The sequence below is a fragment of the Dermacentor variabilis genome, chromosome 1, assembly GCF_050947875.1.
Source record: "Dermacentor variabilis isolate Ectoservices chromosome 1, ASM5094787v1, whole genome shotgun sequence".
Lineage (NCBI taxonomy): Eukaryota > Metazoa > Arthropoda > Arachnida > Ixodida > Ixodidae > Dermacentor > Dermacentor variabilis.
The window spans coordinates 152,010,444-152,082,532 of NC_134568.1; the positions used below are offsets into that span (position 1 = coordinate 152,010,444).

The following is a 72,089-nucleotide window of genomic DNA, read 5'->3' on the forward strand; positions in this document are numbered from 1 at the left end:
GATCAGCTGTCAGTTGTTTTACTATACTATTTAAATAGGAAAGTGTACGAACGCTTTCTTGGATTTGTTACAATTGAATCGCATACCGGCTTGTATCTTTTCGATACCGTGATGTCCCTTTTGACGACCAATGGCATCTCAATTGATGATTGTAGGGGTTTATGATAATGCGAGTAATATGTCAGGAAAATACAAAGGAGTGCAAGCTCAAATCAAACACCCGAACAAATTGGCAGTCTACGTCCCGTGTGCTGGTCATTCACTGAACTTAGTTGGCGCGTGTAGCGTTGACAGTTGCCTTGAGGCAGTCAAATTTCTCACTGTAATTCAGAGGCTGTGTGTGTTCTTTGCTTCCTAACCTAAGCGATGGAGGTATCTTTTGGACAGCATGGGCGGAACTGGCCAGCAGTTTGTTTTGAAAAGTCTCTCTAAGACCAGGTGGTCAAGACACGCTGAATCATGTAAGGCCATTCTGAAAATTTTCAATGCAGTCTTGTGTTGCCTTGAAGTATATCAAAGAACGAGGAAGAAACGGTGACACTAGGAACCAAGCGCACACTCTCAAAGAAAATGACAAAACTAGAGACTGCATTCATGGCGATTTTCTGGAGTGAAATCTTGGAGCGCTTTGACAAAATGAGCGTAGCACTTCAGAAATTAGGCTTAGGCATTTCAACTGCTGTAGACCTGCTGAGCTGTCTAGAAGGCTTTGTTAATTCTTTGCGACCTCTCTTTGATACCTTAGAAGAGAGAACACGCACGCTAAGTGCCAACCAATGTTATCAGGATGAGGGCAAACGCATCGTTTTGGGTAAGCACCCGGACGGGAAAACCGATAGTGCGCTACAAGGTAGAAAAAGTCTATCGTAGAAACCTACAATGTTGTACTTGACAGTCTAGGCTCCGGTTTGCGAGTGCGAAAGGCTGCCTACACTGAACTCTGCGAAAGGTTCGGATTCTTAAAATTGCTGACAGAAGTTGGGAGCGAGGCCTCTCTGGCACAGCAGGCTGAGAAGTTGGTGAAAACCTACAAAAATGATTTGGAGCCAGAATTTTCCGCCGAAATCGTGCAGTTTGCGAACTTTCTGCACAACTCTGTGTGCCAGGACACGAGTCCCCTGAGAATAATGAAGTTGCTGCACGAAAGAAAGCTATATTGATGCGTTTCCGAACCTTTGTATTGCTTTGCGAATGTACTTAAGCATACCCGTAGCAAACTGTGAGACCGAACGATCGTTTTCCAAGTCGTCGCTGATAAAAACTCGCCTTCGTTCGAGCCCCCTTGACGACAAGGTGAACTCGCTTGCTATCATATCCATTGAAAGTGACCTCCTCCGTCATCTATCCTTCGAACAGACTATATTTGATTTCACCAAAGGGAAGGCGTGAAAGATGCCATTTTAAAAGAGGACTGTTTGCGCTATACATCAATAGTTCCAATAAGTTCGTTGTGTCGCCTCCCAGCCTCCACGTTGCCGATGAAACGCTGAGCAGCGTAATCCAAGATATGCAAATCTTCGTTGTTCGTCTCTTGTTTGTTGTTCTTGTGATATTTAGCATGCTTATAAAGAACTGTATTTTTGTTGTTTTTGATAGTGCCACGTTTATTTGGTGTCGTCCTTGCTTGTCTTACCTTTAACGAAAATATTTTCAAATAATGTTTTGCAATTACAGTTGGTAATTTTCATCTGTATTCTAGTGCATTTTATAGTGTTTGTATTGTCTTAAGTATTGTATATATCTATTGCATATTTATAGAGTAACGTGTATAACGATTACTGCAGTCTGATGCTTGAATTTTAATAAAGAATGTATTGGATACAACCATGCGTCTCCTCACGGGATTAAACTTAGTGATGCAAACAGAGCCTAGTTTCAGAAGGATCGACATCTGAGCTGTGTTGTCTTTTCTACGTTCTTGTTCGTCTTGGGTGCACTAAACTTTTCCTTAAAGCCTAGCTTTTGCTGAAAACAGAATGCAGATTAATCACAGAGTGACAATATGTGCTGGTGTTTACAACAGCCGGCGTTTCAAGCAAGTTTTGTTCTTTTCCTTATAATAATAACAATAATAATAAACCCGTTGATTGCATTTCGTTATTTTAAATTTCGTGGAATTAAAATTAAACATGCATATTTCCAATAGCGTAGCAGGCGACAGGGGGTAGGGGGGGGCTCAGTATAGGGAAAGGGGGCCTGCATGCGCATTAGCCCAGGGCTCCCATTTTTCTTAATCCGGCCCTGGCTGGCTGTGGTCAGACGCCATTCAGACAGTCGAGTTTCTGAAGCAGGTGGAGGCAGCCACAAGCAAGAACCCTGAAAAGCAAATTATGGCCATTATGGAACAGCTTAACGTGCCACATTGCGCAACCAAGATTTCAGCGCACGTCATCTGACGGCCCTCCAAGGTAATGGATTTACTTGCTCTCATAGAACCAGAGTAAACCCAATGGCGATGCTGTGAACTTCTGCTGCCACGTAATCCTCAAATTGGCACCCTATACATCGTTTTGTCATGGGCGCCACCGTGGATGGATGGATGGATGGATGGATGGATGGATGGATGGATGGAAGGTAGGAGCGTCCCCTTTGAAACGGGGTGATGGCAGTTGCCACCATGCTCAGCTTTTTTTTCCTTTTTATCTTTATTTACCTGTGCTGTGTGTTATTAAAATTCTCGATTTTCTTTAAATACGTCTTCCTACCCTGTTAACCTTATGTCACCTCTCTGCTTTTGAGCCACCAATCCTCCTATCGCCTTTTGCTAATTTCCACCGCATATTTATTTACATGACTATTATTATCTCTAAACCCTATGGTTTCAGGAAGCGTGACTGTGGCCGCATCGACATCGGGATTGATACCATCACATTTTAGTATGAGGTGTTCTATTGTTTCTACAGATTTACCACACACAGTACATGTGTCTTCTTCTTCGTTAAATTTCTTTTTATAGCTCCGCGTTCTAAGACATCCTGACCTAGCTTCAAAGAGAAGGGCACTGCCTCTTGAGTTATCATAAAATGCTTCCTTCCTGATCTGCTGTTTCCCGTCTCGATATAAATCAACACTATGCTTCTTTTCCATTGAATTTATCCAATTTTTACCTTCCGCGTTTTTAACTTTTTGTTTAATGCTCTGTCTTTCTTCGTCCTCGTGTCTGGCATACTTACTGGCTAGCTTCCTAGTTCTTTTCCGCCATCGTGAGTTGACGGTCTTTCTGTATAGGAATTTAAATACCTTAGCTGCCCACCTGTTATCGTCCAATTTCCTGAGGCGTTTTTCGTATAGGATTTTACTCTGAGCTTCCAGTGCTTCGAACGATGCCCAGCCCATATCCCCCTGTACTGCTTCGTTTGCGGTTTTCCCGTGGGCACCTAGTGCTAATCATCCCACAGCTCTCTGATTTAGTTCTAGTCTCGACTGAACCTCTGCCCTTAAACAAAGGACCACATTCCCGAAAGTAAGCCCCGACACCATTACTCCCTTCCAAATACCTCTCAGTACCTCATACCTGTTGTACCCCCACAATGCCCTATGCTTCATTATCCCGGCACCTCTTCGCCCTTTTGCTATGAGAGACTGTTCGTGCTTTTCCGTGTACATCTGCTCTTTGTTTATCCATACCCCGAGATATTTGTATTCGGCCACTCGGGGTATTTCATGGCCTTCTATTGTAAGCTCCTGATCAGTTGTATCGTTGAAAAACATCCCACCGGACTTAGCTGCACTAAAACTGAAACCTAAACTGTCACCTTCGTCTCCACAGTAATCAACCAGAGTTTGCAAATCTTCCTGGCTCTCTGCTAACAGTACAATATCGTCCGCATACATTAAACCCGGTAGTCGTTGCTCAACAACCTTTCCGCCTAATCTGTACGACAGGTTATACCCTAGATTGGTTCGTTGTAACCATCTTTCCATACTTGTCATATAAAGCATGAACAGCAGCGGTGATAGAGGACAACCTTGCCTTAATCCTTTGTGTACCTCGACAGTTGTCGTACTCCTTCCTGTTATTCCTTCCCATGTTATTTCAACATTATTTTCTCGATATATTTCTTGTAGAAAATCAATTACCTCATGACCGATACCTTCATATTTTAATATGTTCCACAGGAGTTCCCTGTTCACGTTGTCGTATGCACCGCTTATGTCCAGGAAGGCTAAATACAGAGACCATATACCATATTGCTACGCAGTGTCGCCATCTATGGGCAGTCGGCATGCTGGCTTGGGCGACCGTTCCGTTTTGCATGGCAGGTGGATACGCTCGGCGGTAGTTTCTGGCGTTTGTTTTCGCGCTCGTGCGGTCTATTAAGTATGGCGTGGCGTCTTCCCCGTGGAATCGGTTCAATGAGACGTACTGAAGTGCTTTAAGTCGGTATGGCCGGACTTTGTGCTGGCGTTGTGGCGGACGGAGCACGCAGCGCGATGTGTGCGCGCATGTTTGAGCCTACAATCAGCCTCGGAGATCCATTCACTAATGTGACCTAATTGCAGTGTTATCCTCTAGCTCTAAGCTGCGGTTTAGGAGCAATAAAACATACGCGACGATCGTAACAGCGTGGGAACCGTTCGGCTACGATAGTCCTGAGCTGTGCTGTTATACTTTGACAAGCGTTCAAACTGTTAGCTGCAGATTACATTGCGTGACTACATGGTTCGATGGATGAGGTTTCCACCCATGTATAAACTAGTTTTGGTTAGTAATAACAGCGTACCTTACAGTGTGAACTATACTTGTCCAGCAAAGCGACCGTTTACGAACTGTGCGAGCATGCTAAGCAGTAGTAGGCGCAGGGTTACAGATATCTTTGTTCTACAAAGCGTATGTTCCAAGCATGCGGCATCAATGTTTTTATATCTATAAGGCGTAAACCTCATGAGCGCGATTTTGTGCGCGACAGCGACGAGCGACAGCTTCGAGCGACGGATCGGGCCGTCGCGTGAACAGATCGCTTGGTTGGCTTGGTCTTGTCGCGCGATCGCTCGGTTTTACAAATCTATAATTCGTCGCTCGTCGCCCGGAAGTGGTATGAGCGACTAGCCTATAGCGCAAAGCCGCAACTGGATGTACATAACTCAAGTGCTTCCGATTATCGCACGGAACGAGCAAACGATTGAATTTTTATACGTGCAAGGATAAAAACCTACTGCAAGATTTTCAGAAATATTTTATGCTGCTTTTTACAGTAAAACACGTCAACTTAAGTTAATAAAGCACGCGTCACGCTAGTTTCGGCGCCTATATTGCTGCCCTCATATCGGCAACACTGGGAAGACGTCGCTCGACGCTAAATCTAATAACAGGACGGAAAGAAAAGGGTGGGAAGAAAGAATGCACGGAAAGCCAGCGCTAGCTATATATAGGACCCAAAAACATGAGATAAAGAGAGAACTCTTATTTGATAACTCGCGGGGCAGCTCACTATTATTCGAAGCTAGAACGAGGGTTTTAAGAAAGAAAACATACAGCGCTAGATTTGAAGACGTGGACCTTTTATGCACAGCTTGCGGAGCCGAAACTGAGACCACAGAGCATATAGTGCTGAGATGCACAGACCTTCGCCCGAATGCTTAGGGAACAGTGACAGATGTGGAAGGGGCATTAGGTTTTCCCTGGGAACGAGGGCAAATAGACGAAAAAAGAGTGGAAGTAACGAAGGGGAGGCTAGAGGATTGGTGGAGGAAGTCAAGGAAGAGATAATGCCATAAATCGGGGAGCTAATGTTTTCTATACTATGTTAGATATTTATTTTGATGGGAGGAGGGGAGTGAAAATTAGTTTAAAGGGACACTAAAGCGAAACAATAAATCAGTTTAGACTAATGAAGCATTGTTTGAGAACCCTGCAGGCAGTCATTTAAAAAAGATAGTTTGATTATTAGATGAGAAAATGAAGGTCCAAGTATCAGTATTTGAATTTCGCGCCGAAACCCCAGCGCTGGTACGTCAGCGTGACATCAGGGATTCTAAAGTATGTTTTCGCATTCGGGCCGCGTTGGCTGAATAAAAGTTCCCGAAACTTGCCATGTTTAATATTTGATTCCATTAGAGCACAATGTAGTCCATCTGTACCGCTATATATAATTAGTAGGCCCTAGAAGATGCCATCAAAATCCAAGACGTCACAGCCCCCAGGTGCGGGAACTTCAAGGGAAGCTGAAAGCTTTTCCAGAAAAAATGAGTGACGAGCAGTACGCCGTGGTTTTCAACCCTCTGAATTCGAATATTGCATCGAAATTGAGCGAAAGAAAGCGCAAACATATTTTATTTCGACGAAAAGTGCAGCAGCAGACACGCCCAGCTCGCGCGCCTCGTTTCCGGCTGTCATTGGTCGGGCGCCTCGTGACGTCAACAATGGTGTTCGTCCGGACCGACTGCTGCCGCTACACACGAATCACGGTGCAAAGTAGTTTGGTGGGGTTTTGCTGAGACGGCCATAGAAATTTTCGAGAGCTTGCGTTTCTCTGAGGAGTTCGGCGTTAAGTCCAAACTCTACGAGAGCGATTTTGCGCGCGACGGTGACGGGCGACGGCTTCGAGCGACAAAACGGGCCGTCGCTTGAACAAATCGCTCGGTGTTGTCGCTCGATCGCTCGTTTCTAGAAATCTAGAACTCGTCGCTTGTCGCCCGGAAATGCTATGAGCGACTAGCCAATTGTGCGAAGCCGAAACTGGATGTACATAACTCAAATACTACTATTTGTCACACGGAACGAGCAAACTTTTGAATTTTACACGTGCAAGAATAAGAACTTAGTGCAAGACCTTCAGAAATATTTTGTGCTCCTTCTTCAGTAAAATACATCAACTTAAATTGATAAAGCATGCGTCACGCTAGTTTCGGCGCGTATATTGCTGCCCTCATACCGGGAAGTCGTCGCTCAAGGCAGTCGCTCGCGTGGAGTTCGGCTTGCAGACGACGAGTGAACGCGACAGCCATCGCCTCACTTGTAGCGCTGTCGCTGTCGCGTGCAAGATCACTTGTAAGGGGTTTATACTTGTACATACTACACGTACGTACATACTTGTACATACTACAAGTACGAGCCGATTGGGAAGAGCCGGCCTCTCCAAGAAGCAAAAAAATGCTGGTGCAAGCACTGCTTTCCACGCGAACGAAGGCGAAGTGTTAGCGTGTCCTTGTGTAGGAAATGTTCTTTGGCGAGTATGTTTTTTGCTAAGCTGCATTCAGCGTTCCAGTGAGTACGTTTCCGGGCAAGCAACTGTAGTGTTATGTTCCTGCATGCCTCCTCGTAGAACGTAAGCGGTGATGCGATCTTCAGCATTTGTGCGCTGCCCCAAAGCTGTCGGCAATCTACACAGACGGTTTAAACGCGGGAAAAGTTTACCGGCTGTTGTAGCACGTGTAGTATAGAACCTTCGTCAGCGCGCCATCCGCACGCTACTCGTAACGGGCGAATTCCGTCGGCTACGTGAGATGGTCGGTTTCTTATGTGTGCGAGAGAAAGGGGAGCGCAGCGTCTTGGCGTGAGCAGGCTTTCTAACACATGCAAACTTTTCGCTCGCACTGCGTTATGGTAGCTGCATGCAGGCTGTTTCCCAACACACGTGCGAATAGAAAATTTGAGGCGCTTGGCGATGAAACCTGCGTCAAGGGTGGGCGATAAACATGCACCTTCCGTTCAGCGTGCTAACTATTTTTTTTTTTAGGAGAACCCAAATCACGCATTATTGATAAACTCCGGCAGTAACCGTCACGGAAGTGTTTAGAGCACAGCACTGTTGTTCTTGAGCGCTTGAAGTTGTTTCGCTTCACAGCAGCCTCCTACTTAGCTGAAAGCTTCTTGTCTTGCAGGAACTAATGGAACATCGGAACATCGTCGCGGCCGCTGGTGTTCGTGCAAGCGTAGGCTGCACAGAACGCCGGCATGATCGGCCTACAAGTTCATTTGATGCCGCGCACGTCAACTACCACTCCTATATACACACAAAGGAATGTAGGGTCGAGCAAAGCAGATTAGGACGGCACGCACGCAGAAATAAGCCCGGTCAGGCAAGGTCGCGGAGACTGCGAAGGAGCGCAACACCAGTGTTGACGTCAATAAGCCGCGGTTTCCGGTCTCCGCTCGCATCGTCAGCGTCAGCAGCAGCGCGCGGCGCTCGACGGGGGGCGGAGCTACAGCGCAATTTTAACCGAAGATTGCGTCGCTCCTAAGTGGAAAATCCCCCCCAAAATTTTACCTTCATGGTTTATAAGGTTCCCGCATCCGTATATGAGCGTCTTATTGAATGCGACAGACTCTTCAGCTTCCCTTTAAGTAGGCGTCCACCCGTATTTCGTTCTTGCGCTTTTTCTGGCTTACCAAACGTTTTATCGTTGTAAGAGTGGTGTTTTGGTGCTGTAGAACGGTAATTTACTGATGCAGAAGAAATAGTTTTTCACTTTAGTGTCCCTGTAAAGGGACCCTGAAACGATCTTGACGATTTTCTACAAACTGAGTCGTTAGGTGCTTCTGATCATTAATTGACACATCTAAGTGCTCCGCGTAAAGCGTGTAATTTATTATAAGGTTTTTAAATTGCACATCGCTGCCGATCGCAGCACACTGCTCGGCGGAATTTTAAGCCGCCCCTACCCATATGACAAAAATCACCCATATGACGTCAGTGGGGCGAGCTACCAGGGCGCGTGATCGATAATTTTTCCAACTTTATGGTAAACAAATGATCTTCGTAATAGTCGGAAGGTTAGTTCATTTGTTTCTGTATAAAGAAAGTAACATAAAGAGAATGCACAAGAACAATTTTTCAGTACACTTAAGCACTTCCGGCACACAGCAAGTGTCGTCTGCTTGTGTTACAACATACTCCATTTTGACGAGAGCTCCGCGGTCAAAGTCGGCCTCATTATTTTCGCGAGCACTATGATTCGACTTTGTTGCCTTGCAGACTGCAAACGGTAGCAACTGGCAATATGTCAAGCTGCGACATCGTGTCCCTCTGCAAGGCAGCATACGAGCGAACTGGCTGCTGCGCATCGGACTGACGCTATCCGATGGGCGCCAGGATTTGCGCGTTTGTACTGGTCACTTTACACCGGAAGATTACTAACGCAATGGCGTTTCACGAGTCCGGTATTAGGGCAAACGCAAGCGCAAGGGGACAGGGTCTGGCCGCTTGACTGTGCCGTAACGGGATGAGCCATGAGATGAGCAGAAGCGCTAATCTGAATGGTCTGCACGGTGCAGCTACCTGGTGGCACAGAGCTCCACCATACACAGTAGCAGTAACGAAGTGTATTCTTCTTTGCTGCTGGTGTGTATTTTTCGCACGAGTGTCATCATCAACACGCTGTTTTTGTAATTCTTTAAAATGTTTCACTTTTGGTTAGAGCAATATTAGCGCTTTGTTTGGCTGGTTAAGCGCGGCGCCAACAAGTGGCTGGACCGTGCAGACCGATCTCGCTCACATACGTCCGCGCTAAAGTTCCTTCATCAGCTTTAGTTTCTGCATCCAGTCATTTGCCGAAATGGCCAGCTTGCCTGTGGCTACCGGAATACCAGACACGTTCGGCGCTAGGACAGAATGCTCGCAACGCACGCTGCTTCGATAGCTCTCGCTTGGGGTCGACGGCCAAGCGGCTGGCGGAGAGGTCTCGCGCGGGCGGGGGCGGGCTCCAAAAGAAGCGGAAGTGGACGATGTGACGTCGCATCGTGACGCATAACCAGTGAAGGCGGAGCTTACCCCCGATCGCTCGGCGAACGAGTTGAGGAGGAAAAGCATGGCTAGGGAGGAGGGTAACTTCTAATCGCTTGTAGCTCCATTAATACGTAACGCTTCACTTAAATTGTGGTGCGAATGTTCTACTTAAGTTGTACCCTACGCCTCTACAAAATTTGTCCGAACCGTTTCAGGGGCCCTTTAAGTAAAAACCCCATGCAAGCGATCTTGCGCGCCACAGCGACAAGCGACGCGATGGAGATGGCTGTCGCGTTCGCTCGTCGACTACAAGTCGCGCCATAGAGAGAGAAAAGAAAGTTGTCGCACCTCTTGCGAGCGATGACTTCGATGGATGGATGGCGGCTACACCCTTTGTAACGGACGGCGGCTGGCGCCACCTAGCCTTTTGCTCCCCCTCCTATTTTTTTTTCTTTAAATCCCCTTCTCCTTAAAGGGCCCCTGAAACAGTTCGGACAAATTTTGTAGACGCGTAGGGTACAACTTAAGTAGAACATTCGCACCACAATTTAAGTGAAGCGTTACGTATTAATGGAGCTACAAGCGATTAGAAGTTACCCTCCTCCCTAGCCATGCTTTTCCTCCTCAACTCGTTCGCCGAGCGATCGGGGGTAAGCTCCGCCTTCACTGGTTATGCGTCACGATGCGACGTCACATCGTCCACTTCCGCTTGTTTTGGAGCCCGCCCCCGCCCGCGCGAGACCTCTCCGCTAGCCGCTTGGCCGTCGACCCCAAGCGAGAGCTATCGAAGCAGCGTGCGTTGCGAGCATTCTGTCCTAGCGCCGAACATATCTGGTATTCCGGTAGCCACAGGCAAGCTGGCCATTTCGGCAAATGACTGGATGCAGAAACTAAAGCTGATGAAGGAACTTCAGCGCGGACGTACGTGAGCGAGATCGGTCTGCACGGTCCAGCCACTTGTTGGCGCAGCGCTTAACCAGCCAAACAAAGCGCTAATATTGCTCTAACCAAGAGTGAAACATGTTAAACAATTATAAAAACAACGTGTTGATGATTACACTCGTGCGAAAAATACACACCAGCAGCAAAGAAAAATACACTTCGTTACTGCTACTGTGTATGGTTGAGCTCTGTGCCACCAGGTGGCTGCACCGTGCAGACCATTCAGATTTGCGCCTCTGCTATCTCATGGCTCATCCCGTTACGGCACAGTCAAGCATGGTCAAGCGGCCAGACCCTGTCCCCTTGCACTTGCGTTTGCCCTAATACCGGACTCGCGAAACGCCATTGCGTTAGTAATCTTCCGGTGTAAAGTGACCAGTACAAACGCGCAAATCCTGGCGCCCATCGGATAGCGTCAGTCCGATGCGCAGCAGCCAGTTCGCTCGTATGCTGCCTTGCAGAGGGACACGATGTCGCAGCTTGACATTGCCAGTTGCTACGTTTGCAGTCTGCAAGGCAACAAAGTCGAATCATAGTGCTCGCGAAAATAATGAGACCGACTCCGACCGCGGAGCTCTCGTCAAAATGGAGTACGTTTTAACACAAGCAGACGACACTTGCTGTGTGCCGGAAGTGCTTAAGTGTACTGAAAAATTGTTCTTGTACATTCTCTTTAAGTTACTTTCTTTATACAGAAACAAATGAACTAACATTCCAACTATTACGAAGATCATTTGTTTACCATAAAGTTGCAAAAATTATAGACCACGCGCCCTGGTAGCTCACCCCACTTACGTCACATGGGTGATATTTGTATAGTGCCTAGAATATACTGGCTAGTGTGCCGTGCACCAGCTCTTTTGAATGGACGAGCGTGGCGCCGCCTGCAATGAATGCCCACTATAGCCGGCAGAGGTCGCTGCCACACGGGTGGGTGCAGACTGCGCGTGTCGTCTGCTTCGCATATCAGTTTCGCAGCTATTGTGTCGGTTTCTGTGTTTGCGTTTTCAGTGTTATAGCAGCGTTGCGTGCTTGTTCTTGGTGTTGTCAAAGAGTGAGTGCGTGGCTGTTATGTTCGTGTGCCTGTCATTGCGAGAACTATGCGGCAGCGGTGAAAAAATGCCGAAGCTATAGAAACAGTGCAAGGAGAGGACCTGCTTTGTGCCGTTGTGTAGAAGCGGTTACCGCTCGAACAAAGGGCGTGTATCCTTGTTCACTCTACCATCTGATACGAAACGGCAGCAGAATGGGCAAGAATGATTAGGAGAACGGACAGAAGGCCGGCACCAACTGCTGCGGTTTGTGAAAAACATTTCGAAAACAGCTTAGTCGAGCGCGCGTTCTCTATCACCGTGAATGACGTTGTCCACCAGATTCCCCGCGATAAAACACGCCCACGGTGGAAGTATTCTTCCATCGTGACCACGCCTGAAACCCTAAGCTATACCCACGATATTCCCTGAGAATGCTAAGCATTCAGCTTACTTTTCCTGAGTACCAGGGGAAAAAAAAAACAAGAAAAAACGAGCAGTAGTGCTTTGATCTACTATACTGCAGGTCATGTTGCACGAAAGATCACTGCCCAAAATTCTTGACCAAATTGTGCAGGCTTCCTTTGCGTAAGTAAAGCTGAAGCTAGTAACGACGCTGCTTCATTATTGCACTTCCCATTTTGACAATGGAGGCCTTGCTTGTCTATATTAGCCAGACGTTGTCAACCGCTGTGAAGGCCGTGGAAGATGCTTTTACTGTGTTCTTCAGCAGAAACAAGTTACATGTAGCGAGTGTAGCTGATTTTTCAGGTCAGCTGCAGACAGCTGGCCTTTCCCCAAGTAGGGTGCCCAGAGCATGAAAAGCCAGCTTTGACAGCGCTTGCAAACTTCTTTATTTTCTTGAGGTATCGGTTTTTTTGTAAAAGGCATCAACAAAGAGAGGGAAGCGCAAAGGCAACGGCAGAAGCTCCTTAAACTGCGTCACTGCGCGATCTATTTTCTTCATGTATGTGTGCATTATCTCATTAGGGCTGTCTTATATGCCTGCGTTTGACTGTTGTTACGCATAAATAAAATCTTTGTTACACTTTAATGAAAGATATGTTTCCTATTTTTGTTCACGTATATCAGACATAAAAAGAAATCTGCACGTATTTACCAAGTATAAAAATATGTATAGTACACGGAACACCACGTGCAGTCCATTTTACAGGCAATTTTTTTTTTTTGCTTATTATCCTATCCTCGGGGCCCAATGGGAATTATAAGGAGATGGGTACATGGTTTACAAACAATAAAAAACATTCAAACCTATGAGGACAACAATAAGATAACAGGCAGAAATAGCAGCAAATAAAATAAAAAGAAAGAACAGAGAAATTAAAGTCATTTCAAAAGATGATCGGTTACAGCGGTTTTGAATGGTTATGCATTAATATTCCTTTACATTATTAGAATGAAAAATGTAACCTAAAACTCACCCTTAAAAAATTACGTTGCAATCATCATCATCATCAGCCTGGTTACGCCCACTGCAGGGCAAAGGCCTCTCCCATACTTCTCCAACAACCCCGGTCATGTACTAATTGTGGCCATGCCGTCCCTGCAAACTTCTTAATCTCATCCGCCCACCTAACTTTCTGCCGCCCCCTGCTACGCTTCCCTTCCCTTGGGATCCAGTCCGTAACCCTTAATCACCATCGGTTATCTTCCCTCCTCATTACATGTCCTGCCCATGCCCATTTCTTTTTCTTGATTTCAACTAAGATGTCATTAACTCGCGTTTGTTCCCTCACCCAATCTGCTCTTTTCTTATCCCTTAACGTTACACCTATCATTCTTCTTTCCATAGCTCGTTGTGTCGTCCTCAATTTGAGTAGAACCCTTTTTGTAAGCCTCCAGGTTTCTGCCCCGTAGGTGAGTACTGGTAAGACACAGCTATTATATACTTTTCTCTTGAGGGATAACGGCAACCTGCTGTTCATGATTTGGGACTGCCTGCCAAACGCACTCCAGCCCATTCTTATTCTTCTGATTATTTCCGTCTCATGATCCGGATCCGCCGTCACTACCTGCCCTAAGTAGATGTATTCCCTTACGACTTCCAGTGCCTCGCTGCCTATTGTAAATTGCTGTTCTCTCCCGAGACTGTTAAGCATTACTTTAGTTTTCTGCATATTAATTTTTAGACCCACTCTTCTGCTTTGCCTCTCCAGGTCAGTGAGCATGCATTGCAATTGGTTCCCTGAGTTACTAAGCAAGGCAATATCATCAGCGAATCGCAAGTTACTAAGGTATTCCCCATTAACTTTTATCCCCAATTCTTCCCAATCCAGGTCTCTGAATACCTCCTGTAAACACGCTGTGAATAGCATTGGAGATATCGTATCTCCCTGCCTGACGCCTTTCTTTATTGGGATTTTGTTGCTTGCTTTATGGAGGACTACGGTGGCTGTGGAGCCGCTATAGATATCTTCCAGTATTTTTACATATGGCTCATCTGCACCCTGATTCCGTAATGCCTCCATGACTGCTGAGGTTTCGACTGAATCAAACGCTTTCTCGTAATCAATGAAAGCTATATATAAGGGTTGGTTATATTCTGCACATTTCTCTATCACTTGATTGATAGTGTGAATATGGTCTATTGTTGAGTAGCCTTTACGGAATCCTGCCTGGTCCTTTGGTTGACAGAAGTCTAAGGTGTTCCTGATTCTATTTGCAATTACCTTAGTAAATACTTTGTAGGCAACGGACAGTAAGCTGATCGGTCTATAATTTTTCAAGTCTTTGGCGTCCCCTTTCTTATGGATTATGATTATGTTAGCGTTCTTCCAAGATTCCGGTACGCTCGAGGTCATGAGGCATTGCGTATACAGGGTGGCCAGTTTCTCTAGAACAATCTGTCCACCATCCTTCAACAAATCTGCTGTTACCTGATCCTCCCCAGCTGCCTTCCCCCTTTGCATATCTCCTAAGGCTTTCTTTACTTCTTCCGGCGTTACCTTCGGGATTTCGAATTCCTCTAGACTATTTTCTCTTCCATTATCGTCGTGGGTGCCACTGGTACTGTATAAATCTCTATACAGTTGCAATCATCGCTAGAATAAAAAAACAAGTGTCCTTAGCTATCGCCGAAGAGACACGTACGAAGGCGAACGCCTTGTAAAGCCTACTCTAATTCACTCTAGTCCTCCTTAATCCACCCTAATCCTCCTTAATTAATACACCTTAATCCCTCTAATTCAGCCTAATCCTCCTTAATCCAATCACTATAATCAATAATGAAATTTGCTAATGATTAGCATCTCTTATACACGGCTGGACATGCTTTGGTTTGTTTCTGGCCTTCCTTGGATCGTGTGATATGTTCTGTACCTCGCAACACGGCCTTGGAACATGGAGATCAAGGCATTTGCCTTAAAAATTACGTTTTCTCTTCGCCAGCATAGAAACACATCGAGTTCCCCGCTCGAAGCCCAGCTGAGCTAGCACACGCTTTTCGTGCAAGCGACAAGCGCTAGAGAAGCCTGTTGTAATCAAAACAAACCCTGATTTATAAATCAGCTGCCCACATTTGAACTGTGCTGCTGCTACAGCTTAATAAAAACAAAAAGCGCAGCAGCCCGCTTGCCGATGCTGTGGAAACACGGCGGGCTACGAAGACCGGGTGGTGCCGCGGCACCCACCTGCACTGCAGCGCCCCTAGCGGCGGCCGCCGACATTCATTGCATTTGGTGCCACCCAGGAGGCCGCGGACGGCACACTAGCCAGTATATTCTAGGCACTGTAATATTTGTCATATGGGTAGTGGCGGCTTAAAATTCCGCCGAGCATTGTGCTGCGATCGGCAGCGATGTGCAATTTAAAAACCTTATAATAAGTTACACACTTTACGCAGAGCACTTAGATGTGTCAATTAATGATCAGACGCATCTACTCTAACGACTCAGTACGTTTGTAGAAAATCGTCAAAATCGTTTCAGGGTCCCTTTAATCGTTGTGCGGCGTAACTATACGGGCTGTACCAACGTTGGGCTGTACTGTGGCGTTAGCACGTTTTTCTTTCTTTTTCGAGGAGGATCGATGATAACCGATTTTTTTTTTTTTTTCGGTTGTGTTCGTTCCGTTCTCTACGGCGCACTCACACGTATCAGGAAATATTTGTCCTCAAAAATAGCCATCGGTTTCTTATTATGCGATCCCTCTTATATATTATGGCTTTAGAGGGCAAAAAGGCAATGCCGACGCACATAGCTTCTATTGCTGGTTCACCAACCGCAGTGATCGCTGTGCTGAGCAGCGCCATGGGCCTCATGCAGGAAGGCTAGCGAAGACGTATAGTGATTTCAAGCCTACTAGACTTGAAATGCGTGAAAATGATGCCGGTGTATCAATTATTTAATAGCGCCTGCCGCTTAGATGTTTCGTGGTTGCCTTAGGTTGGCCGTACACCAGCATGCGCTATGTTTTAGTCCCTACGCCTAGCAATCAGATAGTGACCAGATTTAACATTTCATCCTGGTAATACAGACACCGGTTCTCTTCGTTGAAATAAAACCGATATACGCAAAATAGTTCACAACACATACACACCTTACGGCTGATAATGCGAGTCACACGTTTGCGCCCCCAAGATATATTTCCGCGTACTGTAGTTACCGATGCACCGAAAGGCTTCCCTGACGACCTTATATGAATGGACATGCGTAAAGATCTAAAACATCTCGAAATCGTCCCGCAGCACGCGACAGCAATACCTTCAAGCAGCGCCGCCCCGCATCGTACAAGCCAGAGAGGAGGAAAGGCTCGCCGCCCGCCTTTGCCTCTTCGCCCGATGAAAAGGTCAACCTAAGAAGGCAGAAGTCCTGCCCAGATGACCAAACTATGCCAGCTAGTTGCTTCCGCAACGTAAGAAATAGTCCCGCTCAAGAGTCTCACTCAGTTCGAAGCGCGGGGAACCATATTCTCCGTCGGTGGGGTCACCAGCCGTACGGCTCATGACATGTCTAGTGCGCGCCCATGTGCACCTGCCTCGAGTTGTATCAGACATTTTCCACTACAAGCTTGCAATGCAGCATCACCGATAGCGAGACTAACAAACAGCCACACAATGCTAACAAAGTGTAAAAGCTGCCACCGTGGAACCACTGCCCAAAATGAACATGCACTGTCCGACTAGAGCATGCAGCCGTTATCAAAGACGAATTTAGTTGCGATTTATCAACTCTTAAATATACCCTCAAATACCTCGCACACACGGTATTTGAAGAAGCACATTTTAATGGCATACACAAGAAGCTCACAATTTAAAGGGTTTACCGAATGGAAAAAAAAAAAAAAGTCTTAACAGTGGTTGTGTAGGAGTGGCACCGTTACCACACAAATGAATGCACAGTGCACTTTGGTTAGGCACAGGAAAACCAATCGAATCATGGGCTTTAACATCGCAAAGCTACACACATGCTACGAGAAAGGTTATAATGTGGGCCACTAGATTCATTTCAACCGTTTGGTCATTAATGTGCGCCTAAATCTAATAACAGGAGCATTTGCCCATTCCAACCCCATCATAATGCAGTTACCATGCCAGGAAAGCAACACAGTGGGTTGAGGAAAATTGCTCGGCACACGGGGAGTGCCAGCTCATACCTAGTGAGAACAGCAAGTGAAAAGGATCTCTCAGATTCAATGGTTCACTTTCTCATTACACAACGGTTCTCCAGATTATGGAGTCTCGTTTACATGTGGCAAGCATTAGTGCATACATAGGCACAAGTGCTGTGTTCTAGTCTATGCATGCACTTTCATTGACAACCAAGTGCTAATTAAGCAGGCTCTGCGCTGAAGGTGCACACCCATTTTGCTTGTGCCATGCTGCATAGCATGCTCGATGCTGAAGGTCACATCCAAAAGTTTGACTCTTCTATTGGTTTGCCCTGCGTGCTGCGTGGTGGCTAGCAGTAGTGCAACACCACAGGATAGGTTGCCCTCATTGGAATTGCATGCAGAACTTTGCCAAGACATACCAGCATAACCATCACCATCTTTCACCCAGGAACATTGCTTCAGCTGTATGGATAATACAGCTCCATTTCATGACACCTAGCTTTTTCTAGCAAAGAAGTTTATTATGCATCACTTAGGACAGCAGAGTAGAATGTGCACAATGGTAAAGAACAATTTTGAGAGAGTACCTCTGTTCCAGACTGCCTCAGTTAGGCAGCAACAAGATTAAATCAAATGAACGGTTTTGGGCAGTTGTCGCACACTGGTTTGCAACAGCAATCATGCATTGGACGCCTGGGCGCATTTAGATCAGCTGAAGTTTGGCACACTGTTGGGTCCCTATTAGAATAATGTGCAGATATGGTCTGTTAAGATGGCAAGATTTATCGGTGGCAGGTGCTTTTCCAACCCTCTTCATATTCGACATGTGTGCACATTACTAAGCAATAGGCATTTAATGTGTTGATTAAATGCCCAACAGACAATACAGCACATACTCTATGGCTAGCAACTTGCTCACGACTGTACTTACCTGGATTCGTTACCAGCAAGCATTTACAAAGACTGACACTGCAGAGATGAGGCCAAAATGACCTTTATTTAGCAGCAGAATTCATCATGCGACAGTACGAAAATCTCTGCCAAATGAACAATGAAATGACGAATAAAAGGACTCTGCCACGTTATATCAGAAATAAATGCAGGTGTATACTTTCTTTTTTTCAGTGCTGTAATAAAATGCCCGTGTCACCGATCTCTCATAAAGCATTAATAGTGCCTGGCAGACAACAGCACTACAATGTACACCATATATCGCTGTGGAAAATGCAGCTACAAAAATTGTACAAAAGACAAAAGCTAGTGTGTAACAATATAAAGCAGACAATACAAAATTATCTAAAAACAAAAGACCTCTTCAAAACAGAGTCTACTCCAAAACAGAGTCTACAAGTTGACAGCTATATTACAGATCTTTATAGGATATTGCAGAAACATTATAAAGAAATTGAAAAGCATAAAACAGATTAACAACATGCTTCATCCAATTTGTTTCTGTTTCACAACAGGCTCTAGGAAATGGTAGAAATCGCAACCCTAAGCCTTCTGGAACACAGATACGTCGATGGTTCTTGTATAGTCGCACACACACTTGCACACTTATCTGCCAGCTATTAACACATGTGGGCGAAGAAAGAAATGGCAGGGGAATTATCCAGGGCAATTACCTCCTTTCATTTAGCAAGGTGAAATGAATGCAAAACCTAGACACATGGCACACAACAGTGCCCACCTGACAGTATACACAGAACTTTGCTGGGCATGGCGTGTGTTAAAGAACCAGTTTCTTGGGAATCTCCCATGGGAATTCTTTGCGACCAAAATGTCCATATGCACTGGTGCTCTGGTAGATGGGGTTCTTCAACTGCAGGTCCCTGCAAGATAAAGCCACAATTAAATTCACCTGCAATACAACTTTATTGAGGAAATACAAAGGGACAAACATTATGGCAACTATACCAGGCCTAGTAGCTAGACAATGCTATCAGGAATACTGGAGCAGAATATTTACATGCGGTGCTAGCAGTTTAAATGCACACCAAGCTGTTGTACTTCATTGGAGTAGTCTATGAAACAAATGCTATCAGCTGAATCTCTAGATATGATTAATCAGCAACTATGACAAAAGCAAAACATCCTCAGAAACACCTATGTTCAATGATACTTTGCCAAATAAGATTCCAGTGCACATTATGTTAACAAACACAGCATAGGCTGCCAGCTTTGCAGTTATCTTCCACATTGGTAATCTGCCTGTTAGGTCCTACAGAGAGGAAAATATCTCGAAGGTTGCCCTGGTGGCATGTGGTGACCAAGTTCCTCAGTAAACTATTGCAACCAACACTGTTCAAATTCAGTTGTGTGGTGTATCAGCTCCGTATCTAGGAGTTTGCACGAGCTGCCACAAGGCAGACAGCACACCAAAAATGTAGTACTTTGCAATCCTCGATGGTATCTAATGTCAGTAATCAATGGCCCGAAGCTGAAAAACAAACACTTTGGAAGGCAACACCGGTAGCTTGAGCACTGGAATGATGGGTTCCAATACTTGAGTGTTAGGCGATGCATTGGTGGAGTCAGTTCCATGCTGAGGTTCAGTTCATTGGATCAACAAAATTTGGTAGGCATGTGTTGTGCAAAAGATTTGATAGGGAGGCCGCTGTATACGGTAGACTTCCATTGATTAGACTCCGGTTGTAATTTGATTCCGACCGAAGGTGCCGGGGCCAAAGACCATACGTTTCTGTTGGCACAGGCATTCATTATTTTTATCCTAAAATTGGCCTCCAGCAAATAATTCGAACTTGACCGGTCAGCATGCACATGCTAATAGCAACTCCCTTTACAGGGAGCGTCCAACTTGGCAGATCTTAAGGGACAGTGAACACGAACCTGTTATCCCTAGCCGAAATATTTTTTTTGGCCAGCCATAACAAAATCAAATGAAAACGACAGCTCACAATGAATGATTACAGTACTATTATGCATGCTTTCCCCTTGCTAAAAAATCGAGTGGGCGCTAGAGTTCTACATTTTTGGGGAGCTCTGGTGTCGTTTCTATAGAGTTTAGTTCTCTACTTTGAAAACATACAGTGGGTGTGTGCGTGTGGTTGGTTTGGAAAAGTGTTAGAATCTGGCAAATGCTACTGAATGAATTGCCAGTGTTCTGGCGTCTTCTTTTCTACCTTTTGTTTAAGACCTGCTGAACAATTAAACCAATCTTGTCATACTCGTCAGGATTGAATTAATGGCAGTCAACTGTACGTGCATTCAAGCATTGTAGTTGGATATCAGACAAGACTGGCCAATCCCCATGAACAGCCTGGGCTGCCAAGTCTTAGATGTCCAGCCACAGCATGCCGAGTCAAGCAGTAGGAGACTACCAAAAGGTGCTTGGCCATCAAGACCACAATATGCAATACTTGTAGAGTTGGTTGGACTGAGGGCATTGCTCCCCATCAGTGCAGCCAAGCCCAACAAAAAGCAGAGGATGGATGAGAAGGCATAGTAAGGGCAACATTTCATTGAAGATAAATCTGTGGACACCTAGGCACATGCTGAAACATTGGAAAATTATTTGAGAAGTGATGCCCTACAGGACATACTTTATACCTTTTATAAAATGTGTTTGGGGAGGTGGCACTAAGTCAAATCTCCTCGTGCAGTAATTTTTCAAGAATGCCTGGCATCCACTAGCAGGCACAATAAGCCAGAAGTAGATTCTTTATCATTGCGGCATCACTGTTAACCTCCATGTATTGTATGCAAATTCTTTTTTTGTAAAAACTATCGCTAAGTGGAATCGACTGATGTCTGAGCAAGTGTGCAGTGTGAATGAAGATGTATTTTTTTCAAGCTTGTAACCCCCCCTGCTGTAGCGCCTTCCGGCAAAGCGGGGAAATGTCTGAGTAAAGAATAAAGAAATATAAGTCGCATACAATGATGACCTAAATTTCAGTGACGCTACAGCACGCTGCTCAATATTTCGGACTTTGCCTGAACAGCGGCATGAAAACTCTGGCACCACTGTGAGCAGGAGTGGTTTTTGGTTTTTGCATTTCCAGAACCTACCCAAAAATGAAACTAGTGAAAGGACACTACTCTTCTTGCCTAGTCCATAAGCTAGTCAATCCAGTAGTTGCCAGCTAAGCCAATCAAACGGGCCAAATCAAGCGAAGCCTGCACATTTATGTGTGCACCTCTCATGCCTCCAACATTTCTTAATTAGTGTAATAAATAGAGACACAGTCTTGGGCGACCTTGGTGTCTGCTGTTGGGAATTGCTGCTCAGAATCATCAGCCAGCTCCACTTTCTCTGTCTGTGCAGATGCGGGCCGCGATGGAGCAAGAGACCTGTCCTATTTAGGCATCTGAGTAGCTTATAAATGATAAACAACTGTTTTGAATTACCTGGTGCAACATGACAATGATAGTACTGAAACAAGGGAACAACATGTTACTGGATGTGCTATCACCTTCAATACGAGCTGCAACACGAATCACTTTTTTTTTTTGTAGGTGCTGCCATGCTGCCATACAGTGCAGCGTCTATACAAGAATGTTGATGAATACTGTATTTACTCGCATAATGATCGCACTTTCTTGTAAAAAAAAAAAAAAATTAAGCAAATTCAGGGGTGCAATCATTACATGGGTTAAATTACCTGCAAAAAGAAACCTTTTCTTTTTTTTCATCCCGCGTTTGCTGCGGGATGACAATGGCGGCTGGCGGAGCAAGCCGAACGCGATTTTTTTCTTCTTGCAAGTACATTACGCGCATTGAAACAGTTTCTTCCGTATCAGTAAGGAATAATGACATTACTTTCGGCAAGTTTGTGGCAATAACGTAGCCATGACCACTTAGAGGGGACAGAACTGGAGATGGGCATGCTTAGCTGCCAGTGACAGAAACCCATGGCAGGCACGCTGCAGAAACGGTCGCATTTGTCTTCACTACTATCTTAATACGGCACGTTTCCGCTATGGATGGGCGAACATCTTAGCTGTGTTACAAGCGTTGTCATATGAATAGGGTACACTTTTAACATATCAGTGTAAACGTGGCTACTATCGTTGCCGCTCGCGATTTGTTGCGTGCCCACGAGTGCAGACGAGAATCAAAAAGCGCCTTTTTTTTGTTGTCGACCACAACCGTTATAAGCCTACAAATAATAAAGCCAAGGCAAGCTTGGTTGTAGCTTTTTTTTTTCATGGAAGTGCGGAAAGTGATGAAAGGAATGAAATGGGGCATCTGCTTAAGAATGTTCGGCGTGTGCAGACCGCTTGGTATGTTTGGAAGAGTTGTTCGCGTAGCATTCGACAGATGGTAAGCGTGATCATCATTAGCTAGGCTTGGCACACGACATATCGCTGCAGCAATTTCAGGGTGCAATCATCACACGGGAAAGGAAAAAAAAAATCGAATTCTGACAACAAAATTCAGGGGTGCGATCATTACGCGAGTGGCATTATCATGCGAGTAAATACGGTATTGTTCCGTTTACTAGTAGCACCCTGTTCACAAGAAAAATGGTTCACCATTTTTATTATTGAAAGAACTGATGGGTGTATGCTGTATTGCAACTTCTATTGAGCACAATCGTACATACAGTGTTGCATTTGCTGAAGGAGAGAAGTGTGGCAATACAGCACTGCGCATTGTTTTTAAGGGATGCAAACATGGCGAGACTGGCCAAGTAAAAAATGCAACAAATCTGTCCATAGGCTGCCTAAAAGCAAGCAATTTTTATTGAATGACTGGAAATTATTGAGCAGGAGTTACAGTGTAACACAGTTGATACGTTCCTTACTTTTGGATTTTCCTGGCTGCTACGTTGCATTTTCGCGGTCCCGACCTAAGGCCTATTGACTTCCATGTATTATGTTCCTGTCTTATAGGCCGCCGTTCTGAAATGTTCCTGCATTTTACATGCTACTTAAATGCGGTGGTCACATAAATTTAGCAGTGCAGAGGCAAATTCTAAACTACGAAATGCCAGAAGTATGCGATCACCAGTCTTGATAAGAGTGTCACAATGCAGTTGTAGTTCTTGATGGCTCCCTGAAGTCAGCTTCGCCGCAATACCGCCATTTCATGCAGTGAAGCATATTAGGAGTAGAAAGAGGCCACTGGCACATAACACAGGTGTCACTTAATTACACACGTGCACAGAGCTGTTTCTGACATTGCTGTGGAAATTTGGGGCCTTCCTCAATGTTGGTTTTTCTTTCTATTGTCCCCTGAAAAACGTATCAAGTGTATCTGGCTCGTGTGTTCGTTAAGGAACAGCTGCCCTGCGCAGCAACTGCAGCTATCCTACACAAGAATCATTTGGAACATTTCTTACAGCTATCGTTCTGCCTCCCTCGATATTCTAATAAGTGTTTGCATGTATTATATTATGCAGAAGAAATAATTATTCCACAACTTCGAATGAGTGAATTCGCAAGTAAGATAGCACAGACCATTCAATTCTTATTCAAAATCCCTACTTCTGAGAGAATGAAGATTCAGTGCATACATTAATTGAAATTTTATCTACCTGCAGCAACAGCATGACAATGGTTGAGATACGGACTGTCCAGGTCGCAGGCAAGCTATGCGCATGCAGCAACATGTTGACAAACTAGGGCCACACTCTCGGCCGATAACTTTAAATATGCTTTCACTTTTGCAATATTTTGCGATTAGCACTGAACGCATTGATGAGCGACAGTGTTCCCGGCACTGTTCCAAGAATGCCATCACCTTAGATCCAAATGCACCTGACGCTATTCTTGAAAGCGGTCATCCATGAATATGCAAGTCTATTTTGGCCACTTGTCAAATAAGATCGCCTATTTTCTGTTGAATTTGATATTTTGGACTCCCTATCATTCGGACTTCTACAGCCCTCATTTAGTCTGAATTATTGGTCAGTGTCTGTATACAGAGTCTTCCCACACATTTATTTTTACAGCTTATATGCAGAACTGGCAACGCTGGCCATTAATATAAATGCACACCTTAACACACTCCCACTTTGATCCCTCGGCAGGCCAAGAGTGGGAAAGTGCCATAGAAAAGCATAGTAACTTACCTAATAATAATACCAGGCCGCAAGTCAAAATTCTTGTTCACTATCTCCAACAGTTCCTTCTGAGCGTACTTGGAGGTACCATAAGGTAGCACAGTGATTGAAAGTGGTTCAGCAATGCCTATAGCATACGAAACCTGCAAATAAGGAATGAGGAAGCGCGCTACTCAGAATGCATCATACAGGAAATAAGTGGGGCAATAAAAGTTCTGTGCATTTGATAAAGCTTCCTCAAGGAAAATAAAGAATGACTTCCTTAGTGCTAATGTCATGTCACTGGCCCCCAAGTCCACAAAGCAGTGAAAAAGTTGCAGTTATATATGCGCATAGCAAGAAACAAAATAGCATTAAAAGTGTGCACGGCTCACTCAGTCAATTGAATACGAGTCAGTTACAAAAACGGACTAAAATTGATGCAGCCCTTCTCATTATCGTCTGCAGCAAAATGTAGTATATAGTTGTCAAACTTCATACAGTAAATCTTACAACAACTAATCTATCTGTTAGGGTGACAAATGCTCCACTTGACCATGATGGAAAGTACACCAATTCAGATTCCTGTGAAGACTGTTCTAAAGAAGCAAACTGATTGGCCAAAGCAGGGGAAGCAAATGAAACAGTTCTTTCGAACTTCTACTGCACAAACCTCTGGATTGAATGCTGCCTCGAAAGGCAGACTCCAACAGGGAGCAGGTGCTTGGGGCATGAAAGAAGAATTTTAAAATTGCTTTGGTAGTTCCAAGCACAGACAGCTGAAACTCTTGGGATACTGAAAGATGCCAATCAGTTTGCTTCTTTAGAACATGTCTTCACAGGAATCTGAATTAGTGTACATTCCATCATGGTCAAGTAGAGCATTTGTCACCCTAACAGATAGATTAGTTGTTGCAAGATTTACTGTTGGAGTCTGCCTTTCGAGGCTGCATTCAATCCAGAGGTTTGTGTAGTAGAACTTCAAAAGAACTGTTTCATTTGCTTCCCCTGCTTTGGCCAATCAGTTTGCTTCTTTAGAACAGTCTTCACAGGAATCTGAATTGGTGTACATTCCATCATGGTCAAGTTGAGCATTTGTCACCCTAACAGATAGATTAGTTGTTGCAAGATTTACTGTATGGAGTTTGACAACTTTTGCGACCCAAATCAAAGCTTCTTACTCAGATGTCAGGAAAAGCAAAATAATGTAGACAGACTGTGCTTGGACTGTGACGCGTGAATGTGCCTTCCATTTGCACTGCTTGAGGAGATCTTATGGCAACTGTACAAAGCATCATAATTCTACACATCTTCAAGGACAGTCCATGACACCAGGTTATGCTTACACACAGGCACCACAGCACGCAATGTACAGAACTTTTGCAAGTAACTTGTCACTGCACAGGAACCGCACGAAAACTTGAAATCTTAAGGAAAATTACCAGTACATATAAATGTCATTACACTTAATCAGGCAGGCATAAAATGGAGTACTATTGTATGGTAGCCTTGTCAGTGCAACATGCACTACTGCGACTACACCATACGAGTAAATGATGGGATTTATAGACCGTTTTTTCGTAGGCGCCGCCATATTGTGAACGCAGTGGCGCCGCCTATGAGCAGCGCCATACTGGCTTGGGTGAAAGCGGTCTTTTGCATGGCAGGTATACGCTTGGCGGTAGGTTCTGGCTTTTGTTTTCGCGGTCGTGCGGTCTGTTTAGTATGACGTGCGTCTTCTACGTGGTAAACGGTTCTGTGAGACGTGCTGAAGTGGTTTAAGGAGTCATGGCCGGAATTTCTGCTGGCGTTGAGGTGGACGGAACACGCATCGCGATGTGTGCGCGCATATTTGAGCCTACAATCAGCCTTGGAGATGAATTGTGTATTTCTGAATGTTCCAATCACTAATGAGACCTTATTGCAGTATTATCCTCTATTTATAAGCTGCGGTTTAGGAGCCATGAAAAATACGCGACGATCGTAACAGCGTGGGCACCGTTCTGCTACAATAGGAGCTGTGCTGTTATACTTTGACAAGCGTGCGCGTTCAAACTGTTCGATGCAGGTTACATTGCGTGACTACTTGGTTGGATGGATGAGGTTTCCGCCCATGAATAAAATACTTTTGGCTAGTAATAGCAGCATACCTTAGAGTCTGAATTAAGCTTGTCCAGCAAAGCGATCGTTGACGAACTGCGCGAGCGTCCTAAGCAGTAGTAGGTGCTGGGTTACAGATATATTTGTTCTATATAGCGCATGGTCCAAGCATGCGGCATCATCGGTTATATATTTATAAACGTTGTGCGGCGTTAGCCCGTTTAACTTGCTTTTTAGAGAAAGAAGATGGTAACCGAATTTTTTTTTCGGTTGTGTTCATTCAGTTCTCTACGACGTACTGACACGTATTACGGAAATTTTGCGCTCAAAAATAGTCATCGCATTCTTTTTATGCGAACCCTCTCCTTTACTATGCCTGTATACAGGCCAAAAAGGCAATGCCGAAGCACACAGCTTATGTATGTATCGTGCTGGCTTACCAACCGCAGTGATCGCTGTGTTGAGCAGTGCCATGGGCCTCATGCAGCAAGGCTAGCGTAGACATATGGTAATTTCAAGCACACTAGACTTGAAATGCGTGAAACGATGCCAGTGTATCACAAATATTTGATAGTGCCTGCCGCTCAGATGTTTCGTGGTTGCTTTAGGTTGGGTGCACGAGCATACGCTCGTATGTTGTATGTTTTACTCCCTACGCTAATCGATCAGACAGTGAGCTCATTTACCATTTAATGCTGGTAATACAGAGACGCCGGTTTTCTTTGTTGAATTAAAATCAATATAAGCAAAATAGTAAACAACTCATACACGCACCGCGACTGATAATGCGCGTACACCGTGGCTGATTATGCGCGTCACATTTTTGCGCCCCCAAGACATATTTCCGCCTACAGTAGTTGCCGATGCACCGAAAGGCTTCCCTGACGACCTTATATGAACGAACATGGCGTAAATTTCCCAAAGTAAGATCTAAAACATCTCGAAATCGTTCCGCAGCACGCGACAGCAATACTTTCAAGCAGCGCCGCGTCGGATCGCCCAAGCCAGAGAGGAGGAAAGGCTCTCCGCGCGCCCTATCCTCCTCGCCCGATGAAACGGTCTATAGTTCCAAAGCAACACAAGAGCAATGAGACATCAAAATGACGGGGGAAAGGGGGGAAGACTAGTTTAAGGGGAAATGCTCTTCGAAAAATGTTTTTAATATTTGTGCTAGAGATTTGAAAATTCCCCTAAGCTTAGCTTTTCAAAAAATTCAATACAGTTAAACCTGGATGTAACGAACCTATATGTAACGAATTCCTGGATTTAACAAAGTTTTTGAATTCCCCCAACGCTGCCCCCATTGAAGCCCATGTATTTTCGACCTTGATGTAACGAACGCGTTGCGGCGGTTAGCCTTGATGTAACGAACTCCCAAAGCTGATCAGTCATTACTTTTGCACTTTTAAGGAAAATTCGGCCGAAGAAATGCTCTAGATTATTGAATATTAATATTGTAAGGAGCCAGCAGCGACGCGAACGCCAGGGATTGCCGCGACCGAGCAAAGTTAGCGATGATGATGATGATGGCGGCAACTAGCGCCACTCCGTGCCTAACGTAGCAGTCTTTTCAGGCTTTGCTTGTCTAGCGTGACACCAGGTGGCATTGGTATCGGCAGCTGATCTCTCTCAGATTTATTTTGTTTCATATGGATTTGAGGACAAGCATTCTTATTTTGCGATTTTCATTTGTTTCAACGGCTTAGACACACTTATGTGTAACACTTCACTTGAAAAGCAACTCTGATAGCCGGTTCTTTCATTGCCAGGGCGCGGGAAGGGAGAGGGGGGAGGGACTATGATGAACGACATGCGCCACTTTTTTTTTTCTTTCTCTATGGATGCGTTGCATTCGCCATTTTGAGTGTTGTCCTGCGTTCTGCACGTGTGCGTGTATCAACTGTGCTCTGGTAATGGTTTGTCCGACTTCTTTTGGAGGTGCTAGGCCTGCCGGCGTGTAGTCATGCGTCTCCGCTTCTAACTACGTCGTCGGTTGGTCGTGACGAGTTCTACTGCCAGAAAACAAAAAGTTCTGTCTTTTGAAGACAAACTCGCAATTTTAAATGCAGTCTCTGCGGGCGAGAAGGACGTTGCCACCCGTTTCAGCATTCCAGCGAGCACACTATCAACGATTTTGAGTGCGGAACACAGCATCAGAAACGCAGTGGAGTTGGGAACAAGCTCGAAGAAAAAGAGACTGAAGCTGTCCACATACACTGATGTGGACAAGGCAGTGTTCACGTGGTTTTTGGATACGAGAGCCAGAAATGTGCCCATAAGTGGCGCGATCTTACAACAGAAGGCAAAGGATTTGGCGTGTATCTTGGGCCATGATGATTTCAAGGCAAGCAACGGGTGGCTGCAGGGATTTAAGAGCCGGCATGGTGTCGTCGGAAGAGTAATCAGCGGCGAATCTGCCTCCGCAGACAGCGATGCTGCTGCTTCGTGGGTGGCTGACAAGCTGCCTGGAATCCTGAGTCGCTTCGAGGCGGCTGATGTCTACAATGTCGACGAGACAGCTCTATTTTATCAGATGCTTCCGGGCCGCACGCTAGCGTTAAAAGGCGATGACTGCCGCGGCGGAAAGCAGAGCAAGCTCCGCATAACGATTCTGCTGTGTGCCAACCTCGACGGCACAGACAAGAGAGTCCCGCTAGTTGTCGGCAAAAGTGCCCGTCCCAGGTGTTTTAAGGGAACGAAGCGTAAGCCCGTGAAGTATGTGGCGAATTCCAAAGCGTGGATGACTCGGCCAATATTTTCTGAGTGGTTGAAGGAATTTAACCAGGACGTCAAGCGGCAAGGCCGTCAAGTTTGCCTACTGCTGGACAATTGCTCGGCGCACCACGTCGAAGGCCTGCAGCTGTCGAACATCGAACTGCATTACTTCCCGGCCAACTGCACGTCCCTAATAGAGCCCCTGGACAAAGGGGTCATTAACAGTTTTAAATGTTGTTACCGGCGCCGACTAATCCTGAAGATACTTCTCGACATCCGTCTGGAACGGGAGATGAAGATCGACATTTATCAAGCAGTCGAGATGCTTACTGCCTCCTGGCAAGAGGTCAGGGCAGAAGTTATCGCGAATTGCTTTTTAAAGGCCGGAATAGCCAAAAACGCACGGGCTGGTGCCGACGAGGAGGAGGAGGAAGACCTTTCAACTCCGTCTGATGTGGCCGAAGCGTGGAACGAGCTATGTACTAACGGTGGTTGTACCCGACGACGTTGAACTGACTGACTTTTTGTTTGCCCACAACGCCGCCGTGGCTACAGAACAAATGTCTGATGCAGCAGTAGCTGAAAGCGTGCAAAATCCCGATGGCGGTGATGATGGTGCTTGTGAGGCAGATCCGTGTGACGTGCCTACTGCAAAGGAGCTGATGAACGCAATGGACGTTATGCGCCGTTTCGTCGGCTCGCTCGACTATGAAGGAGCTCTACACGATTTAGCTTCTTTGGAGCGGCATGTTGTGCCTTCACTCGTGCCGAAGAAGCAAGCGGAAATTACGCAGTTTTTTGGTGTAAAATAAATGCTTGAAGGGTGAGTTCACCTTTCACGGACATATTGAGCTATTTGGTTTCGTTTCTGCATCATTCGTACGAGCCTTCACGCGAAACCTGCATGTAACGAAAACCTGCATGTAACGAAAAATTGTGAGCTTTTGTCAACTTCGTTATATCCAGGTTTAACTGTAGTTTTTGTGTTTCTGCTACAGGTCTTGAGTTATCTCCTGCACAACAGCAAAGTATAGTAGTAATTTGCGGGCGCTTTAATTGTGTATTAAATTGTGAAAAAAAAAGAAAGCATTGCGCTGCAGCTTATTTAGCTCTTCGTAGACCACAAGGGGTCAATATCTATCCAAACAGCGCATACAATTAACTGGAAATATGAAAAAAAAAAAAGAAAATTCAATCAAGCTCCTCTGGGAGTTGTCGAAGTTTGCGCAAGCATTGTGCCACCTACTCATCTTCACGCAGCCCGGTGTCATTATCAATGTTACGAAACTTCATCTGACCAGTATAAACGACAACACTGCGGCAACATGAACGGCTGCAAACAGCGGCGCAAAGTGAATTGATGAACCAAGCAAATTACTGCAGGTGGCGGCACCAGGTGCACTGACAACGTTTTGATCATTATAAGCTGTTATTGCTTTTTAGCACTTTATCCATCCGCACTGAACTATTACCACCAATGAACAGCCGCACTCCGGGGGCGGATTCACATGGTGCGGGCCTGTGTTCTCGCCACTTAGTTCACATTGAAGAGAGTTGCACAGGCCCCATCTCGAAAGCAATCCGAGATGGGGACACAGTGCATTCAGTGCTGATAGCTTCGTGTGTGCTGCGTTTCCGCCGCTTAGTTCGCGTTAAGCGAGAGGCTGCATGAAGGTGAATTCGCTCGCTGCTGCAGGCCATATCTTGAAAGCTTACATGATGGATGGGTTTCCTCGTTGGGTAGGCATAGAAATGATTACGCATTTAAAAAAATGAAAAAGGGAACACGGCAACAATTTTTTCCAGAATCACATGAAAATATCGTTGCACTATATGTGCTACATTAACAAAATTTGGCTTACATAATTGAAATTATGTACAATGCTAATCATTGCGTATATCGAACACTTTCTATATCAATTGGGAAATTGCATGCACTTCGAATTTTTTATTTTGAACAGGGTTGGACGTAAATTGGATATATCAAACTCGGCCACCTCAGACCATGTGCGCTCTGTTGACAGGCGGTGAGCTTTCCCGCAACACCCTCAAAGATAGCGGTGGGGCAATACGCGTCCCCGACTGCTGCGCACTATAGCTACACACATCGACAGTGACGAGAGCGCCATTTGAACGTAGCGGCATACAGACGCAGCAGCTTGGCCAGTTCTGACAATGTGAACGATGCATTTCATTTGTCGCACTGACTCCTCGGTGCCGAGCTCTGCACCTGCCACGCCTAAGAAGAACTGGTGGTTTTGCATCTGCAAAGGCATGCGACAGCACATGCTCACTTGGCTCGGCCCAGACTTAATACCTTGTTATTGACAGTGTTTTAAAATACTTTGATCGACGGACGTGGAGATTGCACCAGAAGCAGCGGCCAAATGAAGACTCTGCTGGGGTTGATCTCACAAGCGCTGATGTTGCCCTGCTCCCTACTTTAACTGAGGCTCTAGCTGTCTTGATCCTTCTATGCTGCTACTGCAGAGCAATAGAGGGCACCGGCCTGTCACTTGTGGGATCATTTATACTATGTTGAGGACTCCGTGTTTAAGCACGTAGATGCCAATAAGAAGCAGGCTACATTGCTGTAATACTTTCAGCCAAATAAGTAAATACTTTGTGTGGAGCTTCAAGTAAGTATTTACTGCGCCACGATTGGGGTGCGATGGGGGATTGTTGTTCGCAGCGCGCGTTCGGTTGCACTTTTTGCAATTGGCCTAGACTGCGCAGACTTCGTCCGCCGCGCGAAGTCAGCACAGTCTAGGCCAATCGCGCGCAGCGCAATCAAACGCAAGCTCCGAACAACAATCCCCAATCACGCCCTTGGTTCATTGGTTGATTTGCATAAGTTTTTTACGCGTTTCTTACGTGATTTTATATATCGAATTCTGGCTATATCGAACAATTTCGCGATCACCGCGCTGTTCCGTTATATCGAGGTTCAACTATATGTATATACTTGAAATTGCAATATCGCTCAGCAGTGATTGCAAAAACACAAGGTTATATTTTAGGGAATTTCGAAAAATACCGAAGTGTCCCAATTTTTTCGCATAGTTCCAGTAATTGTACACACTGTTTATCTGATATCGACACATCGCGATCTAAAAAGAGTTAAACAACCTACAGCACGATGCTTTTTGTAAAAATTTCTTATATAAAGAAGTGCCCACAAATGTGATTATATTTTGCCAATGTGCATCACACAACTTGATAACAGCTTTACAGAAACTAATGACATATTTGAAATCTGCATTAAAAGCTTTTTAACCCTTTGAAGGTTTTTGCTGCACATGTACAGTGGCAGTTTTCTGTCCCGCAAGGTCTTTGCCGTACGGGTACGGTTTCGACCCTCTGTTTGAAATTTCGCGCCATAATGACGATACATGCTCACTGGGAGGTGCTGCCACCTCTTAGGACTTACAAGGAGCATTTGAAATTTGTGCTACCTTCTTGGGGAGAAAAACAGAACTGATTTCTAACTTCAGCGCGTTGCGCAGACTGCGGCACCACCCCTTTTGCGGTTGCGGTTTTGCCGCGTGATCGCAACAGAAGCGCTCGAACATCATTTTTCTCTTTGTCTGCACTCACTTGCAGGGTGGTGGAAGTTGATTTCTATCTTGATTGGAGCTGCTCTTAGCTTGTTTATCACAGCCGCTCGCGAGGTATTCTTGTTCCCAGCGGCAACGCAATTTTGGTTCTGCCGCGTGATCGCAACGGAGGCGCACGAAACGTGATTTTCTTCTTTGTTGGCACGCTCTCGCAGGGGCAGCGAAAGTTGATTTCTATCTTGATCGGCGCTGCTCTTAGCTTATCACCACTGCTCATGAGGTATTCTCGCTCTCTGCGGCAACGTGCTTACACGAGAGGGTGCCTCAGACCTCTGCCCAAGGCAGCTGCACGCAGAGATGTCATGTGTGCGCCAACACAACTCGTCGCTCCAAGAGGAGAAAAGACATGCATTTTAGGTGTGCAGACTGCAATAAGGCGCTGTGCGTAGAGCCGTGTTTCAAGGAGTACCACACTCTGAAATACTATTGAAGATATTGAAGTTCTGAGTGATGCCGACACCAAAATACTGTTCCTATTTTTTTTTTACTATTTATTCCCGACTTTATACATTTTGTACATTCAAGATCTGCAATAAAGTAATTTGACCACCTGGGAAAGTTTTTTTCAAATAATTCGACCCTCAAAGGGTTAATCGCTGGATCTTGAAACCTATAGTGCAAAAACTTAAAAAAAAAAAAAGCAAGTTGTTCCGAGAAGAGTCTGCCCTTAATTTTGACCACCTGGCACAAGAGGCATTTCCGTTTTATGAGGGAAGAAAAACTACAAAGTAGCTACTATGATGCCCAATGCAGGTATCTGTAATCAGAAGATTCATCTGCAGGCTCCTGTTCCAAAAATTAAGCTACTGCAGTCGAACCCCACTACAATGAATGCCTCTTCAACGAAATTTCCGGTCCAATGAATGATTCTCGGTTCCCCATCAGTGGTCCATAGAAGTCAATGCATATATATTCTCACCCTAACGAACACTTTTTCTTGCGCTGTTCTGCTTCAACGAAATTAGATGAAGCAATTCCAGGCTCAAAATTTTAATCTGCCATCAAGGAAACAATTTTGAACACTTTGGTGCATTTTAGCACATAAAAACATGTATACAAGGTTTAAGTAGCGTTGGCACCACCAGAAACTGCTACTGGTGACCGAGCATGGTGGCCGCCATTGCTGGATGGCAACAGCGATGAGACTGGCCTTTCTTTGCCGTTGGCGTGAAAATGTCGGTGTGCAGCTAGTGTTAGCATAGGTGTTAGCGAAACTGCACAGTTCATGCTGTGAACGTGTGGCCCTGCTTGGTTCACTCAGAGAAGCCTTTCTGTGTTTTAGCGCGCTTTTCGACATATTGCCACCATGCAAAAAGCGATAGCTTTTATCCTTAGAGAATAAAGCTTGCATTCTGGCCAAAGTCTCAAGTGGATAGAAGAAAGGAGACGCTGCCAAAAAATTTGGAATTCACCCCAGTTTGCTGTCCACCATTCTCAAGTTTAAAGAAGTAATAGAGAAAGCACTTGCATTGGGCACATCAGTCAAGGGGAAGATGCTGACACCGTCAGCGCACGAAGGGCTCGAGAAGGCTACATACACGTGGCTTGTGGAGATGAGGGCACAAAAGATATCCAATCAGTGGAACCACCATACAGCAGAAGGACCTAAATTACACTTGTCTGCTAGGAATCAACGGCTTTCAGGCAAACACAGCTGGCTCAGCAGATTCAAAGCCCGCCATGACATTGTCCACAAGGCACTTTGTGGTGAGCCGTCATCAGCAAACATGGGCAGTGTATGTGCCTGGATGCCAACAAATGTGTCATCGCTAAAGGATTATGCCACATGCGGCATCTACAACGGTGATCAAACAGGCCTTTTTTTTTGTTTCTTTTTTACAAGATGCTGCCATCGAAAAACCCTCAAGAAAGGTCAGAGTTGCCACAGTGGCATACACAATAATACGTGTGCGACTCTGCAAATGTGTGTAATGCAGACGGATCCGACAAGTGGCCACCACTAGTTATCGGGAAGCATGCAAGGCCTCATTGCTTCAAGGAGCCTTCCCATAAAATATGTGGCCAACAGCTGATCTTGTATGACGCGGGCCATTTTCTCGGAATAAGTTGTTGCATTCAACAGTGACATGAGGAGGCAGGGCCGGCGAGTGTGCTTGTTGCTTGACAACTGCTCCGCTCATCATACCTCAGATGCGCACCTCACAAATGTGGAGCTCAAGTACTTTCCGCCCAACTGCACTTCTATAATCCAGCCACTTGACCAAGGCATAAGAAGCCTGAGGTGCACCTATCACCAGGGAGTGATGTAGCATCTCCTACTGAACATTGGGACCGGTCAAGACACAAAGTTGGACCTCTACACGGCACTGCAGATGATGACTGCTGCAGTGGTTGCAACCAGACACCCAGTCATCAACTGACCCTGCTGAGGATCCTGCCCACTGCACTGAAGCAGTGCATCCACTGGCAGAGGCAACTGCGTCCTGGGTGGCTTTTCCATACGGCGAAAATCTGCCATCCGGTGTCGAGCTAGAAGATTTCATTCACACTGACATTGATGTGATTGCCCATGAGGAACTGAGTAATGAGGGCACTATAAAAAGCGTCCGTGACAAGGGACAGTCAGATGAAGACTAAGTGCCAGACCTGCAGCCTCCACCGGCCACAGCACGCGTACTGGATGCACATAAGTCGCCGTGCAACTAATTGCTGAATATGAAAATTGCACCATGATGCTCCTGGGAAGAAAGAGGAAGCAGTCGACACTGCTTGAATTTTGGAAATAAGTTTCTGTGGTCTGCCAGTTCAGGTTAGCTACACTTGTAAATGTGACGAAATTTTTGCTTCAACAAAATTTTTTTCGCGCACCATGAATTTCATTGTAGCGAGACTCGACTATATGAGCGTTGGAATAATATTCCCTGAATAAAGCTCCCTGAAGACCACAGCAAAATGTCACCCCCATTAACCGGTATACCCACTCACTTTGTAAAGCAAGAGAACTAAATTGCAAAATTCCTTGAATGATAGTCGACAAGAGTAAGGGCAAGACTGGATTTCATTTGCTTCGTGGACACACGCTTTGTTTTTGGGTAAAACTTAAAAAAATTATTTTTACATTGATCCAGAAGAACTGCATTACCTTACAGTTTACCAAGCCACCATTAATGCAGTAGTGTGCACATAAAAAAGATGAGTGCTGTAAGCAGAGAGCAAACCAATGAAATCCTGGAAAGACACTTCACTACCATATGTAAACGCTCACCCACCTGCACCAGGCATCGCTTGCAAATGCCACCTTTGACGAGAGATTTAGCTACCCAACGAGCAGCATAGGCAGCAGATCGGTCCACTTTTGTGGGATCTTTGCCAGAGAAAGCACCTCCACCATGGGCACCCCAGCCTCCGTAGGTGTCCACAATGATTTTACGACCTGTTAGACCAGCATCTCCCTGTGCATTCACAAGACAAAAAGAAATGGCACACACAAGATAAACCATTTTGCATACTGTAGCTAGGCAATGTGCAACAGTTGCAAGGACAATTTATTCTAAAATGCATTGAATATCTATGGTGTCACCAGAACTGCAACATGCTTAGAAATTGTTATGAATGAATAAATGTACAAGTCTCTCCAATTGTGCACATTAATAGAGCAGTGTTTAGATTAGCGCGAACAACACAAGGACACGAGCAAAACAATCACAAACACAGCACTGTTTGGAGGTATGATGTTTACGCTATGCATAAGAAATGCGAGGCTGGGATCCATGAAAGTCCCAGTGCTAACACCTGAAACAAAAAACGTGCAAGAAAAGAAAGACAAGGAAAGTGTGTGAAGCCTTCTTGTTATGAGGTGTGTTCCTTCCTAGGACCGTATAAAAATACTGTTAAATCAATATGCACACATCAGATGCACCGTGTCCACTTGATTACTAGGCGAGGGTGCATTGCAAGGACCCAAGAAAGAACATGTATGCACGCTAACACAGAAGACTATTTAATTTCACTTTTCAGTCAATTCGATCCAGACTGAAGGTCCCAGCCAGCGCCCATGAATTTCCATGAGTCCAAAGTTTCATTATTCGGTCCTAAAATTGAACTTTACCGGATAATTCAAGCTTGACCAGTCAGCATGAACACACCTGGCTCCTATGATGACCTGAACAGCGACCTCTTTAGTGGCAGCATGTCCTGATAGAGCTTAGGGTACAGTGAATGCGTTGAACACATGTCATCCCCCATCAGGAACTCATACTTTCAGCCTGCCCCAGCAAAATTTTCAAGCAATAATGGTAGTCTAATTACGGTATTGACCCAATTTCTAACATGCATTTTTTCCCCAAGAAAATTGGGCTGAGAACTACATGGGCGGTGCAATTGGATACGAAACTAAAACTGCAGTGTGGCGTTCAATGCTTCGTCCCCTGACACGACGGAATTGCAGCAAAGCTGTCTTTCGGCCTGTCCGGACATGCCGGACAGGCCACCATTGGAATATGAACCTGGCAACGTTTAACGCTAGAATGTTATCTAGTGAGGCGAGTCTAGCAGTGCTATTGGAGGAATTAGAGGGCAGTAAATGGGATATAATAGGGCTCAGTCAAGTTAGGAGGCCAAAAGAAGCATATACAGTGCTAAAAAGCGGGCACGTCCTGTGCTACCGGGGCTTAGCGGAGAGACGAGAACTAGGAGTCGGATTCCCGATTAATAAGAATATAGCTGGTAACATACAGGAATTCTATAGCATTAACGAGAGGGTGGCAGGTCTTGTTGTGAAACTTAATAAGAGGTACAAAATGAAGGCTGTACAAGTCTATGCCCCTACATCCAGTCATGATGACCAGGAAGTCGAAAGCATCTATGAGGACGTGGAATCGGCGATGGGTAAAGTCAAAACAAAATACACTATACTGATGGGCGACTTCAATGCCAAGGTAGGCAAGAAGCAGGCTGGAGACAAGGCAGTGGGGGAATATGGCATAGGCACTAGGAATAGCACGGGAGAGTTATTAGTAGAGTTTGCGGAACAGAATAATATGCGGATAATGAATACCTTCTTCCGCAAGTGGGATAGACGAAAGTGGACGTGGAGGAGCCCGAACGGTGAGACTAGAAATGAAATAGACTTCATACTCTGCGCTAACCCTGGCATCATACAAGATGTGGACGTGCTCAGCAAGGAGCACTGCAGTGAACATAGGATGGTAAGAACTCGAATTAGCCTAGACCTGAGGAGGGAACGGAAGAAACTGGTACATAAGAAGCCAATCAATGAGTGAGCGGTAAGAGGGAAAATAGAGGAATTCCAGATCAAGCTACAGAACAGGTATTCGGCTTTAACTCATGAACAGGACCTTAGTGTTGAAGCAATGAACGACAATCTTGTGGGCATCATTAAGAAGTGTGCAATAGAAGTCGGTGGTAACTCGTTAGACAGGATACCAGTAAGCTATCGCAGGAGACGAAAGATCTGATCAAGAAACGCCAATGTATGAAAGCCCCTAACCCTACAGCTAGAATAGAACTTGCAGAACTTTCGAAGTTAATCAACAAGCGTAAGCCAGCTGACATAAGGAAGTATAATATGGATAGAATTGAACATGCTCTCAGGAACGGAGGAAGCCTAAAAGCAGTGAAGATGAAACTAGGAATTGGCAAGAATCAGATGTATGCGTTAAGAGACAAAGCCGGCTATATCATTACTAATATGGATGAGATAGTTCAAGTGGCTGAGGATTTCTATAGAGATTTATACAGTACCAGTGGCACCCTCGACGATAATGGAAAAGAAATTAGTCCAGAGGAATTCGAAATCCCACAGGTAACGCCGGAAGAAGTAAAGAAAGCCTTGGAAGCTATGCAAAGGGGGAAGGCAGCTGGGGAGGATAAGGTAACAGCAGATTTGTTGAAGGATGGCGGGCAGATTGTTCTAGAGAAACTGGCCACACTGTATACGCAATGCCTCATGACCTCGAGCGTACCGGAATCTTGGAAGAACGCTAACATAATCCTAATCCATAAGAAAGGGGACGCCAAAGACTTGAAAAAATATAGACCAATCAGCTTACTGTCAGTTGCCTACAAACTATTTACTAAGGTAATCGCAAATAGAATCAGGAACACCTTAGACTTCTGTCAACCAAAGGACCAGGCAGGATTCCGTAAAGGCTACTCAACAATAGACCATATTCACACTATCAAGCAGGTGATAGAAAAATGTGCGGAATATAACCAACCTTTATATATAGCGTTCATCGATTACGAGAAAGCGTTTGATTCAGTCGAAACCTCAGCAGTCATGGAGGCATTGCGGAATCAGGGTGTAGACGAGCCGTATGTAAAAATACTGAAAGATATGTATAGCGGCTCCACAGCCACCGTAGTCCTAATTCAATGCGAGCCGAGGAAGTAGCGATAGCGCTTGCTGCCGCCCACGCCAATTCGAGAATCATCATTACGGACTCCCGAAAAGCATGTGATCATTACTTGGCTGGGGAGATCTCCCCCTTAGCTGCTTGCATTCTAAGACGGACTGCCACTGATCCAACACCGAAAAGAATCATTTGGGCTTCTGGCCATCAGGGCGTACGAGGTAATGAGGCCGCTGACGCGGCTGCCCGAGCGCTTATTTACCGGGCTCCTCATCCCAGCTCTTCTGGCTCGGAGACTAACCAGCCGCTGCTGCGATTCAGGGAAATAATAACGCATTATAGCGACAACCACCGCCTTTTCCCAGCCCCTGCCAAGGGGCTGAGTAAGACGGAGGAGCGAACTTTAAGGCGCCTGCAGACAGGTACTCTGCTCTGTCCTGCAATCTTAAAGCATTACGATCCTAACACGGATGGGCGATGCCCGCACTGTGGGGAGACCTGCGATATCTTCCACATGGTGTGGGCATGTACTCAAAATCCCCACCTCCCCCCTTCCCCTACCCCTTCCAGAGAGGCATGGGAGACTGCCCTCCTCAACTGCTCCTCGCTTGAGTCCCAAAGGGCTCTGGTGAAACGGGCGAGAGACGGGGCATTGTCATGCGATGTCCCGGACTAGGGACGCCGACCATGTAGCGGGGCCACTCTGTGGCTCCCAAACTCTCTTGCAGCAATTAAAAAGTTTTCACCACCACCACCGTAGTCCTCCATAAAGAAAGCAACAAAATCCCAATAAAGAAAGGCGTCTGGCAGGGAGATACGATCTCTCCAATGCTATTCACAGACCTGGATTGGGAAGAATTGGGGATAAGAGTTAATGGAGAATACCTTAGTAACTTGCGATTCACTGATGATATTGCCTTGCTTAGTAACTCAGGGGACCAATTGCAATGCATGCTCGCGGATCTGGACAGGCAAAGCCGAAGGGTGGGTCTAAAAATTAATCTGCAGAAAACTAAAGTAATGTTTAACAGTCTCGGAAGAGAACAGCAGTTTACGATAGGTAGTGAGGCACTGGAAGTGGTAAGGGAATACATCTACTTAGGACAGGTAGTGACTGCGGATCCGGATCATAAGAATAAGAATGGGCTGGGGTGCGTTTGGCAGGCATTCTCCGATCATGAACAGCAGGTTACCATTATCTCTCAAGAGAAAAGTATATAACAGCTGTGTCTTAACAGTACTCACGTACGGGGCAGAAACCTGGAGGCTTCCGAGAAGGGTTCTGCTTAAATTGAGGACGACACAACGAGCTATGGAAAGAAGAATGATGGGTGTAACGTTAAGGGATAAGAAAAGAGCAGATTGGGTGAGGGAACAAACGCGAGTTAATGATATCTTAGTTGAAATCAAGAAAAAGAAGTGGGGGGGGGGGGGGGGCATGGGCAGGACCTGTAATGAGGAGGGAAGATAACCGATGGTCATTAAGCGTTACGGACTGGATTCCAAGGGAAGGGAAGCGTAGCAGAGGGCGGCAGAAAGTTAGGTGGGCGGATGAGATTAAGAAGTTTGCAGGGACAACATGGCCACAATTAGTACATGACCGGGGTGGTTGGAGAAGTATGGGGGAGGCCTTGGCCCTGCAGTGGGCGTAACCAGGCTGATGATGTCTTTCCGAAAGCAGCTGCGCCATTATGCGACATATATTAAAGCCTTAACCTTATTTCTTTTTCTTGCTAAAGAAAATCGAGTGCGCGTTGGGCTTCTACTTTGTGAAGGAGCCTTAATGACATTTCTAAGTTACTTTCATACTTTGGACTCGGAAAGTTGGCACACATTTGATACAGGCGCGTTTTAGAATCTGGCCAATAATGTCAAATGAATCAGCAGTGTGTTATGGCACTTTTTTCACATCTTGTTTAATTCGATCGACCAGATAATTTGAAAAATGTAGACTGTATAAAATGGTATATAATAGCCGACCAATTATTCAGACTCCGCGGGGATCGCCTCGACGACAAATAACGGAGTCTGTGGGAAAAAACAAAAACTACAAGTAGCCAAGAAAGTATTGCCAGTGGTTGCACTAAAGCTGCGCCACCTCGCAACTCGAAAAGAGGTTGACTGCTTTCTGCAAGCCAAACAATCACAGGTTTCTTGGCAACTTTCACTGCCTGGCACTTGTTTATTCATCCAGAACTCCTGTTGATGCAGACAGCAAGGGTGGAGCTGGCGCAATTTGAAGCTGCCTGGCAATTTTAAGTGACGGATAGTCGTATCAGAAGAACAGTCACCAGAGAACGTGTCACTACTGCTCACTTTAAACAAAAGAAACAGACGTATAGGAAAAAAAAAGAAAGGCAATTGCCGACTACAGTTAACATTACTCTATGTATATGGAAAGTTCCACAACTGCTCTCTACCAGATGCCAAGGCAGCACTTTGCAGCTCGTTGACAACAAAGATTGAAGGCATAGCCTTTAGTGGTGCGACAATGAACAACATTGACTGCTGAAGGTTAAAGGCACAATTTTTGTTGCCATTTAGAAGCTAGAAATATGGTGTTGCTGCCAACATACTGAAATGGTATGCAAGCCTGTCAACCTCACATATAAGGTGTGGGGAAGGGGGACTTCCGAGGTTAAGGCCTTCAAAAAGAAAGAGAAGAAACATTGCCTTACATTCGAATAAACATTGTATGCTTGGAAATACTTAAGACAGCATGCTATCAATCTGTTGTGCTCTATGTCAACTACACAGCCTGATGACAGTTAACAGAAAGTTCTAGTGGTCACAGATGTACTCTTTTTCGGCAGTGTGTGTAGGCAGCAGCTATGCAAGCAATGATCAGAAGTGGTTAATATTTCACATATAAAGCTAAATCTTCTGGATGAGTGCTTTTATGTAAAATTACAGACCGTTGTTGATACCATCTCGTTTCGCACAATTTCCTGGCACCAATCATCGCTGTCAATCCTATTGCTTTAAGCATCTTTACCTACCTGTTTCACAGCACGTGTGGCATTGGAAGTGTACTGCATGCTTTTAGTAGGCTATAAACGAAATGCTCTGCCTTCCCTCCTACAGGCAGCATGAAGGAAGCATGATGTTTCACTCTGGTGAAAGCTAGATTCCATTTCGGTTTCCCATCCTCGTCTCGAAACAACGCACATAAGGGGCCATTGGGGATCCACCAGTTTCACGTTTGACGTGTGTCGGTGTCATCTCATGCTAAAACGATTCTCACTGCGTGGGCATGTTAAAGCTCCTCAGCAAAATGCTCAGACCGAAGAAGCTGTTGACCCAGGCCAAATTCGAGGAATGCAATTGTAAACTTGCCAAAGCCACAAAAACGAAAATGCACATCTCGGGACCCCACCAGATCGGTGTGCGCCGGACTTTCCTGCTGCAATGATTCGCAAAACTCTTTACATTACGCTGATGTCAACTGCGGTTGAGCCCTAATTTTTTAAGTGACCTCACATTGTACGTATTCCTAGTTAGCAATTTTTTCCGCAAAATGTATGAACAAGGTTCTGCTGTACATGTGCAACACATTCTTGTGAACTTCTCATCGATTAAGAACTTGAATATCTTATGTTAAATCTTTTGGCCTAGTTTTTGTTATCCCACTGGGCCGAACAATATGTTTTTACTTAGAAATTAGTAGTCAATCTTCGATATATCGAACGTCAAGAGGATCATGAAAAAGTTTGATATAATGATAAATCTGATTACAAAATATGCCGATCTGAAAGTTATCCGAAAACTTTGTCTCCCAAGTTTCCAGAGATTGTGAAGTGGAATTTCACTCTTTTTTTCTTCAAGGACACGTCAAATGCATATATATTTCCATTTTTTTTTTTTGCACACAAATGTTGCAAGTCCCTCACACTGCAGAATGGTCTTTGGTATACTGATTGCAATGCTAATTGCAATGTCTGGACACAAGGTGCTTATTGCACGTTTTTGTCATGGATAAGAGGCAGAAGTAGATGCAGCACAGAAGCAAGACAGATCTGCTTGAATATGCACCATGCCACCATTAGCGCACTTGCACTGCAAATTGAGTGCGTATGTGCCCGGTTGTGTGGCCATTACAATACACTGCTTAAACAACCAACCGTCGTAAGCTGTCAATGAGTCACCGAGGCGGAAATTGCTTTCAGATTGCAGAAAATCCAACTCCACCCCTGCATACATATAACCCTGCAAATATGAATGAAGCACATTCAGTGCAGACTGTGAGCCTGTAAGCCACACTGCAATTAATGCTCCTGCATACATAGTAACTCTTTAACAGCAACAAGTTTGCACACCATTGCCACTATGCTTTCTTTTTCACAAAGTGTGAATGTGGCGGTTTTGTTAAACTCAAACTGTAATGTCAAAATCCATTCGAGAACAGGTTGGATTCATTGTGACCCCTTGCAAAATCCTAAAATGCTGCTCTTGGACACTCCTTGTCTGTAAGACAAACCTTGTGGCACAGACATCTACAGTTCAGGATGCCATGCACAGAGCTTGGCAGTGGAAAGATTGAGTATCAGTCACACTTTCTTGTGAAATGTACATCAAACAGGGAGGCCTTCAGCGCTGTTGAAGCAACATGAAAATCTGCACTTGCAGATAATGAATGGCTGCAGTTTGCATAAGCCATCCACATTTGCAGCAAGCAAAACTGAGTTACGCAACTTGTGCATTTGTCCTCAATCTGTACTGCCCTTCAGATTCAATGTCTTATTGATATCATCTACCAAAGCAATGCCGCTTCATCTGCACAGAATATTTCGGTTGACACGAGAAGTGATCGTGGCCTCAAAAGGAGAAGCTCCCTTGCAATACAATATTGAATGCAGCGGTGAAAGGTGTTTAGTACATGCATAGTAAAGTTCTATATTTTTGCATGGATTTACCAAGGGGATGTGACAACTGTTAATATAGACAATATCTCCATATGTGCGGGTTTGATACAACTACCCGTGATTGGCTGTAATACATGGACGTGCATGACTAACAATTCATTTTTGTAGTCTTCCATTCCATTGTGTTGTTCCTTCTGCTTAATATTAGCACAGCTCACTTCCGTTAAGGGGGCACACGGGTCTTAAAAACAAAAACAAAAAACAAAAAAAAAATCTAGATTTTGGAAGTGTTATTTTCGAAATCTACAACTATTTTTCTACCTATCTGCCAAGTTTCCCATTTCTAGAATCAGTATTTTAGGCGAAATAATAATTTGCGCAATGAGTTCTGGCTGAATTCCAGCCAAAATGAACCCCAAAACGACCCTTTCTTTCCATTGCGCAGCTGCCGCTTCACGCTGCCTATCGCCGCCATCTCGGTCTCGTTTAAAAGAGCTGCCTTCCTGCTCAAGTTTCCCGCCACCGCCGCCCAGTTTCGACCATTGGATGGTGCAAAATAAATCAATAAAGAAAAGCACATTATTTTTTCCCTATTGGCTGAACGAGCCCACGTGAGAAGACCGCGCCACCCGATTGGCGGAGCTGGCTGGTGTCGTCTGCTAAGCGAGCCGACCCACGCGCCGCCGTCGCGCTGTGACGCCATTTTGAAAAACTGCGTGCAGCGACTGAGAAACGTAACAATGCCCAGATCAGCGAGAAAGTTTCATATGCTGAACAAATTCAGCAAAAAGCGGAAGAAATCGATGGTTGGTACAAGATGCGGCGAGGGTGATGTAGAGGCTACATAGAGTGGAAGTTGGCGACAACGGCATGGGTCCAGCACGTGCACCAGCTCATGAAGCCGACAGCGTCCGCGTCCGCCGTGACACTGTGATGCTGCAGCCTTCCAATGTGGAGCAGAAAAGTATTCGAACCGAGGAAAAACTTCAAGAACTCGCATCAATGGCAGCGACGAAGCGGAAATCGGATTGTTTTAACCGAGACAGCATTCACGATCGTCAATTTGGATCTGCAAAACCAGCTTTTGAGGTCTGCAGAGTGCACAGCGCGTGATAGCGGCAACATTGAGTTCAAGAAAGGCGAGCGAGAATACGGCCTCGCTGTGAAACTTGCGCTCTCATGTTCCAACTGCAAAGACATCGCGTCCACATGGAACTCGCCGCACGTAAGCGGCAATCAGACGGTGAACCCGTTCGTTGTAAATATGTTGGCAGCGCGTGCTATGCAGTGCACTGGGAACCAGCAGACAGCACTTAATATTTTTTCCGTGATGAACATTTCCAACCACGGTCTCCACAACAAGACGTGGCAGAACTACATGAAAAAAATTGGCCCCTGCAGCAATTCATGCGGCCGAAGAAGTGAGTCATTCCTTGGCCGACTGTGTTCAAGGGGCACTGAAAAGATGCCATTTCAACAGCAGAAGGCTATTAGACTACATTCCTGGTGGTTATTAGGAATGTACATGTGTAAATATGTGCAAAACATTTATTTATTTTCATTACATTTTGTGCTGTTTGTTTTTTGCATTTTTCTCAAAACACAAATTTTTGGCTCCATGCAATATTGAGGTCTCAATATCTCAGCACCTAAAACAGAACTGAAATTCTTTTTGCAGAATGAAGTCTAATGTGTACTCTATGAAAGATAGCAAGCAGATTTCTTACCATTCATTTCAGAAATTAATTATTTTGCTACATTTTGTGCCACAGGTTGTGGGCTTACATTCAATGGGTTGTAAAGTATCTATTAATGGTCACATCAAAAAAGTGTTTACTAAACTTCAATCCTTACTCCTTACGTTATCTAACCATGCCTTACAAGTAATTTTCTGTTGTGCCATTTATTTTTATTTGAGGCCGCTAACAAAAGGAATTAAATGTTAATTACCTTAAGAAATCATTCAGCTACACCAAAACTAAGTGAAAATTTGAAATCTGCGCAAAAATATCAGTAAGACCGACGAGTTTGATTAGTATATATTGGAAAATAAAGATTTTTTATATAGCAGTGTCTCCCCTTAATTCGAACCTCACGGGAGCAACGAGATCGCTCAAATTATCTGGCAGGTCAAATTAAACAATTTACACTTTTCTAACACTCCTCCGAATCAAACATGCACCCATTTTCTCTGTGTCAGTAACTAACATAGAAATGACATTGAAGCCTGTAAAAAAAAAATAAAAAGGAAATCTAAGGTGCACACAATTATTTGGTAAGAAAAATGGGCAAGGGTTATCTGTGTTGCACAATGGCAGCCAGTTTCTTAAAGTCAGCTTCACTGCAAGTTTTTTCAAAGTTACTATTTTTAAAGTTTGCCCCATTACAGCCATGTTATGCAGTAAAGCACATGCAGTTTTGGTTTCATATTCAATTGCACCACACAGGCAATTTTTGGCACAGTTTTCTTAGAAGAAAATGGCACATATTCGAATTGGGAGACTAATTGAACATTGTGAACCATAGTTATTGCTTCAAAATCATCCTAGAGCAGGACGAAAGTAGGAGTTTCCGACAGGATATGTTGGGTTTAGAGGACAGCATTCACCGTTCTAAATTCTGCCAAGATTGCTGCTACTATAGGGGTCACTACTGGGGCACCACAAGAATCATGAACATGCATACAGACTGGTCAAGTCTAAATTATCTGGTGAAGGCCAATGTTTAGGATTGAAATAATGAAAGTTTGGGCCCACAGAAATGTATGGGCGCCGGCAGGAACCTTCGGTCAGAATCAAATTAACCGAAACATCATATCAACGAAGTCTACTGCACTTCAGTTCAGTGGAATAACTAGTGCTTGCCAATGTATGTTCTACACATTTACAGACATCAACAGAATAAATACAAAAAACATGTCAATACAGTCAACAACCTATTTTAGGAAATGCCTGATAATTCAAACACCTTCGCCTTGTTTGAAATTTTGGACCGTGAAACCCTGAGCCGTCTTATTTCTCAGACTTTTTCTTGCGACCTCTTTCCCATATTAATTGAAGCTACCACTGCCAACCCACAGGCAGCAGTAGGAGTAGTAAGGCCTAGCTGCTTCAACGTTACCCATCAAGCCGCCTGCTGTTCGGTGCTCTTTCATTTATAAGATTTGCCATTCTGGGCACTTGCACCGACTCTACCCATGTCATTATTGCCAACATCAGTGCCTGCCAACGGTCGTACTGGGGCAACTCCGCGATCCTGGCATGTTCTGCGGCTCCGGTGAAACGTTAAAAGCATGGCAACAGTCCAAAGTGTTGCATAAAGAATGCACCAATGCAAGGGGGCCACTGTCACAGGACAATGCCTGTTTCAGTATGAGCAAGGAGACTGCCTAATAATTGCAGTGGCTGCCCTTTAATGCTTTGGAAGGCAGTTAAAGGCATGCATTTAGACTGCCGATATTTCGGATGCCTTCACAGTTCCTAGGAAGTTCGAAAAATTAGATGCTTACAAACTTTATTGTGACATTTGGGAAGGAAAAACCTCAAATGTGCCTCTTGTCATGATGGGACGAGGAAAGCATCAGCTATTAAATATGACATATCTGATCAATTGTCATTCAAATGCGCTTTGTCATTTGTAGTATTAACAGCTATGTCAGACTCAAGTGTTGGTTCAGTGTAAATGAAGCCTACAAATGACACAACACATCCGAATTCCATATGCCAGCTACATGAAAGTTTCCCGCATGAGAAGCGCTGTCTGCATAGGCCAGAAGGCATGCCTCTGCTATGCTATATACAGTGCAGTCCACTCATAACGATATCAAGAAGAATGAAAAATCCGATCGTCATAACCAATCATCGCTTTATCTGGACTGCTGTAAAAAATGAAAAAGCTGCCAAACATACTTCTGTAGCTCCGAAAGCAAATTTGCCACTTACGATAAAGAAGTGACGTAGAAAAAAAGTAATATGTTTATTTGTACCTCTTAAACAGCCTGTCAAATGTTAGGCACACTGAAATAGTCAGAAATCTACACTTGCTTTCGCGGAAGTTTCAGATTCACAATTGTGGTGTGCATCACATAGAGCAGCTGCGCGAACAGTGGCAGCTATAATTTAGCGTGCATGAAATCAATGAGCGACTATCGAGGACAGTGCACTTTGAGTGAACATTGGGGTTGGATTCAAAGACGGGCCACTGTCAACCTCGTCACCTCCATCGCACAACGGCGCCATCTGTCGTGACAATGACCGCCCCATTGGAGATTCTTCGCAGAACGAGGCAGCACTATCTGCACTCAGAAACTGCTCCACTGAAGCACCACCTATTTTATCGCCAGTAGTGACATGCTTGTACAGTTTGGCAATGTCAGCAGCTACCACCGTGTTGTTTTCACACGTAGGGTTTCGCCCTAGCGCACAAGGCCCGCTGTTTCCGCTCATCGGCACGGTCACTGCTTCTAGCCTTTATGATCGTGGCGCTCGCGGTTTTGACAATCGTCGATATCATCGACTACGCGAGTCTTGCAAAATTTGTAGCTTCGTCCCACTTGATACAGCTTTGCACTTTGTTGGCGCACCGACCGCTGCTTCTGCGCTCCCCGAGGAAGAGGGAGATTATAGAAAGAGCACAGGCGCAATGTGCATCTCGCTTTTTTTTTTCTCCCTCTCTCTGGATGCTCGCCGGCGACGCAGACGCGAAGCAGCTGGCACCATGTTGAGGCCCGCTGCGCCCACTTGCGATGCTCTGAATCGGCGCACTGGCGGGACACATTGCACGGTAATGGCGGCAGATACAAACTCGCGTAGGCAAACTTTTCAAAGCAAGTTGCACGATTATTCAGCATGGAAAACGCCGCCCAAAAGGCAGAATTTCGATCATTATATCCAATATGCGGTGAATAACATATCGTTATGTTTTTTTTTCCTTATAGCCCTAATGCATAAACTGATACTCTGAAGTCAACTCATTGTTATAACCGATATAATTGTTATATGTGGTATCGTTATAAGTGGACTGCACTGTACTACACTATAGACTGTCTCCTGGCTACGCTGTGGTAGCCTCGACATCTGCCCACAAAGATGCAGATACTGTAAAGCGTGCACATACGCATGGCACAGCAGCAAATGTGCAGCTTTCATCTACCACCAGCCTTCCTCTTCACATCCTATCTCTGTTGTTACACCACACCTATTTTCCAGCGTAGAGTAGCAGGCCAGAGGCACTTCACTCGGGCCGAAATCTCCACTTTTCGGCACTTACCCCTTTCTCTATCTCATGAATACCAGCAGAAGTTATTAAAGCTCACCATGGGACCAGCCTGCACAAACTTTCCACAGGGGTTGATGTGATAAACTGTGCGACGATCCAAATATTTTGCTGGGATCACTTCCTTGACGACACGCTCCATCACTTGTTTACGAAGTTCATCAAGCGTAATGTCCTCTGAATGCTGCGTCGACACCACAACTGTGTGCACTCTAATGGGCACTGCCCTGCCATGGTCGAAATAGTACTCGCATGTCACCTGCAAGGCAAGAATGGAGGAACGTGGTTACAGAACTAGTCGTACCTGCATGTCTGATGATTACAGTGCATTGCAGTATAAACGAGTTCACCATTTCATTTTAAAACAGTGTTCCAAACTAGGGAACTGACTTATACACAGAGTTGACCTACAAATGGCATCTTAGTGTTGCAGTATACATGTGGAATTGACATTTCATGGTTCAGCCAAAGATTCAGAAGTGCAAAGCTGGCTGGAGTTGGCTTTCACTAAATTGTCTAGCCAGAGTCAGTGGTGCCACCTTATTTGTTGAATTAGTCAGTTGCATGGTCTGTAGTGTTGGAGTGCATGTCAGGCTCGTCTAGCAACGAAAATGCCTTGACACACTCATAAATTGAATTCTGGGGTTTTACATGCCAAAGCCACAATTTGATTAATTCTGACTACCACAGGATCTTTAATGTGCACCCAATGCACAGGACACGGGCGCTTTTGCATTTCACCCCCATCGAAATGTGTCCACGGCGACCGGGAATTTGATCCCGCGACCATTTACGTAGCAGCGCAACACCATAGCCGTTAAGCCATCGCAGAAGGCAGTGTTGTCTGCTGAAATGGGAAAACCTCATTGGACAGAAGCTTCAGTGCTTCTGAAGACTCCAATTGGGTGTGTGAAGCTGAACACTCGGGCTCTGCGGGTAAAGGATGCACCCTTGCAAAACTGCTGCAGCTTACTCGAGAGACGGCCCTAATGGCAATAGAAGTAATTGCTGCATTCGTCACTGGAAGCGACAATGAAGCCAACAAGGCCCAGTATTATTAAGTCAAGTTGCAACTGGGGCTAGGACTTCCAACACAGCAAAAGAGTGTTTTGAATGTTATGATTTGAGGTCAGTTTTTTTCTTTCCCATTTCTGCCTCACAGCTTCAGTGCAATGGAGTGCTTGCACTAATGCACGGAGCAAGAAACATTTAGGAGAGGAAACTGCTGTTTGCGGCGACCAGAAAAGGTCACAAGCCCGCGGAGCCGTCATCGTGCTGGCAGCGCCTGGCAGCCTGGAAAGAAATTACCGCCGTTGAGAGCGCGCCAGAGCAGCCTGCCCGGGCGCTGCATTTTTTTTTTTCGCTGCGGCTTCTACGACGCGCCGCATGGCGCCGTCACTGTATACGGCCCCGTCGGCGCATACAACAATTGTGACCTTATCTGGTCGCCCGCGCTTGCTCCCGCTGATGAGAGTTTCACCTCCTAAATGTTTTACTCCGTGCACTAATGAAACTTTCACCGTGGCAGCACATACATGCCTTAATAATTGGGGGCAGTGCGATGTCTGTAGCATGAGATTGTGCAGTACAGAACATCTGTATAGCTACTGAAGAAGCATGCGTTCTTACCACCGTTCTTCGGAATAAGCAAAGTAGCATGCCACTGCACAAGCGCTTGTAGAAGCCAGTGCATCACCAAATTTAGGCTCAATCCTGTTACCACAGCAGAAAAATGAACTTTTGGTGTGGAGGGAAGCTTTACATTATGCTGTTCATAGACAGTTGCTGCCACTGCATGCAACCACAGTATGTGTAGCTGAAAGAAAAGAGACCCAAGATACTGGGTACGGAAGGACACCGAGAGTAAGCACATTGTGCCTCACTAGAGTGTTCTGTTTTAGGGGACACATGCAGCTTGCGTACACAAGAACTAGGGGTGACGATGCTGCGCACATGCACACCGCTACGTCTACTTGCATCCTTGGGTTGTTGGGGCGGCCGAAAACATCGCTGCCCCTAAGAGGTCACGTAACCCACGTGACTCTCGCAATGCACGAGAACTTACAAGAAGAGAGACCAGCCAAGACAAGCCGCACATCCCGCCACACAGAGTGAGGTCTACGATAGATCAAGGTAAAAAAGCTGGTCGCAGAGCACACCGGCACGCTGTTGCCGGAACAGCGGCGTGTCAAAATTTTCAGGAGGCTCTAAACAAAACACAGACCAAGACGATTCTATGCAAATTCTTTTTCTTTTTTGCCATTGGTCCAAGCACTTCGCCAGTGGTTGAAGTGGTTTTCTGAATAAGCTATCACAGGGACCAGCTGTTCTCAACAGGTCTGGCCACAAGCGGTCATTGAGAAATTAAAATCCCCCCCCCCTTTTATTGCTTTATTTTTTTTCTAACCATAGTGTGAAACCAATTTATTTCAAATGCACAACAAATAATTTTCTATCTTTTAATGCAACCAGCCCAAATTCAAACCGTTCGTTATGCTGAGATTTTTAAAATTATTATTGTATCATAGAAACCAAAGGTGGTTGCCACGTGGCGTCCCCACTGCCACGCAAGTTAATCTGGGTGAGAGGTTGCAGGTCACACCGTGACCGCCTCTGAAAGCCAAACATAAGCACTCGGCTGGACAATAGGGGAAAGAAGGCAAGAGGACATTCTGAGAGCCGATACAGCAGAGGTCTATGCTTAATCCATGCAGAATGCACAGAAGTGCAGAGTGAAGAAAGAATAGCAAATATGGCAACATGAACCCAGCACTTGGTAGCGAAGTCACAGTGTGGCTCAAGACCACTTCTTCGAACTGACTGATGCACACCTCTGTGGTATTGCAATGCCTCGCAACCACAACCTCCACTTTGCACAACATAATCCTGCTCAACACCCCCTATGCCAGAAAGCCAAGATTTTGAACTGGTGAAATTAAAGGACAGTCAATTATTTATTGCATGTTCAAAGAACTGAGGCCTCAAGCGATAATTATGGAGTTGAAATTTCTAAGAAAGTAAAAGAAAAATAAAGAACATAGAGGGAGAAAAGAAAAGCAAGGCTTTTTGTTTCAGAACTTTTTTAAGTAACTGTTCTCAATGCTATTTACTGACGGACCTTTTCCAGCTTTGATGAAAGCTCTTTTGCTAAGGTAACTTTTATTAGCAAAAGTAAAGGGACGATAAAGAGCAACAAAATTCAGTAAAGTATTATTTCAAAACCATGTTCATTCATCTGGAAGGAAAAGCTTCATTACTATCAAAGAACTGTGTCTTAATTTCACACCAAAATTACAGCACTGGTACGCCAGTGTGAAGTTCGGGTCAATTTAGCACAGGGAAAGTTCCACGAACATGTTACTGCAGTTTTTTGTTCAATGCAATACTTCCTCCTGGCTAAACAATGAAGTAGACTTGATCAGATGCTGTCAAAATCCAAAACCATGGAGAGCTGTGTGGGAACTTCAAGGCAGTGGCCCCACTTGCCTTTCGTTTATCCTTTTCTGACTTGCCAAGCTTATGCTCACACTAAATGCAACCCTTTTCCTATTTAAAAATCAATTTACATATACATCCAAATATGTCTCTTGAGTGTCCCCCTTAACATTTTGCTCTGTTAAAAGCAACAGCTGAAGAGGGTGGAAATGACAATTTTTCAAAACCCAGCTGTTATCCAATGTTCAACATTCAATAAACTGCCTGCTTCAGGTGTCCACATCCGGGTACAGGCAATCCAGCCACACTTACTTGTGTCTTGGAGTCGGGTCCTGCCCAAGGAAAGGTGCCATCTCGGCGAAGCTCTGCCAGCCGCTTGTTCAACTTGTGTGCAAGCACTACAGTCAGTGGCATGCACTCTTCTGTCTCATCTGTGGCATAGCCAAACATAAGACCCTGCAATAAAAGAACACCGATTGATGGGGTTTAATCTCCCAAAAGCAACACAAGGGCTATGAGACATCCCATTTTGAGGGCTCCATATAGATTTCATCTATATAGGGTTCTTGTAATGTGCACCCAATGCAATGAACAAAGCAAGAAAGTACTATACACCATGTAATAAATCGGCACTAACGACAATAAAGCACTAAAATTCTCAGAAGTCAATCTATGTTACTTGATTGGCTATGTTACTCACCTGATCTCCAGCCCCAATGTCTTCTTCCTTTCTCTGCTGATGAACACCAGCTGCTATTTCAGGACTTTGTTGCTCAATAGCTACCAACACATTGCATGTTCTGTAATCAAAACCTGCAAAAGGGAACAGCCGAAACTTGCATAAACATTGCAAACCGATTGCAAGTGCAAACCGACAATTGTGATTACCAACAGAAACAAGCCCGGAACCAGCAACCATTGTAGGGGAAGCTAAGTTTTTGGGAAACAAGGCAGCACCAAACTTAATTTTCTGCTAGGCTTAGCTTGGAACGGGACCCATTAATCCTCCCAGAAAATGCTCCAGGGTAGTGCCACCATAACCCATTTCTCTGCTAAACATGCTTGCTAAATGGGTAGAGCAGCACAACAATGAGACAAGCATGGCACTTATTGTACAAGCCATGCAGTAACAATTAGCAGCAGTAGAGTATGATGCACTAAGCGGAAAAGCGTTAGTTGAAAGAAGAAAAATGCATCACATAGGCATTACCTTTGGTGCTGCAGTCGTAACCTATTTTTTTGACGGTTTCCCTCACAATACGCTGGTAGTCAACCACTGCATCAGATGTGATTTCTCCGAACACCATGATCATCCCAGTTTTAGTTGCCGTTTCTGGAAAGAGGAGGCTACAGTGAACAATGCTGTTCAAAATCAGATATTAAAAGGAAGTGCTCCAGTCAATTTTCCGCCATCACAGGACTTACTGCCATCCATGTGTGATGAGTGGAAAATGAATAATTATGAACAATGAGTGAACAGCAACAAAACACTTACCACATGCTACTTTGGCATTTGGGTCTTGTCTCAGATGGGCATCAAGTATGGCGTCACTTATCTGATCACACATTTTATCTGCAACAAAGTTGGCACTTGTAGACTTGCACCCACAGAAAAACTGAAGGAAACATTAGCACTATTTGTAACCTATTTTCCAAAAGCCTGTCGAATTATCAGCGAGTCCTTTTGTTCTATAAGCTCAAAATGATGCAATGGGCACTCTGCTGCAATATGCCCAGTTCCCACAAGATCCACACCCTGAACTGCAAACGAAAAGATAAAAACACAGCAGTACACCTATTTTCACATAGCCACTACAACCACAGGCCTAATGCATGCTATAAACAACAGCGATAGCCAGAAATGACTGCTGTAATGCCACTACAGCTGGAATTCACTAACTGAATTGCTTAATTCACAATTAGCATCCCTTTTACTGCTAATCTCAAATTCCTTTCACATTTACCTTCAGAATATTATCACCCCCATGCAGTTTAAGAATGCCACTACCCATGACGTACTACATGGCTACATAGCCAGAGGCAAGTATACAACAGGGAAACGTGCAAGTGTAGCATAACAGACAGCTTTCAAAGAGCACAGAAGGATGGCTGAATGATTGCTACAGTTCCCTGTGGTATGGTATGGTATGGTATTCCTTATGTGCTCAAGTTTTCCTTTTCTTTTTCTACATAACAGTTAGAAGCACTGCCTCAAATCTGGTCCTGGTGATCCCCACAATGCTCCCCAAAAAATTTAATTCTGAAAACTATGCATCATGAGCAACAAAGTGCAATGCAACGAGCAAATGCAATAAAAAATGTTTAAAATTGCGACAATGGCGCGGAAAAAAAGAAAAACACGAGGGCGTGAAGACAAAGTATACACCACTATGTATTGTTCAGTTTTTTCTCGCGCTATTGCAATTGTGCTGTGCTACTTTGTGTTCAGTTTTAACAAACTTTTTGACCTTTAGGAAATTGCTAAAAGTAAAAAAAAAATACTGCAGAGGTTTACAAAAAAAAATAATTATTCAAGCATGTAATGAAGAGTTCGCCTTCACTATTCAACATGCTCAACGAGAGGTGAAAAGCGAGCGAGGGAAGCACGAGGCTTCAAATACATTTAAAGGCAAGGTTCTGACTGATGTAAAATTCGCGGGGCGCTGTTTTCTTTGCTGGGTGCTTTTCTCGTCGCGACGATATATTGAATTTTTCACAAGTACTGCCACATGAGGGCACATATAACCGGCAAATGGAGGCCTCAGGAAACCACCCTAGATTATAATAGCGCTGTACCTAAAGGTACGTCGCTATTGCTTCCGTTTCGCTAGCTCCTTGGCTCACGCCTACCAATTTTTCCACATGTATTTGCGGAAGGATGTCTAACTCAACGCGGATCATCAAAAGTGCTTTCGGAAGTTCACAGAGCAGCATACGAAAAGCCTGGCACGAGCGAAGATAGCTCTCCAGGAGAGCAGGTCCGGTCTCTATTACGGCCCCTACTGTTCTCCCCGGGGAAATCAGTGTTATTTTGAAGGTATAGCGCCGTAAGGCGCGCGAGAGGCATAATCCGGCCTGACTGACTCAGCACGAGCGCCGCTGGCGCGAGAAAGTCTCCGACGTACACCCAGCAACGAAAAAAGCGCCCCGCGACTTCTACAATACCAGTCAGAACCTTGCCCATTTCAACAGAGCCATTGCGATTTCGTATGACTGCATAGATATCCGCGGCTTCACGAATGCAAATGCGAAATAAATGTAAAAATGTAGTTTTATTCCGCGAATTAACACAGCCACAAATGCCCCATGCGTCATTCCGACACTTCAGTAATTTTGTAGCAGGCGCCACTAGACATCTTATCAGAAAAAGAAACAGCTAATCGCCGAAGTTAGCAATCAGGGTCTCGTTCTTGGCGCTGCGACGGCATGCGAACAGCAGGAGCATCAACGACGCACTGGGAGAGTGAAGCTGAGCATCGTGGAGAATCGCGCGGATGACACCGGCCGAGGTTCGCGCGGAAAGAGTGAACATAGTGGAACAGCACCACGTGATTGGTAATCGAGCGCCGAAGTTTCGGCGGTGGTTAATCCCCATCATTGAACTAAATCTAATAGTACTGCTCCTTGACGTCGGCGCGTATAGAACTCGACATACATCCACCTATTTCGGCGGCGCTCCGCAGTTGCGGCGCGAAAACGCCGACAAATGCAGCATGTGTGCCCTTTCATTAAGCGCGCTAACCCTAACAGACAAACGTGTTCAACACCACAAATAACGCGCGACTCGTCGCCGTCGCGCTAAGACATTGTGTGTATAAGTGTCCGCGCCGATGCAGCTGTTCGAGAGGCAAAATACGCGCGGCTTTCCGCGACGATTTGTGGACAGGGAGTTAACAAATTAGCGCTATTTGCAACCAAATGTGCGCGAGGCACTTTTATTTTGATTATAGGAAAGTTCCTCACCACAGTGGCCCTCTAAAGGCGCCAGAAAATATTTCGGTGTTGCAGAACGGTCACGAAACGCCTTAAGACCAACATACCATAAAAAAGAGAGAGCCCACGAATGCAGGAAACCAAGAATGTATGAACCACTCACCGGTATGTCCCTCGCCGACGGATTCTGAACTAAAGAGAAACGTCTCAAGCGAATCGTCATCAAGTTCTTCATTGTCGTGTACGTCGTGCAACGCTTCTCCGTTTGTAATAACGTGGTTCCCGACATTATTATTCAATGCCATGATTACAACCTGACCCAAAATCTTTCGAGCGCACACGAACGTACTACGTTACGAATAGAGGCCGACGAGATGGCTGCGCTTGCTTTTATATACTGACGCTTGAGGTCACGTGAACAGGCTCCGCCTTCCTAGAAAAGGCGCCATGTTCAACAGCTGCCGGATGGAGACTTCCTGCGTGAGTTCGTTCAAAAAACAAATTGACGTCAAACAATGTTGTTTGCTTGAAGTCAGAAATGTACGAGTGCGTCCCCACGTGAAAGGCTCGTCCTTTCGTGATTAATTTGCCTTTCTACGCGCGACTGCTCATGCTTGGGGACGGGCAGAAACCGTTGGAGGGGATTGCGGGTGTAAATTGGGGAGGTGAGCCGCAGAACGGCGATCGACAGGAACAGCCGGTGCTTCCAATGAACACTTTGATGGTGCTCGCTGCAGATCTTCAGTAAAAACACGAAAACAAACCATATTATAAATATTAGAATTCTTAGCTTATTGGAAGTAGGCACGAACTTCTGTTTGACAATTTCACAGTCGATTCTCGGGCATGTTTATGAATTTACGTCACACCTTTTGCATCTCATACTTCACTACCGCGCACTGTGTTCTAGGCTGAGCAGCATTCTTCGTCATTCCCTCTCACCACCACCACCACTCCTTTTGCACGCTGAACACGTGTCCTTACGTGCGTGCGCACATCTGTATCAGTTTAATCGTGAATAATGAGTGTCTACGTGTGATGACACTTGATGTCAAATATTGAATGAGTTCTGGGGTTCTACGTGCCAAAACCACGATTTGATTATGAGGCACGCCGTAGTGGGGGTCTCCGGATTAATTTCGACCACCAGGGGATATTTAACGGGCTCCCAGTGCACGGGACACCGGCGTTTTTGCGTTTCGCTCTCATCAAAATGCGGCTGGGATGTGATCCCGCGGCCTCGTGCTTAACAGCGCAACACCATAGCCGCTAAGCCACTGCGGTGGGTTAATGTAAAGCAATAACCGCTACAGATTCTAAATAAAAGTGTCTCTAGCAATGCAGTATGTCGCTACCCTACTTGAATGCTAATGCACATTAACGTCGACAGCCATCGCGATATGGGTTCTGCCGGATTTTCTGTCACCTTCAATTATTTCTTTATCTTCGAAATGCCGTGACAATATTTCAGGCGTGTAGGACAACTTTGGAGGTTAAATTTTTTTTTATTCCTGTCGGTATTGGCCGCTTATGTCTTCCGAGCTTTCTTCGTGCAAGTTAATCAGACAACTCTAGATTGCCACATAGATAATTAAAGGCTGCACATCTGGAGCTTGCTTGTTTTTCCCTGTTTTCTTCTACTATTAGTGTTTAATTGTTTTCAAAATTCCATGAGGTTTTGTAGTATGTCTTTTGGCGGCAGGCCTCAATCAGTCATCGAGAGTTATGATTATGAACAGACTTACCTTACTTTTATTGCATTGACGTTAAAAGGTAAACAACTACGTTAAAAAGTAAACTAGGTGCCGTGCTTCTTCAATCTTGAACCTAGCGTCGGACCTGTCGGCTTGGTCACATTGAGCCACAAATGTGTCCACTCTTCGGCAGCCAATTTTCCTGACTCAGCTTCTCTCATAGATAACACACAAATCTCATCAGAAAGCATTGATGCGTGTTTGTGAAATTTTCTTTCTCTATCACCGTCCAGCCACGCTGCACACTATAGTTAACATACGTACCACTCCCTTGCATCCTCACACAAATGAGCGGCCTAAAGCAACGTTGTGGGAAGTGATACCGCCTTGACGCGTGTAGAAGTGCTCCATCTAGTTAGAAACCGCAGTGAGGGATAATTAGGAGCGCCATCGTCCCCGGCTTCACAGGCGAACACTTTCAAGGCTATCTCTACGGCCACTTGCACCTGGCGCTGTTAGTACGTGTCGCCTTTTCTTCCATATTATTTCCTGCCGCATGAGCATTATCATGCTCAAAAACATAAAAGTTAGTCGTCATCATCATCATCAGCAACAGCCTAATTAGGTGCACTGCCGGAAAAACGGTCTCCAGAGAAATACAATTCGCTATGTCATGTCTATGTACAGTTTTTAAAATGCCTACAAATTTGTTAGTATTCACAACTACCTCCATTAAAACCACTATGACTATTTGCGCTTCCTTTTATTACCACCGAAGCCGTATTTCTCGAGGTCTCAAGCAGGCGTGCGTTTCAGGGAACCTACGTCATCGCCCCCCACGACACAGCACGCATATATATAGTCGGTGTAGATGTAAAGACATCTGTACTACCCTTGCAGATCCGCGAGTGGCCGGTTCTGGTCTGTACGGAATTCTATAACACATAAATAAATAAACAATAAGACAAATAAAAGATCAATAACATAAAAGTCACAGTTTCGCCCCAAAGGCGAGGTTTCATTTGATAGCAAATTATTAGACAACTGTACGAAGTAAACATAGTCGCTAAGCCACCGCGGCGGGTGATGTCAACCATCACGATTCTATAGCCTTTTGCTATGCTTTTCCAGGGAATGAAAGTATAAGTTGAAAGAGCGCATTGGAATGTGACCGCTGCTTTTATCCTTACTCTTCTACATAATATGTTTCTGTGTCTTATTCTCTCTATTTGACATGCTATGCTCGAATATGTTTTTGTTGCATACATATAGACGGCAATATGACACCATGATTTCTCATTCCCGGGGGAGGGGGGGGGAGAGGAGGGCAGGACATGATACTGCATTTTCCTTGGGGGTGTAGGGTAGTATGAGATATATCATTGCCCTGCTGTTGCTTAATTTGCGGACTGTTGTTACAATCAGTGAAATGTGGTAGATCTGGATGACCCGCGGTTACCATGGTTCAAATCAAACCTCCCCAGCCTTCAAGTCGTTCTCTAGGTATATTGACGGCGCTGTTCAGCTCGTGGACAAACACATCAGCAATAGAAATAGGTTCCCGCTGAAGTTTCGTGTTACTTGCTTAGCATAGACGCCACAAAATTGATATTGAGCCCTTAGCGCTTCAGTGAATGATATGTAAACCGCACCAAACTGCAAAAGCCCCAATTCCTCTTTTATTCTTACCACCGCGCAGTGGCGTAGCCAGAAATATTTTTCGGAGGGGGGGGGGGGCGGTCACGCGCATGTCTGGGGACGGGGAAGGTGAGAGGTGAATAAAGAGAGTTAGGCGCTATGCTATCACATAAATTTCGGGCGAGGGGGAAGGCGTGCTCGGCGTGCCACCCCCTGGCTTCACCACTGCACCACGCTTGCGCAGGTTAAGCTTTTTATTCAGTTGTCCTTGCTGGTGGCCCGCTTTCTTTCAAATAAATGCGCCGAGTATAATGCGCACACAGCGCTTTTATATTATGTGGTCTCTTACTGTAAAACTGAACTGAACTAAGCGCCGATCCTGTGTACTAGTCTCGTCCTTGTTTCTTTCGTGCTACCGTTTTCCTTCTCACTGAACTAATGCGCATTCCCTCCGATAAGAAAGCATATAGAGGTCTGCCTGCACAAATATTGCAATGCGCTGACGAACAGATTCCTTAATGCGAACGAAGCGGCGATAGATTTTGGTTGAGCTTGTAACGTTTCGCACCTCGGGATAGCTACGACCTTTTCTCCTGAAGATATGTGGTAACACGCACGCAAATATTGAGACCCTCGATATTAGTTTGCATTAATGTGGTCTGAGAATATTTGATTGCTTGTTTCAAAATAATTTGGTTATAGTAGAAATTGATAAACTTAAGAATAAAAAAATCACGCAGACACTCCTTAGGGAGTTGTCGAAGTATGCATAAGCATTGTTCCACTTAGATAAGCCCGGTGTGATTATCAATGTTGTGAAACTTGATCCGACCAGTATAAACGACAGCGCTGCGGCGACGCGAACCGCTGCGGACGGCGGCGCAAGGTGAATTGATGACGCGAGCAAACTAATGTCGGTGGCGGCGCCAGGTGCGCTGATAACGTTCCCATCATTGCACGCCGTTATCGCTCTTCAGCGCCTTATCCATCCGCATGGAACCATTCTGAACCGTACGCCTGCGGCGGCTGCGTATGGCGCGGCCGCGCGAGCCCTATCTTGAAAGCGATCTGCGACGTGGACAGAGTGCGCCGAGTGCTGATAGTTTCGTGTGCGCTGTGCTCTCGCTGCATAATTCAGGGGCCTACACCATCGTGTCCTATAGTCTTTTTCATCGGGCGAGGAGGAAAGGGCGCCCGGCGAGCCTTTCCTCCTCTCTAGCTTGTGCGATCCGGCGCGGTGCTGCTTGAAAGTATAGCTGTCGCGTGCTGCGGAACGATTTCGAGATGTTTTAGGTCGCACTTTGTGAAATTTACGCAATGTCCCTTCGTTTAAGGTCGTCAGGGAAGCCTTTCGGTGCATCGGTAACTACAGTACGCGGAAATATGTCTTGGGGGCGCAAACATGCGACGCGCATTATCAGCCGCGCTGTGTGTATGTGTTGTGAACTATTTCGCGTATATCGGTTTTAATTCAACGAAGAGAACCGGCGTCTCTGTGTTACCAGCATGAAATGATAAATCTGCTCAATATCTGGTCGCTCGGCATAGGGACTAAAACATAAGAGCGCATACTCGTGTACGGCCAACTAAGGCAACCGCGAAACATCTAAGCGGCAGGCGCTATCAAATGTTTGTGATACACTGGCGTCGTTCTCACGCATTGCAAGTCTAGTAGGCTTGAAATCACTATATGTCTACGCTAGCCTCCTGCATGAGGTCGATGGAGCTGCTCAATTGACAAAGCGATCACTGCGGTTGGTGGACCAGCATGATACATATGAACAAGCTATGTGCTTCAGCATTGCCTTTTTGCCCTGTAAAGCCATAATATCCGAGATGGATCGCATTAAACGAATGCGATGGCTTTTTTGAGTACAAAATTTTCGTAATACGTGTGAGGGCGTCGTCGAGAACGGAACGAACACAACTGAAAAAAAAAATCGGTTATCATACTCTTTCTCGAAAAAGAAAGAGAACGGGCTAGCGCCGCAGTACGACCTCGCATAGTCACGCCGCACAACGTTTATAGATCTATAAACGTTGTATAAACATTTGAAAACAGACTGAGGGTAATCGCAAACGAACATAACATAAGCGACAGCGACTAGCTAACGTCAAACAATTTTAGCGAACGAAAACGTTTATGAATTTGGCCCCTGATTGGTAACCAAGCGCTTAGAGCAGCTTAAAAATTGACATGAAGGCCTGAAGATTACTGTTTTAGTAATATGCGCTCATTCAACGTATCATACATTGGTAACTTTATTCCGTAACTGAGTTGAAGGACTGTTCAAGTTGCATAGGGTTTAATACAATTTATCGGTTGTCTCTAGCATTGCTCTACCACTTATAACGTACCTATAAATCTTTTAAATATTTGGACATGCCACTGTGATTGTTTTGTGCGAAAGTAAAGTAACACGGGAGCGGCTGCTTTTATTTCATTCTTTGTATCGCATACATTTTTACAGCGAAGCTGTATACTTCTGCCGTGCAAGGAAATTTTAGTGTCGTTGTGGTAAGTAAAAAACTCCCCATACGTGGGCCGATACCGGAGATATTGCAATACCGGCCCGACCCGCGGCGGAGGTGAAGCAGGCTTTAAGTACTCCCAGTACCTGGGCTGATCCCGAAGATAGTGTAATGCCGGGCCGACCCACGGCGGAGGTGAAGCGGCGTTAAGCAATTCCCATACGTGGGCCGACCCCGAAGATAGTGCAATGCCGGGCCGACCCGCGGCGGAGGCGCAGTTCGCCATTAAGGGGCCCACATACACAGCTTCGCTGGTCATCCTTCACAGAGTGGAAGGGCACTGAGATTTTTAGTCACCTCGTGCGAATGACAATACTTACTACCTATATCTTTTTTTTTTATATTTCGAACAGGGCTGCCTTATGGCATAGTAAAGAAGAAAAAAAAAACTGTGAATAGTGAATGCGACCCCGCATCGTGCCGAAAGTCAGTTAAGGCTCTGTAATTGTAGCTTGCCTCCAATTCCTAAACTCAGCATGCCAGTCACTGAGGAGGCCATACCAGCTGAACAAGGGCTCGGTCGGATGTCGTGTGCCTGAATACGTCCACAGCAGGTGGTACACATCGGCGTCCTGCCCCAGGGTAGTGCAGTTGGGGCAGGTGGGGTCGCCCGACTCTGGCACAAGACACCGGTCTGTACTGAGGGGCGTTGCTTCTTCCTTTTGAACATTCTCCTGAGTTCTTCAAGCGGCCCTCATGTTTGAAGTGCATCAGCAATAACCAGAGGACAAGAACACGAACATGCTTGACATGTGTGTAGCTGTCCTGTGTCTCATGTATACGAGGTATATGATGGCTCATTTGAAATGTATCAACGCGCCGGATATTTGTTGACGATACCTAAAGTAAAGAACGGACGTATTACTCGCAGTTCAATAAATAGATCAGAATCTGAACAGCCAATCTGCGCGCTAGGCACAGCACGAAGTGCGATATTGGCAACGAGCAGCCCGCGAACGGCGGTGCGTTTTTTTCAGGTCATTAAGTTCCTAAACGGAGCCGCGGATCAAACAGCGTGACGGGCTGAGCGCTTGTCTATGGTATCCATAGGCACTAGGCGGTCCTAGAATAAAATAGGCCTGTCACTCACCTGTTGACGGAGCGCCCTCGCTTGTCACGCTTTTTCATTTTCCCCCACGGCCACCTTTATCTCTTTAAAAACGTCCTGCGCACGTGTAACGAGATTCACGTTTGAAATAAACGGCTTCAAAGAACCGTATTTAGACTATGAAGGACCTTAGCGATGCTTTCGCTTACGGACGTCACGTGCCGTTTGTCCAACGTACTTCGGTGCGCGCTCTTATACACCGCACATTTAGCTTAGAGATAGTATGTTAGTTGGTCATTAGCAGTGCATGGTGCGGGTATTTTCCGCAGTACACTTTGGGTGTATATAGAAGATATCTGCTATTCTGATTAGCTCTTCTAATTTGTGCTGTTACTCGTTGGAGCTTTCAGCAGAGGAACCAACCTTTTCCCCGTGAAAGAAGTGCTACTCTCTCTGTCTCTGCATTTTCATTTTATTTCTTAATACACTGCCTATACCGTCTTCGTAAATAATAGTGCCGTAAATTAGCAATAAATATCGTGACCTTTATTTTTTGCAATGCGGTCTCTGAAATTCAGAAATTCAGCGGAATCGCCAGTAACGCGACTTGCAGGAAGCTTGGATTAATTCTAGGAGGCACCGATGTCCGGGCGCAACCTTACCAAATCATGGTAATTGCTCGTTGCCAAGACTGGTTCCCCCAAGGGCTGCCTCCGTGGATGTAAGCTGAGCATCCGGCGCCGCTGCGACCATTGCTCCCCCCCCCGCCCCCCTTAGCAGCTGAGTTCTTGCTGTGCTGTGCGTTCAGCCCCGTGGATGTGCAACATTTTAGCGGAAGCATAGATCGCAGAAATACGGCCTCATCCACGATCAGCCTTGAAAGCGGCTCGAGCGTTATTGCCGTTCGTAATGTCGACGCACTGGATGACTCCTCCCACCAGTGGCCAACAACGCCCTCCTACTCCTCCCCTTTCACCCGAGTAGCGCAGCCAAAACTACCTGACTATCGTTTTCTCTCTCTCTCCCTCTAGCCCTGTCATGACACGCAGGAGGCGAAAGAATGCCTGCTCAGAGCGCAGTGGGTGATGTGCCCGTGTACTGGTGTCTCGTTCTCAAAAAGCATGCAATCAACACCAGATTCGTCGCCGCTTAACTCTCTGCGTCTCTTACGCAAGGGAAACCGGCGCGCGCATGCATGTGCTCTCGTGTACACGTGCTACGCAATGTGAGACACGTTTTGGCACGTAAAACCCCCATAATCTAACATTTTTTTTTGCGCTTTTGTTATTCTGAAAAATGCGGTCACGGCGGCGAGGAGCCGAACACGCAATTTCGGGATCAGCAGCACAGTGCCAGCATAAAGGCGGCGGAACCGATACGCTGTGAAGTTAGCGGGCCATGCTGCCTAGACGGAACCACGCGTTTCACTATACTTTCGTCTTTGGACAGAAATAGGCGAGAGAACGAGCGGGAACCGTGCACGACAACTGGTCGCGAGGTGCACAAGCGCGCACTCGAGGCAGGCCTACCCAGCGATTGCGGTCGTATCGCTTCAGCGTACATCGCCCTTTCCAGCGGCAGAAAGCGTCCGAAACAACCCACGTGATTATTACTCGCACACTACAGTGACAGTAATAATGATAAACAGTCCGCGCGATTTCGCTGCGAGGTTAGGGCACTGCCTTGCGAGTTGTTTTGCGGAGCATTTACTTGAACAATGCAGCCGGGAGCACGTCTGCTGCCGATATTTTTCTTCGCATTTCGGTCTCATTGAAGTGCGGCAGCCCAAAAAACACGGCCGAACGTATTGAGCGAGAAGGATAAGGGGATCCGAGGCGCTCGACTTTTTTTCGTCACAACCATACGAAGTGAGAGACAATGGAGCCAGAGAAATCACAGGGGAAGGTAACCGTTACGCTTAATTGTAATGTAGAAATAATAAGGCAAAGGGAAATTAAAGTGAGCGTAAAGATTGCCGAAAAAGTAACTCCTCACCTGCGTCAAGTTCTTTTCTTTCGCTCTCTCATTTTCCTTTGTATTATTTTTACATTTCAATGAAATATTACGATTAATCTCCCCTGTGGTTTCTCTTGCTTCGTTGTCTGCTACTGCGCATGGTTGAGCCAGCCTTAGAAGGATTTTAGAACAAACATGAGCGAACGGGGGAATAAATTAATTAAATTCTGAGGTCTGCCATGCCGAAACCACGATTTGATTATGAGGCACGCCGCAGTGGGGAACTCCGGATTAATTTTGACCAGCTGGGGTTTTTTAACGGGCACACTATGCACGGCACACGAGCGTTTTCCTTTCCTTTTTTTTCCCTTTTTCATTTCACCTCCATCAGAATGAGGCCGCCGCTGTCGGGATTTTAGGCCATGCAGCTCTTGGAGGTAGTGCTGCATCACGTTCGTCCGGTCCAAATCCTCTGTTGACGCTCCTCACCAACACGAACCTAATTGAAGTAGACGTAGATGGTGTTCCGTTGACGGCATTAATTGATACTGGAGCCCAAATGTCCATAATGAGCGCTAACCTATGTCGTCGCCTCAAAAAAGTTCTTACGCCTGCCAACTCTCGAGCCGTACGCATCGCCAATGGCGCCACTGTTGCCGTCAGGGATATGTGCACTGCTTGCATATGAATTGCTGGCCGCCAAGTACCAGTCGTGTTCACCGTGCTTACCAGTTGCCCTCATGACCTAATCTTCGGGCTCGACTTTCTGACGACGCCTTCTGCCCTCATCGACTATTCCACCGGTACGCTGTGCCTCGAGCTTCCTCTTCTTTCAAACGTTCGTCCCGAACAACCGAACAACCTCTGCACTATAGCGTTTGTTCACTTACCTCCAAAAGCCCTAACCTTCGTCGAATTGGCCTCAACGGCAACCGTGCCTGATGGCGACTATGTCGTCGCACCTATTCGTGATGTCCTCCTGGCGCGCGTCCTCTCTGTGCCACACTCCGTCGTAGCCCTTGCCGTTAATCGGATGTGTCTCCCCGTTATCAATTTTGGCTTGACGAAGCAAGTGTTACCTGAAGGCATATCGGTGGCCACGCTCCGGTCAGTGACAGGCGACCACGTCACTGCTTTTGCAGCCGAAGCGTCTCCAGATCCTCCTGATTACCCGCAGGATGCCTTGAACATCGACGGCCCATTACGTCCCATGGTCGCTCCGGACCTCGCACCTGACCAAGCAGCCTCCCTATATCGCCTTTTGCTTTCCTACCGCGACATATTTGACACTGACAATCGACCACTTGGTCAGAAGTCCCTTGTTAAGCATCGGATAAACACTGGTGATGCTGTTCGCCTTCACCGCTGACCGTATCGCGTGTCTACGGCAGAGCGGCAAGTTATTCAGCAGGAGGTAAACAAGATGCTCGTCAGAGACATTGTTGAGCCCTCGTCGAGTCCTTGGGCGTCGCAGGTCGTGCTCGTCAAAAAGAAAGAAGTCACGTGGCGTTGCTGCGTTGATTACCGCCACCTAAACCGAATTACTAAAAAGGACGTTTACCCTTTACCACGAATCGACGACGCTCTTGATTGTCTTCACGATGCCAAATACTTTTCGTCCATCGACCTTTGCTCTGGTTATTGGCAGATTTCCGTCGATCAGCAAGACCAAGAAAAGACCGCTTTCGTCCCTCCAGATGGGCTCTACCAATTCAAGGTTGTGCCATTCGGTTTATGCAATGCCCCCGCCACGTTCGAATGGATGATCGACTCTCTGCTTGAAGGTTTAAAATGGTCAACTTGCCTTTGTTACCTCGACGACGTCCTTGTGTTTTTTCCTACATTTGAGACGCACCTTGAGCGCGTCGCAGCTATCCTTGAAGTCTTCTGCAAGGCTGGGCTCCAATTAAACTCATCGAAGTTCCACTTCGGGCGCTGACAGATCACAGTGCTAGGCCATCTCGTCGATGCTTCCGGAGTACAACCCGACCTGGACAAGGTTCGAGCAGTAACGGCTTTTCCTCTACCTCAGTCTGTCAAAGACGTCCGGAGTTTTGTGGGGCTCTGTTCTTACTTCCGACGGTTCGTGAAAGATTTAGCAGCAATCGCTCGACCACTCACTGGACTTCTGAAGAAAGACGTACCTTTTACGTGGGCTTCCCCTCAGGCTGTCGCATTTTCACGCTCTATCACGATTCTCACCAATACACCGGTCTTGGCACACTTTGACCCGTCCGCATCTACAGAGGTCCGAACCGATGCCAGTGGTTATGAGATCGGCGCCGTCTTATCGCAACGCCAACACGGACACGACCGCGTTAGAGCGTATGCTAGCCGGCTCCTGACAACTGCAGAGCGCAACTATTGGATTACCGAGCGCGAATGTCTTGCTCTCGTCTGGGCTGTTTCAAAGTTCCGCCCATATTTATATGGCAAGCCCTTCTCAGTAATCACAGACCATCATGCGCTCTGTTGGCTTTCGTCGCTCAAGGATCCTACTGGCCGGCTCGGTCGCTGGGCACCTCCGACTACAAGAATATCCATACACAGTGACTTACAATTCGGGACGCCAACACCAGGACCCAGATTGCCTCTCTCGCTACCAAGTCGAAAACGTGACTTCTACGTCTGATACTGACACCGACGCCTGTGTTCTCTCTGTTTTTCCACTGTTCCGTGTCGCTGACGAGCGGCGCAGTGACACGTCCTTGCGTATCATCAGTGACCGCCTGGAATCGTCACTTGCAGACCGTTCCCTTCGCTTATTCACATTTCAAGATGGCGTACTCTACAGCCACAACGTTCACCCCGACGGCACTACATTACTCCTTGTGATCCCTAAACACCTTCGCTCGGCTGTTCTCCACGAACTTTACGACCTCCCCACTGCCGGTCACCTGGGTGTGTTCCGTACCTACGACCGGATCCGCCGACGCTTCTTTTGGCCAGGGCTTGCTCGCTCCATTCGAAGATACGTAGCTGCGTGTGAGAAATGCTAGCGATGCAAGACACCATCGACGCTCCCTGTTGGGTACCTTCAACCACTCGACATTCCCGCGGAACCATTCTTTTGGGTTGGTTTGGACTTACTTGGCCCTTTTCCTCTTTCTACCTCAGGGAACAGGTGGATCGCTGTGGTCACGCGCTACGTCATCACCTGAGCGCTTCCTACAAGCTGCGCCACAGATGTCGCCGATTTTCTTCTACGCGACGTGATTTTATTACATAGAGCTCCGCGACAACTTCTTACAGACCGTGGCCGGACATTCCTATCAAGATTATCGCGGACATCCTGCAGTCGTGTGCCATGAGGTACAAGCTATCCACGTCATACCATCCGCAAACAAATGGCCTCACGGAGCGTCTCAATCGCACTATCACAGACATGCTCGCGAAATATGTCTCTTCGGACCGCACTGACTGGAACTTCGCTCTACGGTTTGTCACATTTGCTTATATAATTCCTCGTGCCAAGACACAGCCGGTTATTGCCCATTGTTCCTTCTGTTCGGCCGAGAACCAGCACTGCCCATGGACACAGCCCTCCCTGTTCACGCGGCACCGACCATTGTATATGCACTTGACGCCATCGCCCGCTGTGCCCACGCAAGGGAAATTGTCCGTGACCACCTTAAGAAATTCCAAGAGAATCAAAGGCGTTTGTACGACCGGCGACTCCGAGACGTGCACTTCACGCCTGGTTCTTTGGTGCTTCTATGGTCTCCGTCGCGTCAGGTCGGCCTGTCAGAAAAACTGCGGTCTCGTTACAGGCCCGTACCGAGTGCTCGTGCCGTGACTCCCGTCACCTACGAGATCGCCCCTGACGCCCCATCTGCTTCCCAGTCCAGTGATATCGTGCACAACTGAAGCAGTATCACCCTCCCAGGGATGACATTTAGACGCTCCGGGAAGTCGCTTCTGCCGCCGGGGGCTTATGCTACACGCGTGTGGTATTTGATTGTTTGAACGAGGCGCGTGGGCGTCATCACTCTAGAAAAGAGGAGGAAGAACGAGCTGGGCTCGCGCTGTGAATCTAACCGGTCAGCGCTGCAACCACTGTTGTAACTATAACCTGTAAATAGTTGTTCGTCTTATTGACTCGTCCTTCGCGTAACAGTATAATCTTAGTGTAAACTCCGACGTGGCGCGCACTCGTTAGCGCGGCCCGCAGCTGGCACGGTGCTCTCTTCTACGCCGTCGCCGCCGCTTCAGTTGCATTTTCTAGCTAAACAATGGAATATCAAGTGTCGGTGGAGGGCATTTCCCCGGACAAAATCAGAACAGATCAAGGCTGGCAAACCGCCACGACTCGCGGAGCAATATGTCAACATGTACGCGCTAACCCACTCCAACATATGGCGCGCTGAAACGCGGCGAGAATAAGCCCCGCGATAGAGAAAATGGTAAAAACATCATCCGAGCGAAAAGAATGCCGCAAGTGCCAAAAGAGGATGCCCGCATCATTATCAGACCAAGAGGGGGACTTAATGTTGCCATGGTTGGCTCAACGGTCATCGCCGACGCCATTGCCACCCCGGCTGGTATCAGTCCTGCGGAACAACACTAGCTCGGACAGGCTTTGCGCTAACAACAAACAGAACATCTTAGTGGCTAGCACGCCGAAAAGAGGAAACGCGAATTGCTATACGTACGGGTAAAAAAAAATCTGCATCGGTGAGAAGATCTTCGAGATTATTGCCTACGAAGCCGCACCGCAATCTACGTGTAAAGGCGTCATCCATATATATATAAATATATATATATATATATATATATATATATATATATATATATATATATATATATATATATATATATATATATATATATATATATATATATATATATATATATATATATATATATATATGATTCCCGTGTAAGACGGCTCGGCGGACATTGATGCAAAGATCGTCAACGACAGAAATCCACTAGGCCTGGCCGCTAAGCGCATCGGCAGTACCACCGCAGTAATCGTGGCCTTCGATGGACATCGCGTGCCCAATTTCGTACGATATGAGTCGGTGCTGGTGCAATGCACGCTGTACCGCAGGCAGACAGATATCTGCTAAGCCTGCGGTCGGCTCGGTCATCGCGCGGTCGTTACCCCCAACCATGCAGACGCTACCTGCCGAGGCTGCAGTGCCGCGAACCCCGATAAGGGAGCATCAGTGTGCACCAGAGTGTAAGCTGTGTGGCGGAGCTCAATTCACTGCCGACAAAGCATGTAAAGAACGCTACCACATTCCCTACGTATAGTGCGACGACGACGATGGGAGTGAGCACGTTCGACGAGAGGCGACGACGAACGAGCTACAACGCCCAAGTCCAGCGCCGGCCACAATGAATTCACGCAACTTCCGTGAGATAGCCGATCCGTTGGCAGACGATCCCGGTCCCGGTCCAGGGGCCCTTCCGGAAGCCGCTCCAAGCGCGCATCGAGATCCCGGAGCTGTCCTCGGCCCCGTTCCGCAGTGCGTCACGCGGGGCCCCCACTGGATCGGCATCGCAAGGCCGTCCCAGATCGCGTTCGGGCTCCCGCCTCGGGTCCCGCTCCGGCTCCCAACGATCGCTGAGCCCCCTGAAACGACCACGTGCAGGCAACTCCAATAAGAATAAGCGAGGCACCCTCACTTGGGCGGACACCATCAGGGGAAGAGGAAATGCTACATCACAGGCAGTCGGGTTAACTGCCAGAGCACGACACACACACCACATCTGAGATAGCATTCCTAAAACGCGAAAACGCGATGGTGAAAGAAACGATACACAAACTCACGGCCGTCATTATTAAACTGAAAAATGACAGGAGCGTGTGCGCAGCTACACCCGCCGCCGCCAATGCTTCCAATACAGTCGCCCTGCCGATGCCGCAACCCGTAGGTGCCGGTATCGACGATGGCGAGAGCGCACCTAAGAAACGCGCGGTCGCCCGGACCAGCCTGATCTAAAGCACGAATTAGACGATATTAAGAGCACGCTCTTGGCGAATAAGGAGAGGATCCGCTTCCTCGGCGAGAACATGGCCATCGTGCAGTCCCCCCTCACGGCCCACGGTAATCGGCTGGGCCAAGTAGAGCACTCTCTCTAACACGTCGTCACTCCCGCCATCGGCAAGGGTAAGCCAGTATCGCAACGCACACCCACGCCCAGTCCACTCCCTCACGCGGCCCCCTTCAATCCACCGGGTGCCCGGGCCGACCCCCACATGATTCAAGATGACCAGGCCAAATGACCCGTTTCGTATCTGGCAGTGGAACTGCAGGAGCTTCGTCTTGAAGAAAGCCTCCCTGCAGCAATAACTCCGCAGCGACGAAGCCAAATCCCATGTCATCCTGTTGCAAGAAACCGTAACACCCACTGGAGGACGTAACCCTCGGGAGGACGCGGTACCGCCACGCTCGTCTCTGACAGGATCTCCTGCCTAGCGCACGACCTCGACAGGCCCGAAATCGAATACGTCATGGTAGAGATTCTCCCCGGCAACGTGTCTCGACGAAGCGTGTACATCCTCAACGTGCACAGTAACCCCCGCAACGCCTGTTCCAGAAAGCCATCCGCCTCACCGGCTCCAACCCACTAGTGATCGCAGGCGACTTTAACGCCGCGCATTGCACCTGGGGCTACGCGTACGACACCCCCAAGGGTAAACAGCGCTGGCAGAACGCGAACGACATGGACCTTATCCTTATTACGGACAAGGCTTTTCCCACCCGCGTCCACGCAAAGAG

The 72,089-nt window shown here is 46.1% G+C and overlaps 1 protein-coding gene across 1 annotated transcript; it reads right to left on the reverse strand.

The window, feature by feature from the left end:
* Positions 1-18,188: 18,188 nt before the first annotated feature.
* On the reverse strand, positions 18,189-56,864 carry LOC142586670 (S-adenosylmethionine synthase-like). The gene is made up of 9 exons (XM_075697673.1): positions 56,654-56,864; positions 54,053-54,130; positions 53,768-53,890; positions 53,258-53,370; positions 52,870-53,013; positions 49,163-49,381; positions 35,882-36,064; positions 24,250-24,383; positions 18,189-19,044 (listed from the first exon to the last, which is right to left on the reverse strand). Exons 1-9 carry the CDS (start codon positions 56,793-56,795, stop codon positions 18,942-18,944), a joined length of 1,239 nt encoding a protein of 412 aa, XP_075553788.1. The 5' UTR covers positions 56,796-56,864; the 3' UTR covers positions 18,189-18,941.
* Between the last annotated feature and the right edge of the window lie 15,225 nt (positions 56,865-72,089).

Coding starts and splice junctions, on each gene's coding strand:
- LOC142586670 (XM_075697673.1), bottom strand. CDS start 56,795: ATGGCATTGAATAATAATGTCGGGAACCACGTTATTACAAACGGAGAA. Junction 53,371..53,767: donor TTACGACTGCAGCACCAAAG/GTAATGCCTATG, acceptor TCCCTTTTGCAG/GTTTTGATTACAGAACATGC. Junction 49,382..52,869: donor GACCCGACTCCAAGACACAA/GTAAGTGTGGCT, acceptor CTTGCCTTGCAG/GTGACATGCGAGTACTATTT.